Source organism: Salvia hispanica, chromosome 3 (genome assembly GCF_029641045.1).
Source record: "Salvia hispanica isolate PSC_SH4W2 chromosome 3, Shi_PSC_v1, whole genome shotgun sequence".
NCBI lineage: Eukaryota > Viridiplantae > Streptophyta > Magnoliopsida > Lamiales > Lamiaceae > Salvia > Salvia hispanica.
The window spans coordinates 53,263,707-53,334,900 of NC_142694.1; the positions used below are offsets into that span (position 1 = coordinate 53,263,707).

At 34.7% G+C, this 71,194-nt stretch overlaps 8 protein-coding genes and 1 pseudogene across 9 annotated transcripts; 4 read left to right on the forward strand and 5 right to left on the reverse strand.

Moving 5' to 3' along the window:
- The first annotated feature begins 3,248 nt into the window (after positions 1 to 3,248).
- On the forward strand, positions 3,249 to 3,852 carry LOC125210370 (putative E3 ubiquitin-protein ligase RHA1A). The gene has a single exon (XM_048109926.2). The coding sequence runs from the start codon at positions 3,293 to 3,295 to the stop codon at positions 3,776 to 3,778; it is 486 nt and encodes a 161-aa protein (XP_047965883.1). The 5' UTR covers positions 3,249 to 3,292; the 3' UTR covers positions 3,779 to 3,852.
- Positions 3,853 to 8,978: 5,126 nt separating this feature from the next.
- On the reverse strand, positions 8,979 to 10,565 carry LOC148931076 (uncharacterized). The gene is made up of 2 exons (XM_089066703.1): positions 9,754 to 10,565; positions 8,979 to 9,527 (listed from the first exon to the last, which is right to left on the reverse strand). Exons 1-2 carry the CDS (start codon positions 10,561 to 10,563, stop codon positions 8,979 to 8,981), a joined length of 1,359 nt encoding a protein of 452 aa, XP_088922829.1. The 5' UTR covers positions 10,564 to 10,565.
- Positions 10,566 to 17,359: 6,794 nt separating this feature from the next.
- Positions 17,360 to 20,475, forward strand: LOC125212927 (uncharacterized). Its single transcript, XM_048113229.2, has 6 exons — positions 17,360 to 18,128; positions 18,276 to 18,438; positions 18,548 to 18,724; positions 18,811 to 18,894; positions 19,388 to 19,469; positions 19,842 to 20,475. The coding sequence occupies exons 1-6, from the start codon at positions 17,803 to 17,805 to the stop codon at positions 20,279 to 20,281; spliced, it is 1,272 nt and encodes a 423-aa protein (XP_047969186.1). The 5' UTR covers positions 17,360 to 17,802; the 3' UTR covers positions 20,282 to 20,475.
- Positions 20,476 to 25,184: 4,709 nt separating this feature from the next.
- Positions 25,185 to 26,082, forward strand: LOC125214006 (uncharacterized). The gene is made up of 2 exons (XM_089068381.1): positions 25,185 to 25,467; positions 25,831 to 26,082. Exons 1-2 carry the CDS (start codon positions 25,348 to 25,350, stop codon positions 25,912 to 25,914), a joined length of 204 nt encoding a protein of 67 aa, XP_088924507.1. The 5' UTR covers positions 25,185 to 25,347; the 3' UTR covers positions 25,915 to 26,082.
- A 5,722-nt stretch (positions 26,083 to 31,804) lies between these two features.
- Positions 31,805 to 34,806, forward strand: LOC125214005 (glucan endo-1,3-beta-glucosidase 11-like). Its single transcript, XM_048114839.2, has 3 exons — positions 31,805 to 31,939; positions 32,019 to 33,130; positions 34,276 to 34,806. Exons 1-3 carry the CDS (start codon positions 31,882 to 31,884, stop codon positions 34,348 to 34,350), a joined length of 1,245 nt encoding a protein of 414 aa, XP_047970796.1. The 5' UTR covers positions 31,805 to 31,881; the 3' UTR covers positions 34,351 to 34,806.
- Positions 34,807 to 35,292: 486 nt separating this feature from the next.
- LOC125216242 (ubiquitin carboxyl-terminal hydrolase 10-like) lies at positions 35,293 to 44,306 on the reverse strand (annotated as a pseudogene). The gene is made up of 13 exons (XR_016136726.1): positions 44,146 to 44,306; positions 43,387 to 43,635; positions 42,922 to 43,065; positions 42,521 to 42,580; positions 42,336 to 42,431; positions 41,745 to 42,119; positions 41,520 to 41,660; positions 40,707 to 40,877; positions 39,655 to 39,912; positions 39,407 to 39,555; positions 37,297 to 37,679; positions 36,942 to 37,211; positions 35,293 to 36,707 (listed from the first exon to the last, which is right to left on the reverse strand). The product of XR_016136726.1 is annotated as a ubiquitin carboxyl-terminal hydrolase 10-like (transcript).
- Positions 44,307 to 47,104: 2,798 nt separating this feature from the next.
- On the reverse strand, positions 47,105 to 48,965 carry LOC125215950 (premnaspirodiene oxygenase-like). Its single transcript, XM_048117538.2, has 2 exons — positions 48,031 to 48,965; positions 47,105 to 47,953 (listed from the first exon to the last, which is right to left on the reverse strand). Exons 1-2 carry the CDS (start codon positions 48,910 to 48,912, stop codon positions 47,330 to 47,332), a joined length of 1,506 nt encoding a protein of 501 aa, XP_047973495.2. The 5' UTR covers positions 48,913 to 48,965; the 3' UTR covers positions 47,105 to 47,329.
- Positions 48,966 to 49,674: 709 nt separating this feature from the next.
- On the reverse strand, positions 49,675 to 52,332 carry LOC125216350 (alcohol dehydrogenase-like 3). The gene is made up of 10 exons (XM_048118041.2): positions 52,173 to 52,332; positions 51,963 to 52,099; positions 51,827 to 51,876; positions 51,422 to 51,753; positions 51,122 to 51,204; positions 50,811 to 50,886; positions 50,396 to 50,457; positions 50,204 to 50,299; positions 49,965 to 50,126; positions 49,675 to 49,889 (listed from the first exon to the last, which is right to left on the reverse strand). The coding sequence occupies exons 1-10, from the start codon at positions 52,219 to 52,221 to the stop codon at positions 49,779 to 49,781; spliced, it is 1,158 nt and encodes a 385-aa protein (XP_047973998.1). The 5' UTR covers positions 52,222 to 52,332; the 3' UTR covers positions 49,675 to 49,778.
- Positions 52,333 to 53,879: 1,547 nt separating this feature from the next.
- LOC125216349 (alcohol dehydrogenase-like 4) lies at positions 53,880 to 56,957 on the reverse strand. Its single transcript, XM_048118039.2, has 9 exons — positions 56,811 to 56,957; positions 56,589 to 56,725; positions 56,440 to 56,489; positions 55,403 to 55,734; positions 55,227 to 55,309; positions 54,730 to 54,867; positions 54,487 to 54,582; positions 54,219 to 54,380; positions 53,880 to 54,127 (listed from the first exon to the last, which is right to left on the reverse strand). Exons 1-9 carry the CDS (start codon positions 56,890 to 56,892, stop codon positions 54,017 to 54,019), a joined length of 1,191 nt encoding a protein of 396 aa, XP_047973996.2. The 5' UTR covers positions 56,893 to 56,957; the 3' UTR covers positions 53,880 to 54,016.
- Between the last annotated feature and the right edge of the window lie 14,237 nt (positions 56,958 to 71,194).

Sequence of the window (71,194 nt, forward strand, 5' to 3'; positions counted from 1 at the left end):
AATAAAATTCAACTCAATTGGTATACTAGTTTCATTTGAATTAAAAGGTAAATTAAGTATTCAAGTCAATGCCAATGAAAATAAAGAATCATACTTACACGAAGAGAGTAAAAAATTACTATAAATTTTAAATTTAGTGCACATATAATATTTTTACAGGCAATTAAGTCTAGTTTTAATATATAGTAGTACTATAATTTATAAGTATGCTATATATTGAAAGTTTTTTTCTAGTTAGCTATTAATTACTCCATAAAGTAGGTATTTAAACCATTTATTTCCTATTACCTTTATTTAACAATAACCAATAAGGATAAAGAATAATTTTTTAATAGTATCAGGTTGATATTTAACAATCAATAATATGGAGTAGTACAAATGGGTTCTGAAAAAATAAAACAAATAAAATTGTGCAGGTAATAATTAAAGAAAAACAGTCGTTGGGTTCGAGTTAAAAAGAAGGCAATAAACAAACATAACGTGTTAATATTCCAATTTGAAGTGTGGTTTGGCGTTTGATTCACGAGAGGGCCATTCAATGTTTTTAAACATAATAACGTCTCAGTTATATGCAACGGACCACCACTTCAATCGACACTAGTTGTTTGACATGTTATATTTGCTTATTGAAATATTCTCCAACTCTGATTGTTTAATGAATTGACGCTATCTTATTGATGTTTAATAGTAGTACTTATTTCGTAAGTATACTTTTCAATATATTGACTAGTTGAGTTAATTGTATTGTATGCAAGTTTGACTTCAATTTTTTACGTACTACTAGTTGAGTAGAGTATGTTGGAATCAAATTAATGATTCACATAAATCACATATATCAATACTATTGATAAACATAAAGCGGAAGCGTACATGAATTCGGATTCATGATGTTGTTGATGATTCTGAAGTTTGGAAATTAGTCTTTCAAGTGACAATGTTCTCTCACATATTCTCTGTGATCTGTGAAGTCTTGATATTATATGTCTGATCAATAGGAATGAGAATCTATTGACCTATTTATAGGTTGCACTTGGGGACCATAACCATGTATTTAGAGAGAATAAGTCCCTAACTTTATTATAACTTTAATTTCACTCATAACAAAATTAAAGTTATCCAGAGTAGTATCTGCACAACAGTCCTCATACATTCATAGATAATCTTTTGACCCTATAATTTATATAACCTTAGTAGATCACATAATCGGGTCAATCAATAAATAGCCATAAATATTATAATCTTTAGACTATTATGTTAGATCATATTAAAATGTTCCAACAGTATATTCATATATTGAGTGTATGTAAAGAAATAAAAAGGCAAGAAACTAAGAATTGAGAGAATTTGTGTTGATGTGGATAGGGAAGCGAAAGCAAATGAACAAAATGAAGGAGAAAATGAGGATCTGATGTAAAGAAATCATTAAATTATTAGTAACAAGATAACTTATTTATATTGCTTTGTCCCATAAAAATATAGATTTTGGAATGGTACTGAGTTTTATGTAAAATTTATAAAGTATGAGAAAAGAAATAATTAAAATAATATTAGTGTATAACTTTATAATAGGCACACATTATTATTTAGTACTCCATATAATAAGTGGCTCATAATGCATAGCACTCATGGTCTGTGTGGCAATGTTGAGTGAAAGTCGTCAAACCATGGACCATGGTTGTCCGAGTGGAGTGTCGTCCCTGAAAGTGAACACAATTAATTTTGAAAGAGTATATAAAACTTAATTAATTTTGAGACTTTGAAATGCGTCTAGTTTATCTTAAATCGTATACTGTTCTTTATATTCAACGGAGAAGGAAATTAAAACTTAACACGGTCCTGTCCTTAATTGCACACAATTAATTTAAAATTTTGTCTAGTTAAATATGTTCGAAAACCATGCGAAATATGTTGGTTGTAGTTTATGTCACATAAAGTTTTTTAAATTTTTGTAAGTTAATATGTTAATCAAATTTTCTCCATTATAATTAATTAGCCAAGGAGTCTTCTTACAGGTGCGACCCCAAAATAGTGTTTTGATTATTATTCTACTGCTGTTTTAAGCATAGTAATAGTTGTAGTAAAAGTTTGTCCCACTTTTTTATTTTCATTTGTCTCGTAAATAATTAGCCAAGGAGTCTTCTTACGGGTGCGACCCCAAAATAGTGTTTTGATTATTATTCTACTGCTGTTTTAAGCATAGTAATAGTGGTAGTAAAAGTTTGTCCCACTTTTTTATTTTCATTTGTCTCATAAAATTTGTGTCTTCTCACTTTTTATTATCGAGGGAACATCTTTTTAGGTCTATGAACTTTGTCAAAGTATCATTTTAGGTCCGTGAACTTTGAAAATATCATTTTAGGTCCATCAATTACAAATTAATATCATTTGAGATATTTTGAACTTTTTTCGGACGAAAACGCCCTTAAGGCCTTCAAAGGGCAATTTGGACAATTCTTTCGCCACTCATCTTGCGTCAAAGACCTAGAGTCCAACAATTTTTTTTTACTACTATTTAATTCAATCACCATCCAGATTGAATTTAAATATAATTAAAATTTTCCGTAAAAGATAATACTCCGTATTTGTTATTTTTCAATTATTAGATGACCAATTATTTAGGGATAGTGAATTGGGACTTGATACTTTATTTTATTTTTCAATCTAAACTGCATTTTAAGAACTTACTATAGGTGATTTGTGAATTATATTTAGTTTATTTGTTTTGAAATGATAGCTATTAATTTGGATTGTCATTCGGAGTATTATTTATATGAATTTCAGAATGGAGAATAATTACTATCCAAATTGAATCTAAATATAAAAATTTGCCGTTAAAAATTGTTGGACTATAGGTCTCTGACGCAAAATAAGTGGCCAAAGAATTGTCCAAATTGTCCTTTGAAGGCCTTAAGGGCATTTTTGTCCGGAAAAAGTTCAAAATACCTCAAAAGATATTAACTTATAGTTGACGGACCTAAAATGATATTTCTAAAGTTCACAAACCTAAAATGATACTTTGTCAAAGTTCGTGGACCTAAAAAGATGTTTCCTCTTTATTATTGAATCTCATATTTCACTAATTCATTCATACTCACATTTTATTATAAATTTAATATATTAAAATAATATTCACGTTCCATTAAATTTTTCAACCTCATTTTTTATTACATTTCTTAAAACTCGTTTAGAAAAGGGTGATCCGAACCAAGACTACTTAAATGTCGCCCAAATCATCTATATAAATCACCACCATAGATCTTACCCTTGGCGGCCGTCCTCAAAAATAAAGCAAATGGGTCTCCTCTTCTACGCAATAAAAGTTCCCAAAGTCATCACCGTAGCCTTCTTCCTCAACCTAATTTCCTACGCCCGCCATCTCCTCATCGCCGCCCTCACACATCTCGGCCTCTACAAGCGCCCGCCGGCGGAGGAATCGCCCGAATCCGGCTCCTCCACCAACAATTACATCCTGCTTCTGGACAGCTCGTCCCCCTCGCTGGTCCCGATCCCGGTCCACGTGGTGACCGCCGCAATCAAGAAGCTGGTCCCCGTAATCGAGTACGAGGACAAATTGGGAGAGAAGGGGTGTAGTATATGCTTGGAGTGTATAGAAGGGCGGGATGAGGTGAGGGAGCTTTGCAATTGTACGCATTTGTTCCATAGGGATTGTTTGGACACGTGGATTGATGAGGGTCAGGTGACTTGTCCTCTGTGTAGATCCATGTTGCTGCCTCCTAGAGTTAATCTTCTCAGATCTAATCAAATTCCTAATTCCTAGTTTTTTTTACTTGGGAATTGTTGTTATTAGAGTATTTCTCTTGCAATTGTTTGGTATATACAGAGCTTGAGTTAGCTTTGATCTCTGTTGCTTTGATTTAAACTGAATTAGAAAAGGAATTGGGATAAAAGAAGGGAGAATTGGTTTTGACATTTTGAAAAGGATGTAGTAATAGGTTAGGGGTTGATTAACTAATTCCATTTTCATTTTGTGAGTTTGAATTAGCAAGGGAAGGAATTGCAGGCTTTAAATGAATACTCAATTTTAGGGAGATTTTGCTTGTCATGTGGTGGGGGATGAAGATGAGTGCATGTGGTGTGCTGGTGTTGCTGCTTTTGAATTTTATTGACTTGTTGGAGTGAGTGTGTTGAATTGTTGATGATGGATCATCATGTCTTTGTTGGACCGGCCGACACTCCAATTCTTTCCTCTCTTTTGTTTCTTTCTAGAAACCACTTTCATCTTATTCATTTTCATAAGAAATGAAAAATGTCGTCACCCTTTCACACACTAGTTTTTACTCCCTCCGTCCCGGCTAAGATACACATTTCTTGGTCATCATGAGATTTTTAAAAATTATTGATTAATGTGTTTAATTAGAGAAATAATAGGAGAATGTTAAGTATTTGAATAAAGAGAAAAAAGAAAGATGAATATTTTAATAAAAGTGAGAAAAAATGGTTGTGTGTATTAATGAGGAAGAAAAAGTTTTCAAAAAAAGAAATGTGTCATTTTAATTGGGACAAATTTCAAAGGAAAACGTGTCATAAGTGGCACGGATATGCTAACTTGCCATATCTATCTCTGTTTTAAGATACTAACGTTACATAAATTGTGACTGAAAATAAATAGCTAGATTTCTTCAATGCCAAAACATTCCAGTCTGGGTACCATAATTTGGGACCCCCTTCTCTCCTAGTGATATTGCTGAGGGGGTTGTATGTAGCAAATTGCCTTAATTTTCGGCCATACACTCAAACAAATTGCCTTAATTTTCGGCAATACTATCAATCAAGTACTAGAGAGTGTATTCGCCTAATTTGAAACGTGGAAACCCATCATCATGGGTATCATGTATGCCGGTTGGGAACACTTGGATTGTTGTAAGAGCATCTTTACTTTTGAGGATTATGTATCAAAAAAATAGCACTACTCCATGCCTAATTTCTTCTGTCATTTGGGTTAATTTTGCTTGATTCATGAGAATTTGAAAGGATGGGATCGTAGACATTCTAGTAACCAAGTTAAAAACACTCAATCATGTATTTTATCAATCACGAATTAAAACTCCTTAATCATAAGAAAATACAAATATAGTGGTGTCATTTTAAATTTATAAGTCAGGTTATAATTTGGCAACACACGGAGTATTATTGATAAAAAAAATGTCCTGGCCCGGGATCATATAAGAATGGCCCAATAAGTGCGGCTTATAGTAGTAATAGGGAGTAATTTATAAAGATCACTCCATTTAGAGTAGGCTGGCCTCATAAACTACAGTTTGATCAGGCCAAAAAATGGATGGGATTATACAGATCCAGCCCAACAACTGAACTCTTTTGTTCAACATGAGCTAATACTGATATGGACTGGTAACAATTTTTGCTGGAGAATGGAAATTTTTAACTTAATTTGTAGGAGTAGTTTAGATTTATTATATCAATTTTCAGCTTGAATTTTGAGATTAAAATGTCAAATAAATGAACCAATATGTTCCAAAAATGGTTAAAGTACATATACTAAGTTTATATAACTAAGTAAATAAAATGATTGATTTACATCGCGCAAAATTTGAGATAAAGTTAGGATTTTATAATTTCTGATATTTTCTCATGTTGCAAATGAAATTGAAATAGGAACAAGAATGAAAAAGAAATTGGAAATGGCTTTTTATATAAGTGCCTTAATAGTAATGGAGTATATGTTTTTAGTTGCAACTTATAACTTATATTCAATGGTTTACGTATTCATTGTTACGGTTAATAGGTTAGTAGATCACTAAAATAGAAATAACGTTTACAAACGGTCCAAGTTTTCCATATAAATAAATTGCAGATGATTCACGTCTAAACATAATATTTGATAAACAAAAACAACTATTAGTATTAGACAAGATTGACATTGCACGTTTGAAGATATGTGTGGGTATAAATGAATCATGAACTAAAATGGTCGGTAATAGAGACGTCGGGGTTTATTGAAGTGAAAATGAAAATGTCAGCTGATGAAAATGATATTAAATCGAAAATTTTATCATTACTATTTGGCAATGTTTATTTATTAAAAATAAAAATAAAATAGTGTGATTGAAATTTGATATAGGATAGTTGTAAATTGTGGTCTAAATGATGCAGCAAATGATTAGCAGCTTTCACATTGGACGGCAGGCCATCTAGCTAGCTACCCTACAAAAATCGTTTTAATTACTCGTCTTAGGTTCGTGAAGTCAAGAGAGTGAGTGACTCAAATTCTATGAGTTTGAATTTCTGGATTTCTTCTGTACAATTTTCATTTTTTATACTATATATAACGATTTCATTTAATATATCTGCCTAGTTTAATTTACCGAGCTTTTAGAAAGATTTTTTCATTGTTAAATACAATGATATAATAAAAGTTTAGTACAATGCACACATGTTCCCCCAAAATACTTGTAAAGCTAGCTAATCGACGGCTATTCATAAACCGAGGTGCTTTGCTCAGGCTTATTTATCGTACAATTTCATGAGCTTATTCAAAACAAATTTTCTAAATTTAGATATGTATATATACAAAACTAATTATTTAACACAATTTTCATTGGGTGACTATGATAAAGAAAAGTATTTTTATATTTAATAGTACAGTAATTACTAATAATAGAGAGAATTAGAATTGTGTATGTGATTAATGCTTTATATTTCAAGTAAAATCATTTATTAAGTTGTTCACGAGCTAACCATTCAAGTAAACCTAGAATAAAATGCAGAAAATAATACTCCCTCTGTCCTATTTTAAGTGTCCCATTTTAGGAGTCCTGATTGAAATATTTCATAAATGATAATATGCCTCACATTCTACTAATTTTTTTCCACTTGCATTTTATTATAAAACTAATATATAAAAGTGTGACCCACGTTCCATTATCTTTTTTCACCAATTGTCCCTTACATTTCTTAAAACCTGTGCCGAACTCAAATGAGACTCCTAAAGTGGGACGGAGGGAGTAGTAAATAGTAGGCAATGACGTTGCGGCAGAATGCCATCCAGATTGAAGTGACTTTAGATTAAGCATCTTTTAAATCTCTTGAGCGAAAATTCAAGTGATGAGGAAAAAGGTGCACCCTATACAATTTCGTAGGAAGGCGGAGCCACTTGAGAAGTATAAGGGTAAAATGTCCACTCTCAACTTATTTTATATACCATTTTGTTTTTTTTAATATTTCAAAATTTTCAATTTCCTTTAAAATTGTTCCAACTCGAAAAATTTTCTTCATATGGAATAGTACATATTTTTGTCCAGAATTGAATTCCTAGCTTCGTCTATGTTTTCGTAGATGTACCACCAACAACTTTGTTACCTCCGGCGTAGGTAGGCGTAGATATGGTAGACACTAGACAGTGAAGTGAATCGTGGCATACCACAAATGAGTATAAGCCACAAGTTAGTTATTCATCATTTTCAGCACTACAACTTTATTTTTGACTTGCAACAGTACTTATATACCGTCCATTTATTTAGATCCATGTTTCTTGAATTCAACGTATCAATCTGATTCATCGATATGAAATAGGTCACATCACAAAAATTTAGATGATAAAACAATGGAATTTTCTAGAATTATTCAAACTATACTTGAGTATTTCAAAGACAGCGAGCGACTGCATAAAATCGAATTGAACCATTTAAAATCGTTGGTCTTCGTCTTCAAAATTAATTATACGATACACATAAAGTCTTTGAAGCTGCCTCAGGAAATTCAAATATGAGATGCCTTAGGAAATTCAAACATTTTCACTAACATTATTATTACTCCCTCCGTCCCAGAGTATTAGACTCGTATACTATTTTGGGGTGTCCCAGCATACTTGACCACTTTCTATTTACAGTAAAAATTAAAGAATTTAAGTAACACCCTTATTACAATTAGGATTAAAATAATGTTAATTAATTCAATGTTAATTGAATGGAAATCGGCCCAACCCACCAACATCATTTCATTTTTGTGTCTTCTCTCTCTTCCAGACTCAATCCCTCATTCTCTCTCCACGCCTCTTCCAAAAAAAAAAACCCTAGATCTAACATTTTCTCTCAAATTCACGCATCCATGGCTTCCAACGACGAAATATGTGAGCCTAATCCAAGCGATGATGGGTGGGTTAACCCCCGACGCCCCCTTACTCGCTCGCCGTCGTGGTCTGCTGGCAGTGGCAGTGGCGGAGGAAAATCACTCGTCGTGGTGCAAGGAAAGAGGAAAGCTCCGGTTGCCGACGCCACCACCCCTGCCATAAAGAAGTTCAAGAGCGGTCAGCTGAAATTAAAAGATCTGAAAGCTGTGTTCCAACAAATATCTGACCATGATGCTGCTGCCGCCGGCGAAGATCCTTGCGAACGTGATATATATGCACCCGTGCATTTTTATGGCTTCAAATAAGGTTAAAATTGATGAGATCTTTCCTCTGTTTTAGTTTCTCTCTATCTGAACTTGCTGAATTTTTTTTGTTAAATTTGCTGAAATTTTTGATTAAATTTGCTGAATTTGTTTGCTGATTTTGCTGAAATTTTTTGTTAAATTTGCTGAATTTGTTGAATTGTTTGTGTTTGTTATATCTATGTGTATTGTTTATATGCCTTGAAATGTGTTATTGGTTGAAGATGAGAAGTACTCACAATTGAAGAATGAACACATACTTAAAGTCTGACTAAGATGCTTTTTATTGTTGGTGTGAATTATGATGGTTGTGTAAATTGTTGGTGTGTGAATTTTTTATAGATGTACTACAACCAGCATTTTTCATCAAAAGCTTTGTGCACAAAAGATTTGTTACACCTACAATAACAAAATATTGACATGCTCCTACAACATGTTTACAAAGTACATGTTGCTACAACATCTCTCCAAAATAAGATTCACAAAAGTTTCTTACCTTCCCAAAAGATGCATAGTTGCAGTACTTCTTACCTTCCCAAAAGATGCATAGTTGCTACTGCAGTTACTGCTCATTGCTGAGTATTTTCCAATTCCAAATCTTGCACAATCCTTCTTATTCCTTCATTATGCCCATGCCCTTGTTCTTCCAAATAAGCAATGCAATCTGCAACTAGCTGTGTAGGAACTTCTAAGTTCTGAGGCAGTTGGTCAGATCTCCTTAGAGCATTTTTCCCCATATGGGGAATCTTGTACCTGTTCTGCCCCTTACACTTCATGATCTCAATCATGCATCCTTGAAGAGACATGAAAACATTGTCTAGGCTTATAGGAGATAGTTCATGAAATGATTTTTCCACAGCATTCAATAAATCATCCAATGTGTTGCATGCAGTTTGTTGCTGAAGTGATTGTATTGCTCGAAACCACCCTAAGTCATTCACATTAGTATCTGGTGAGTTAGGGGGTTGTTGCACCAGCTTCATGTTGAACCCGTTCTGATTTGCAGCAGCAATAAAATCCACATCTTCATTCTTAATATGTGGCTTTGCATTATCTTGTTGGATATTGATTTGCTTACTTGCTCCCTCCGGCCATTTTGCCATGATGGCTGGAATAATCTGTTTTTGCATTCAATTCTTGATTAATTGCATTGCATCCCCTCAATTTTCATCATAAGTTGAATGTGTAACTAGAATGCATACATTAAATGCATGCATACAAAAATTGAATTGTAAATTCTTCATTCAATGCATGCAATAAAGTTAGTTTAGAAGCATTAAAAACACTTGTTATCACTGTAACATGTAACTGCAGCAACATCAAAGTTAGTTTAGAAGGCCATACCTTATTTATTACACAGTCCTTTGTCACTTGCTTTGTGATGCTATCGATTGGTTTGGTTTCTATTGTTCCTGCCCTTCTGTTTTTGCTATTCCTCTTTGCTGGAACCCTTTCTATGAATGGAAAAATACCTATCTTACCATCAAACAGAACCTCTCCGTTTCCTCCAAATAATGGTCTTGCAACAGCGCACATAAACATGATTTTAGAAATGAACTGCTTATTTTTGCATGATCTGTGTGGTTCTTCCTCTTCCGGTGCCATATAGAACCTATGTGTACCTTTCGTGATATAGAACCATTTTTCATCAATGTGGATTGTGTTGTGCATATCTTTGAACTTGAGTTTCCTTAAAATCCTATCCAATTCTAAAGCCTCTAGTGTGAATCTCATCCTCAACAATTTGTTGGGGGCTGTTAGATCAGGCTTAATGGCTGATGTATGAGCTCTAATCAGCCCTGCTTGCACCCATCTTCCTACTGTACTCTTAGAGCATCCTAATCCAACAGCCAATATTCTGATACTTCCTCTTTTAGTGTAGTGCAAACTTTTAAGTAAAACAAGATCAACTTGAATACGTCTGCTACATGGTTTGTTCTTCCTATGATTGATTACCTGCATTGTTTCTCCTCTTGCTCTTTGTTTTGTAGCTTCTGACCAATATCTTGTGCATGTAGAAGCTGATACGTTAAACTTCTCCCGAGCTTCCTTCATCGTGCCTCGCGGTGGCTTGCCGTTTATGCATCTCTCATTGATGAACTGCACAATTTGTTGCTGAAGCTTTGTACATATACTTGTGGCAGATCGCTGCATTCTGGATCTTTTGTGTTGTGTGAATGTAAAGTAGGTGTAAGAATATTTATGACACACTGGAGTATTTATGTTAGTCTATGGCGCCACTAATAGTGATTTCACTGAAAATTTGAAAATTTTGAACAGATAGCATATGTGGCAGAAGTGGCGCCACATTTTTTAACTTGAAAATTTCATCAGGCGCTAAATGTAGCGCTAAATGTGAATCAAAGTGAATCAAAATTTCAATTTAGTTTTGATCTTTTCCTAGTCATTGATTATTTTAATGTTTGCAATACATATTGTTTGAATTATGCTCAATTTGAACTTGACGTCGCATTTAGCATTCATTAAATATGGATACTTTTAATATGAGTAAAGTTAATTAGAAATATGCTTCGAAATATCAGTAAGCTAAATACATGCATACAAAAAATTAATTCCATTTATTTTAAATTTAAAAATAAAAATACATCATATCACCTAATCTACTTTATTATCAACTTCACTTACACCACTAAACATCCCCTCCTAAAATCCTGTGTCCAAAAGAAGTGAGTCAAGTACTCTGGGACGGAGGGAGTACAATTTATGAAATTTAATAAACATGATCTTTTTTAGTAGTATATCAGACGGTATTTTATTTGCAAATGAAGTCAATTACTATAAATCAGATTCCTTTCCTTTGAGCAATTAATAATTGAAGGTTTTGAACATCTTCACATGGTTTGGTCAACGTCATTTGTTTCATACTATTATGTGGAGCTGTGAAAACATGAAATTGTGATAATGATAGAAGTACTATATATCTCGTGATATTGTATCATAAATAATACTTAATTCATTAATTCATGACCACAAAAGATAAACACATGATTTTCACTTATAATAGTTAGTACTACAGAAACCCCAATATCGTGAAATTTTAATGACACGCTAAACATAATGAGTTTAATTTCTGTTTCTTTGGTCTTTCTACCTGTACAAATATGTATTTTTGTGGAGTGAGGGAGTAAATATATACGTACAAGTTTTAAAAATGCATGTATATCTATACACATGTTGCGCAAAACACGCACACAAGCTTCACGCAAATTACAAACAAATAGTATTAAAAATTAGGTGTGGTCACAGCCCACAGGCTATAGATAATTATAACATGATTTTCAAAAACTCATATTCATTTATGATGAGTCGATAACATATGAAATTGAATGAAAAATTTACTTGTTTTCAGTTGATTACATGACAAATATAAATAACGCAAGATGTATATTTAATTTACTAAATAAAACTAAATCAGACAGTGAAAGCAAACAACTTGAATTCAGACAATTTTTTGATGTACATGCTCAATTTTTTAGTGTAACTAACTTGTAGCTAGTTAAAGAAATTTAGGCCAACAATTCTATTTACATGTATGTATTGTATCTCTATTCTTAGGCATTACTTAGTTGATGTATAGCCACATTTCACTTTCTAACGTCTTGGTGGCGTAATACTCTAATGGGCACGATAAGAAGAGACTACACTTTTAAATAACTTTACTACTACTATATTTTCAAATTCTCCATGATTAAAGTTTTTGTTTTATGCTATCTATAATTTCATTCTCTGAACCATTTTTTCACTATACTATTTATGACCCCACGTCACTTTAATTTTACCTCATTCCAATATGTATTTGTATAGATCACTTATCTTCGCTTAATAAATATTTATATGGAAATTTCTTGTTAATTCACCTTCTTATGCGAGTTTCTTTTTCCTAAGATATGATTCGGAATCATTATGCTTTTAGCCTAGTTAGTTTCAAAATACTACTATCTGTAAATGTAAAAGGTTTTGGATCTTGGGTCTGTCTATTTTTTTCTTCTTGAAGTGTGACCCCTCTTTACATGTAGGGCGTCGTAGTTCTCTAGAATTTCATACAGAGTAATGATAAATAATCAAATTTTATACAACCAAAACGAGATTATATTAGCTATTTTGATGTGTTCATTAAATATTAAAATAATAAATATAGTTAGTTAACAAATTAAAAACAATTTATTAGTTTTTTGTCTCATTTTCAATTTTTTATTTTTATATTTGAATTATTTCTCTATTATTTTTCAAATTTGAATTAAAGCATACATTAGTTACATTTATGGTTCAAAAAATTTTAAAAAATTATACACAAATACCATAATATTATGCATGTTCCCTATACTATATGTATGTCTATACTTTTTAATTAAATGCATAAATAAATTACTTTTTTCTCAAATAAACCAATTTTTGGTTGTACAAAATTTGGTTGCATAGACTTATTGTTTCATATATTCTATCGCATTTTTTTTTCTTCCTTTATTTTTTATCCTTCTGTGATTTGTTTTTTTAAAGCAGGTACTCCCCCGGTCCCAAGAAAGTTGAGTCACTTCTTTTTGCACTCGTTTTAAAAAAATCCGTAATAAATAATTTAAGTGAATTAATAGTATAGTTAAAACAAGAATAATATAGGTAAGAATCTTTTCTATAATATACTACTCCCTCCGTCCCGCTTTAGGAGTCCCGGTTGATCAATTTTGGGCGTCCCGCTTTAGGAGTCCCGGTTGAGATAAATTAATAAAAAATACCTACAAAGTATTAAAAGTGTTAAAAGTGAGTCCCGACATCCACTACAACTAATAAAAAAAATGTTAAAAGTGGGTCCCAACATCCACTATAACATTTATTTATTGGACACTCAATTAAAAGTGGGTCTCAACATCCATTACAATATTTATTTATTACACACTTAAACACTTTTTTCTTAAAACATGTGTCCGACTCAATCAAGACTCCTAAAGCGGGACAGAAGGAGTATTATTATCGCTTTTACTTTACTATTTATTCACTTTAACTATTTATTTCGATTTTTTCAAAACGAGTACCAAAAGAAAGTGACACAATTTTCTTTTATAGGGACAGAGGGATAAATTTAAATATTTATCTTTCATAAATGCTATCGTGTATAATAATACTATGCATTTCATGTTGGAAATTTTGATTCTAGAATCTATAACAATTGGTTTTTCAATATTTGTTGATAGCTAGTGTCCAACAGTACGACTAATAAAATGATTTAGGTTGATCGTGGCTTTTCTAGTAAGAGGCCAGACAATTTGGTTGAGTAAATATCTTCGAGCTCGAATTGAAAACTCCTAAATGTTCATTCAAAATGTAGTCTTGATCAACCCATTTTTGGACCTCGATTAAAGGCTCATGTACTAGCTTGATTGAAAGTTTGCGAACAAGATCGGTTAACAAGCTCACATATGCATATGTATCCCCAACCCCAAGACCCCACATTTACACATCCCATTCATTTTTCTTTTATGCAAACTATCAAAGTGAAAAACCATCATAAATTTTATGAGAATGAAAATAAAGTTAGGTAGTACTCCCTCCGTCCCACAGATTTATAGTCACATTTAGTTATGACACGAGTTTTAAGGAATTAGTGGAGTGTGTAATTAATGAAGTGAGATGGTGGAGTGTGTAATAAATGAAGTGAGATAATGGAGTGTGTAATAAATGAAGTCAGTTCGTTGAAGGTGGGTCCCTTTTTGATTTTTTTGGTTTTTTTATTTTTGTTTTGGTTTATTTTTATGTTGATAATGACATTTGGGTGTAATTTTAGTGAATAATGGGGTAAAATTTTATGTCCAAATATGGAAAATTCTAAATGTGACTATAAATATGAGACAGACTTTTATGGCAAAATGTGACTATAAAACTGGACGGAGGGTGTACTATATTTTTTTTATAAAACTTGGATCCGTAAGGTTTTTTTTATCACTCATAACTAAGGGAGGGGATTAGATTATCCGGTTTTATAATTATTAAACCAACCAAATGGAGTACTATATATATAATTGATTAAGCCCTAATATTTTAATCCATCACGCTAATTTCTTCATAGTCGAACTCATGTGCTCTTTCTACGAAATATCGAGAGGCTTGAACGATGCAACCGAGTAGGTTTGAAGTTTGAACTGTCTCCCTAACAATATTAAATCAGAGCACATTGCACTTTCAAATGGTATTATACTATATACTCGTGTTGACAATTTTTATTGTAGTTTGCAAGTAGGATGTAAAAGTAATTATTTTCTTATAAGAGAATTAGACCCACCACCGAAATACTATATTAATCTGTAATAAACTGAATTTTAGTATATCCAACTACTCTGTCTCAATGTAACTTTATTGATTAAGAATTTAAGCATTAAATAAAATAAATTTAATTACCAAAGAAAATACAAAATGTTATTATGATCCATGGACTTTAGTAATGGTTAGGCTCCAACTTTGACTTCGAACGTAAAAACTTGTGGTCATTAACAATTTAACATTATGTATTATTGATCATTAGATATGAAGAAATATTAAAGGACATTGTTATGTACTCCTAGTACATGTTTCCGTCCACACACAACCTACAAAAAAAAACATTTAATTCGTTGCAAACGTCAAGTCCTATAATATTTCAAATTTGTAGTGCAAATTAATTTTCGTTAATAGATCCACAAAAAAAATGTTTGATCTCTGCGTACTCCTTTCATCCAACAAACAAACGATAAATAACTACTTATTATGCAACATACTCTATTGAGTAAAGACCAAAATTGGTCCTGAACATATGATCATTTTACGATTTTGGTCATAAACTTTATCTTTTTGATTTTTTGGTCATACACATTTCAAATCGGATCACAATTGGTCATCCGTTAATAGTTCCGTTTAAAACTAATGGTCAACGAGTTTAATCCCGATTTTGATCAAATTAGACTTTAAATTCTGATTTTAGACTCCCTAATTAATTCGCTAATTATTTTAAAATATAAAACAAATAATATTAAAACCAACCCCTCTTCCTGAAACTGAAAGGGTTTAAGGCGGTGGCGGAATGTCGGCGAGCTCGAGCGAGTGAATTCTCTGATTGCATCTGGAGCTGATGTTACCTACTTCGACATTGAAGGCCTCACGCCGCTGCCGCCAAGTGGTCAGAGCCCTCCTCGACGCCGGTGCACCGTGGAACGCTCTCACCCCCTCAAATCTCTCCGCCGGAGACTTCGCCATGGATAATAGCCATCAATCTGCCTTCGACCCCCTTCTATTTTTTTAACTCATGAACCTTTTCCCCCATTTTACATCCAGAACCTGAGGAAGAGAGTAGAGAAACTGTATACATTGTTGTAAATTGCCGTAAAAAAAATTCTAGGGGATTTTTCATAAATTCAACTCAGCCATGTTTTTTAATAACCCATTCTATTTTAATTTTTTTTAATATTATTTATTTTATATTTTAAATGATAATTTATTAAAATAATTAAGGATATAATTAGGGATTAAAAAATTAAAATTAAAAGTCTAATTTAGTCAAAATTGAGATTAAACCCATTGACCGTTAGTTTTGAACGGAATCGTTAACGGAGGACCAATGGTGATCCGATTTGAAATGTGCAGGACCAAAAAATCAAAAAGATAAAGTTTAAGACCAAAATCGTAAAATGATCATATGTTTAAGACCAGTTTTGACCTTTACTCTACTTTATTTGGGTATAATACATAATAGTATTTTATTTGAGTACAATCAGTAAGCATCATTTTCGCTTAATCTAATTTTTGTGTTACTTATTTTATTTTTTATATTTAATTTATTATAATATTTTAAAAAATGTTCCCACAAGATTTATAGACTATAGAGTTAGAGTTGGAATTTATAGCCCAATAACATATCTAATCCGATTAGCCCTGACCCAAATCCTGATGGAGTGATCTACGATGCAATTATTGTCTATTCTTTACTTTGTTCGGCAATTAATTCAAACTTTAATAGTGATTTAGATAAAAAAAAGAATAACTACAAAAAATTAACCATCCAAATTTTAGTATATATACAATAGTTTTTATTAATATATAATGATAGATAAATAAACAAGTTTCACAATAATAAATATTTTCAATTTTATAGCAAGCTTTAAAAGTTATTAAAAATGTACTTTCATTTTATTCATCCAAATATTAAATTAAATATTTTAATATGCAAATATTCATCATAATTTTTTCTTATATGTTACAATTCAAGATTAATAAACCGTTATTTTTATGTAATGTCATGTTTGCTAAAAAGTTTTATACTTGTACTTAATCGAATTTGCATTTATACTTACCATAGTAAATAATATCTTTAAACTTTAGAAATAGATAATAGAGTAAACAAATTAATTTTCATATTTGGTATTTATCCTTTCAGTCCATTGGATAAGCTTCAAACCCGAATATTTAGGGTTATAATGCAAATTTTTAATACGATCAATTTTCAATCCGGTTAGCTATTAATTTCAAAATTACTCAAATCTTAAATTATAATGCAACCCTAGATTGCTGAACTTCCGTATAAATCATGACTTGACATAAGAAATCGAATTTTTGGATCCTTTTTTCGACGTTGCAGCAATAATTATATGATTAATTAATCGATTAACAGTGTAGATTAATCAATCCAAATAAAATCAGTACATAGATTAATGAATAGATCTAACACGTGAAAATGGACGGTGAATAAAAACTAGTGCACTACTCGCTCACAATTTAGTCAAACATAAATCAAAATTCCTCAAACGTGTAAAATGAGAACACATCAATACGCTTTTACCACCAATTTCACTATATATATTCAATTCAACCAGCACCACAATCAATATTCTTATCAGTCTCTTTCTCTATCTAAGCTTCAAAAACAAAATATTAAAAGCAACTACCATTTCACCAAAACAGTCCTCTTCCATCATCATCTCTCTCACCCGCCTCAAATTATTACATTTCTTTTTCCATAAATGCTAAATTTCTGAGAATTTTGTGCGGCTATTTGGTGACTTGGAGAAGATTACAAAAGCTGCGATTGGGATTCTTGTGAAGTACAATACCAGCGGGCCTACAGCAATCTCAGAAACGCCTCTCTGCACTCGCATCCTTATCCTTTTCCGAAGGATTTTGGCATCTTAACTACCATTAATTTAATAAAAATTGTTTCTTGTTATAAATTACTACTCGTTATCCACTTACCTTTCTTCTCTTTCGATCTTTTTGGGTCTAAATTTGCCCCCTCTTTGCATTTGGGTGAATTGGGGGCCAACTCAATCTTCTCCTCCAACCCTCGACTCATCGCTGAGCTGAAAGGCTAAATCTATAGCCGATTGAATCGAGGGTTTCTGCTGCTTTCCTACTTCTATGGCGATGGTTTCTGCTTTTCTTGAGATTTTGCAAAAGCCTACAATTGGGGATGTGGTGCTTGAGCTAATGGCGTTGGCGACGCCCATCTGGGCGGCGATCGTCGTCGGCGTTTTGCTGGGCTGGGCGTGGAAGCCCAAGTGGGCTAATAGTCTCAGTGTGGGATTTCTTGATTCCGCCGTTGCAAACGACGGAGAATTGAAGAAATCGGCGGCGGCGCTATCGCAATTCGTTGGTTCAATCCCGAGCTTGAGCTCGTTGAAGCGGCATTTCTCGCTTGAGGGTGGTAACTCATCTGAGTCTTCGGTTCCGTGCTTTGAATACAGGTGAATTTTGACTTTTCTTTAGCGGAATTTGATTGATAATTCAGCATTTGATTGATTGACTGGCTTATTTGAGTCAATTGGGATGCTCTAGGGTTTGCCCTGTTGTTTTTATCTATCCCTTAATAAGTTGAATTTTTGTGTGGTTAGTTCGTCAAAGTTGGAGACTGAGAAAACGAGTGCTGTGAATGAGGATGATCTCAAGCATTTTCACAGGCTAGTTGAGGAAAAAGATGGTGGTCCTGTTTGGATCCAAATGATGGATAGGTCCACCCCCAATATGAGCTATCAAGCTTGGAGAAGAGATCTTGAGGTATGCATATATACTATTTCATTTTCTAGATGATACTGTACATTTTGATCATGAATTGATGTTGCATAGGGTGTTTTTGGATTATAATTATTGCATTTTCTGCTTATAGACTGGACCTCCACAATATCGTAGTAGAACTATTTACGAAGATGCCACCCCTGAAATGCTGAAAGATTTCTTCTGGGACGATGAATTCAGAGCGAAATGGGATGATATGCTTATACAATCTGAAACTCTCGAGGAATGCCCCACTACCGGAACAATGGTGGTTCAGTGGGTACGCAAGGTAGGGGGCTGTTTCTCTTCGTGCGAATTTTTGTGCTCTGATTGTGTTGTGAAAATGCTGATCGTGTTATTTTTGTTGGCGTCCAGTTTCCCTTCTTTTGTAGTGACAGAGAGTACATCATTGGCCGTCGAATTTGGCAGTCTGGAGGAAACTATTACTGTATAACAAAGGTAAGAGGAGAAATTGACATCTTGGTGCTTGTAGTTGATGGATATACTTCCATTCTGTTAATTCTAGTCTTGAATTTGTAGAGTTGGCATAACATAACTTTCTAAATATTTTTTCTGATTCCTAGTTTGTAAATTTGTATTGCTTAGTTTCTTGCAGCTCTATGAATTCAGAAATTTTCAAGCATATAGGTTAATTTACACCAGCCTCATTTGTCAATTTGATTAGGGTTATTCTAGTATATTGCTTGTTAGGCTAGTCCGTTATAATGAACCCCTTGGCATAGTTGTATTTATGACATTGTACATCCCGGTTGATGAATTGAAGGCTAGAAAAGAAAATTTATTACTCTTATCATTCAATTGATATAGTTGTATCTATGACATTGTACATCCCGGTTGATGAATTGAAGGCTAGAAAACAAATTTTATTGCTCTTTATCATTCAATTCATTTTCATTGGCAGTCTTGCTAATATTCTTGTTTCATGATATAGGGTGTGCCACGGTCCTCCATTCCTCGTCGCAACAAACCAAGAAGAGTTGATCTGTACTATTCTAGTTGGTGCATTCGTGCAGGTACTGATTTTTCTTTGTTTTAGTAATGTTACTCACCTTGTTGTAATGTTGCTATCTAAATAAGCTAACTGCAGACTGATCTTTATTCTGTAAACAAAAGTGTGTTAGTTTCTTTTCTTTATTTTGGTATTTCTGTATTAAATGATTAAAGTGCTATGATATTACTGAATAGGAATATCTGAGGATGACATCTCTCAATTCGCATTCATAAGTTTTCCATAATTTATTTTTTATCTACTTGGTTGGACTAAATAATAATGAAACAGCTTCCGTTACATGAGAGATCTTCTGGCAAGAAAACTTTGAATTAGATATTTATTTGTTTGGCTGAGTTTGAAAAATCTGATGACAATTCCCTTTCGGTGAATTCAGCTGAATCAAAGAGAGATGGTCGGTCGACTGCGTGTGAGGTTCTACTGTTCCATTACGAAGACATGGGGATACCATGGGAGATTGCAAAACTTGGTATCCGGCAAGGGATGTGGGGGGCTGTCAAGAAAATCGACCCTGGCCTGCGTGCATACCAGAAGCACAGGGCATCTGGAGCACCACTCTCGCGCTCTGCAACAATGGCTCAAATAAACGCTAAAGTTGATGTGGACGCATTGGAAGGCCAGGAGAGCGTAAGCACTAGTGCATCAGAGGCCAAAGATGTAGTTGCCACAGAGAAGCCATCGCGCAGAGGCATCTCAAAGGGTCTTGTCATTGGTGGAGCCATCGCCCTCGCTTGCTCCCTTGACAGAGGCCTTTTGACGAAAGCTGTTATTTTCGGGGTTGCAAGAAAGTTTGCAAGAACGGGTCAGAGGTTATGACGGATACACATTCCTCTCTGTTGGGTTGAGGTTTAGTAAGCAAAATCCACACAAGGAATTGGCATTGGCTGAAAATTTGTAGCTGCGAAATAAAGAGGCAGATTCCATTCTTTTTTATTTCCTATATCTTCATGTAGTGATGATATTATCCCTATAATTCATTAATATCCCAATATATGATCATTTTGTTGACAGATGATATGAATAGAATCTACTACTTATGTTCATCATGCATGTGTTGTGGACGCTTCAATCATACATATATTTTCATGTTTCTGCTCGAGGAAAGAAGCTTGGCTGTTTCGGGCCTGCATTACTCCTTAACGTTGGGGTCCCGGTTATGATTTTGAACCGTTGTTCAATTTCCAAGTTTTTGATCTAATAAGTTTAATAAAAATATATGTAATGTTTCCAATGAAAGAAATAGAGAATAGTGGAGTACATAGTTTTCAGTTATTTAATTTTGAAGTCTCTCGCTGTCTCTTGCATTCACGTATTTGTATGGATTTTGCAGAAATTGATCTTGTCGATGGTCATTCAAATCAGCCGCTGGATCATTTATTTAAAGTTATTATTTATTCGAGTAGAGAAGTCTTATCCTTATGTCCAAGAGCCGCTAATTGCCGTTCCGAGAGAGGGAGAATAGAGCTATAGAGGTTGCCTCTTCTGTTGCTATATGGCTTGGTTTGGTACTTGTGCCTCCCCTTCTTTATCACTTTGCAATCCCAAACTCGTTAGCAAATCAAGGATATTATAAAAATTTTCTAATATTCTATTTTTTTTTCTATCTTCCCATATTTTTAATAGTTTTGTATTAAAATGTGTCATCCACCTTCAAGGCATCAACAGTCATCCAATAATTAATTAGTAATTACAGTATGAGGATCTTATACGTAACTTGAACTTAATTAGTGTTCTGTATGCGTTTGAGGCACTTTGAGCGTGTAGTAGAATTGTTGCCCATGTCTCATCTCATGTATATAAATGTAAGTAAAACCAGGAAACATTACACAACACAAAATTAAGATAATAATAGTATATTTTTAACGAATACTCAACTGCAACATAGTTATATGATATTCACAATCACAACAGAGATGAGAATCATGAGATTGATACTCCTATTTTACAAGTGTATGAATGAAATATAGAGTATTTTAGGTGACCTACTCAGTTGATGGTGTGGATGATATGAGAGTTTCGAAGCAGTTGAGTCCGTCAAACTCCGGTGCAAAACGACCTACTGCAGCTCCGCCCAGCTTTGGTTGACCGCCAGTCTTTGGAATTGGAGTTGGAGGAGAAGATGAAGATGAAGATGAAGATTGTTTGGTTGAACTTGACCATCCCAACATCTCTGCGCATGCCGCTTCGAACGAACTCATTATTGAATAGTTCATTTTCACACCTCTTTTCTTTTTCGATCAACTATTTACTAATACTACTACCAAATTCTCGCACAATTTTTTTTGCTTTTTTGCAGAGTTGTAGCAAATTAGAGGTTTGAGTTTGTGTACTTGTATTTATAGCGCATACAATCAAACCTTAATGGATACGCCAGTAATTTCGTGGGCCCTCATGCACCTTTAACTGAATACATGCTTTAGCCAATGTACCAAATTAAACCAAAACCAATGTATCAGGGATTTTGATTTTTGAGCCATTACCATTTACCCATGTCCCAATACATCTACAATTAAACGCTAATTCGACCAGGCGGGAAATTTTGGTTCCAAACCATAACCAATGTCCCACTGTCCCACAACTAAACCGAAACCAATATATCGATTCCACCGGCTTGGTTTCGGTAAAAAAAAGAGACAAGCATTTTCTACGTAGAATTTGACGTTTTATGAGTTGAAAAGTTTTTTTAAAGTATTATATCTTTTTTCATTTTTAAGAGGTCTTTACCTCCCCATCAATGAAGAGGTAAAATCTTATAACTATCATATTTGCCTTCTTTTCATAAAAAAATCATTCTCTAAGGAAGAAGGTATTTGAAAAGATATCACAATTTATATTTTTTAATGCATTTTGTACTATTATTTTATGTTTAAAAAATCATTTACCTTTCTATATACCATTTTCCTTTGGAGTATGTTTCTTTTTGAAAGGGTATATTTTACTTTTTGATAAGGTATATAGATAATATACCTTTTCTATATACCTTCTCCCCTTGAAGATGCTATAGCGCAACTCTTGCGTTCTCTCAAATTGTGGACTCGTTTGATACAAAAGATGAGATATGAGAAGATATGTAAAACAAGATAAGAAATACGGGTTTCATGTCAAGATATTCAAAGATATGATTTTTTTCCGTTGTTGTTTGATAGAAAAGAAATTATCTAAATTTGTATTGTATATTAAATAACATGGCTTAACTTGACAAATTGGTGAGATACATAAACAAGGTTAATGTTATAATTTTGGTAAGATTAGATAGGGTCCTGGTCTTATATTGGGCTTTGAGTTAAGCTTAATTATGATATCAAACAATTAGAAATGTCCATATATAATTCTCTATTTTGGTATTACTAACTTATCAAACATGTAATCATTTGTTTTCTCTGAAGTCTCAAATCGTAACTCTTGTATTTACACTCTTCACTCTTCGACTCCATTTTTCAATTTTACACGAGTCTCAAGCGTATCCCAAATATGGTTGTTGAGTTGTTTCATATTTTCTCAATATAGTACTTATCATAGTTGGTGACCTAGGAGATGCTGGAATCCAAACCGTCATTGCGCCAAGAAATGAGAGGGTTCTATTGTAATTTAATTTAATTTCCAATTACACGTTTGCTTCAATTCTAGCTAGTTTCAAGTGGATTCTAGACTGATCAACACATCTAGTGTGACCGTGCCCTTATGCATATGCATTTGATTGTCAGGTTTCATTAAGTATTACCGAGATCATGTGCTCTAAGTCTAACTGACCACTTCCTTCCTCGGAATAAACAGAACTTGGAACTTTCAAATATATAAGGAAAGAAAAGATTGTGAAAAATAAAAGGATAAGTTCAACTGCAAGGCCCCATTTTTTGCAGATAACTTTGGAAAAATATAAAATCCCTCAACGAAAGACTCCTATATAAACAGCAAGTCAGCAATAGCACATGGAATGTACGCTAAAGGTGGTGCCACGACGAATATAAATTTAAATATACTACTTATTATTACTACTACTATAAAATACTACTACAAGGAAACATTTATTTGCTTTGGAATTTGAAGCTGTTAGTAACATAGTGCACTTATCTCACTATGATAAAATTTATGTAACTGGCTTTGGCCAGTATCAGTGGAAATGATTTATTTATACGAGATTTTGTGCAACAAACACAACGTGCATGATGTATTACCTTTTCTTTAGGTAGGAAAAAATGATTTTACTAAGTTTTGCACACAAAATCATGTAGTCACATGTAACTATGTAAGCGATGTGTACCCATCATCGTCCACCAATAAATAAATAGGTAGGAGTATTTATTATTATAAATAAGTCGTTGTTCAACAAAAAATCAAAGAGGAGATCTAGTAGAATTACATGAAGTGTATATACTATAATATAGTAATACTCCCTCCGTCCGCGATTAGGAGTCCCGATCAATTTTGCACATCCGTTTTATAAAAATGATAAAAAATAGTTAAAGTGGAGAAATGGTAAAGCAAGAGAAGAATCTTCTCAACATTATTCTCTCTCTTACTTTACCATATCTCCACTTTAACTATTTTTTATCATTTTTATAAAATAGGTGCGCAAAAGTGACCGGAAATCTTAATCACGGACGGAGAGAGTACTATTATTACTAGAAGAGTTTCATTTTAAACTCATATACAAAGTTACTGACTTCACTTTTATTGACAGTTCTATTCGGCACAGTCCGGAACACGTTCTATTAAAAGAAAAATTAGACCATAAACCAAATAAAAACAAAAAGAGAGCATCCTTCAATGCATCTAATTCGAAGTTCAAATGTCAATCAATCAAGTTTAAATTCTCCTATAAGAATGCATCGACTCGTATTGCGTTAAATTTTGACAACTTGCAGTAGGATGGTTAATAAGGTGACACATATTGATGAAAGAATAAAATTCAAATGGCCTGGGATTGGGATTGGGCTTGATCTTGGGTTGCATTTGGGGTTAATAAGGTGACACATATTTGGACCACATTGCACAACTTCTTGTATATTAATAGATGTTACATATACAATTCAGATTATAGCAGTGATAAAATGCAAACTTATATATTGTACAAACTCAAAACTTCTCAATATAGCTTTAACAAGTTTCAATACAATATCAACACAGAGTAAAATTTCAAAATTTTAATGTAAGCGTAAAATTTCAAGATTTTAATGTCAACACAGTATCAACACAATATCAACACAGCATCAATCATCGACTACCGTTGAAATTCTGTTGACATTTTCCTGTTGATATTATTTTTTGATCTGGTGATATTTTTCAATAGTCCAAATCATAGTTTTGAGTTTGTACAATATTTAGAGTTTTCATTTAATCACGCTCCATTCAAATTATATTAAAAATTTTAAAAATTATCTTTAATTTAATACGGTACTTTATAGAACTTAAATTTAAGAAACAATATATAACCACTGAAACTTCAAAATTTAATCAATTGCCGACAATTTAGACAAATCTTTATTTTACATTTGACTTCCCCTTTTTGTATGTGAACGCCGACGTTTTTGACAAATCTGCCAAAAATGATTCCTTCGAAAAATAATTAAGCACCAAAAAAGTTTTTCCATATAATCTTGTACAGTAGTAGTAGTATTTTTTTATAACTATAAACGTGAAAATAATCTCTGTTTTTAAAAACATATATGTAAAATGGAAAATTTGAAAGGTGGGAAACAAATTTGGAAAATAGATCCGGGGTCCAAATATTTAATTGAAAATAGCAAAACCTAGATTTATTAATCAAGGAAAGGTGCGAAACTCGGAGTCGGAGAGGAAGGCCCAATATTTAACACGAGATCCGGCGAGCGCCTGTTCGTCGGATTTCCACCATTGCTCAGCAGATCTACGGCGACGAAGAGATGATGAAGGCCTCTTCTACTCTCGCCGCGTCGCTCATCGCAGCTTCGTCCCTCGCTCTCTCCTCCTCCGTTTCCGCCGCCTCCCCTGCCCCTGCCCCTGCCATTACCACCGCCGACCGGGTATTTATTCTTCATCTCACAATAAACCTTTTATTTTGGTTGATTGAACCTTTTTTTTTTTCGCTTACAAAGAAAATCGCCATGTTTTTCGTATATTAGGCTGCAGATCTTTTTTTTTTTTTGTTCCCCCTTTGTGTCTTGACAAATTGTGATTTTTGGAGAATGTGGATAGCAGATGAAATTGTGGCTTAATTGTTACGCAGAATTACTTTGTGTTTGTTTTATTGATTATTTTGTTGCTTAATTGGTATGCACGACAATAGCATTGGTAATTTAATCCCCAAAATCTTCATAGACTAACATGATGAGATGGCGATGAATCTAATTTATTTAGTTATTTATATTTGTGTTTGGCTTATGAAGGTAAAATCCATGGAGAAGGCAAGCTATGCTCCAAAATTCGACGGATTGAGGTTCATAGAGACCTTGGTGACGGCCCACAGATGAATCTGTTGTTGAAATTGTGTTGTTTGAGTATGTCATTCTATACGGATTGTAGGTTCTTCCAATTTGATTGATTTACTCATGGATGATAGTTTTCCAATGTATCCCTTTGAGTTTTTGCTACTATAACTTTACTGTTTCATTTTAATCATACTTTCCATTTGATGCCTATTGCTTTTTCATTCACTTGATTGTTCACAATTTGGTGGATAGGCTGTCACCAGATCTGATTAGAAATTGATGTACCTTGGGTGTCATTACTCACATTTGTATATATTTTTTTTTGTTGCAATCCATCAAAACTAGTAGTAATTGAGAGGAATGTATTGTGCATCTGAATGAAACGTAGGATTGTGTGTCGTTTCTTTTGGTGCTCAAGTGAAGGTGAATAATAGGAATGGTTTGAAAACGTAGAGCACCAACATTGCTAGAATTATAATTGGAGGTAGCACCGACCTTGATGCATAAGCACAACCAAACTAGTTTGGAAATGGGCCATGTTTTTTAGTGAGTTGTAATAGCTGTCGCATATATATTCTTTATTGAAAGCACATGTCGATGATTACACGCGGCATAGGCTTTTAGAGCACTCCCAATGGAGGTGGCGAATTCTCGGCGATAAATCGCCGATTATCGCCGAATTATCGCCGGCCATTGTGGCGAAGTCGGCGATAATTCGGCGATAATGTTACCGTTGCTTCGCCGAGTGGCGATTTATCGCCGGATTATCGCCGAGCGATCGCCGGCCACTGTGGGCGACGCTCGGCGATAATCGGCGATTTTTAAAATTTTTTTTTTTTTTTTTGGCCGAACGGCTATTTTATCCCACCCCTATAAATATTTCATCCTCTTCCTCCATTCATCACCCACAAACTTCATTCACACAAATTTTCAATCTTTTTTCTCTCCATCTTTATTAAATGAGTTCTGATTCATCGTCTCGTGCTCAGTCCGACGAGGAAATATCACATTCTTCTTCCGAAGAAGAGGTACCTCCCGCTCCCACCGGATGGGATGTAGCGGGTTTCGCCAACAACCCAATCAACAACTATATCTCCCGCTGCATACAAAGCGAGATCGCTCGAATGCAGCAGCCACCCCCCCAACGGCCAATCCGCCGGCGGCGCCGATACATCCCTCGCAACCACACTGGTGCGCACGATCGGCTGTTCGCCGATTATTTCGCGGAGGAACCACGTTATCCGGCAGATGTATTTCGTCGCCGGTTCAGAATGCGCCGCTCCCTCTTCCTGCGCATTGTTAATGCGTTGTCCGCGCGTTACCCCGAGTTCCGGCTCCAGCGAGACGCAGCAGGGAAGCCCGGACTATCGCCCCTACAGAAATGCACTGTTGCCATCCGGCAGTTGGCATATGGAGGGTCCGCCGACATGTTCGATGAGTATCTGCAATGCGGCGAGACGACTGGCAACGAGTGCCTGAAGAATTTCTGTCAGGGCGTGCGAGAGATATTTGGGGAGCACTACCTTCGCTCGCCGGACGCAGCTGACTGCCAGTTCCTACTGGATTGGCACTGGAGGACCCACGGCTTTCCGGGGATGCTCGGCAGCATCGACTGTATGCACTGGCAGTGGAAGAACTGCCCAACCGCGTGGCGAGGCCAGTTTACTACCGGCTACAAAGGTACGCATCCCACCATCATTCTTGAAGCCGTTGCCGACCAACGGCTTTGGATTTGGCATGCTTATTTTGGTATAGCCGGGTCGAACAACGACCTAAATGTTCTCAATTCCTCGCCCCTTTTCAACGAGCGGATCAACGGATTAGGCCCCTCCATCGAATTCACGGCCAATGGCAATGTGCATAACATGGGGTACTACCTGGCTGACGGCATCTATCCGCAATGGCCCGTGTTTCTGAAGACGATCAGATGCCCACTCGGAGATAGAAGAAGGTATTTTGCCCGAGCGCAAGAGTCTGCGCGCAAGGATGTGGAGAGGGCATTTGGGGTGCTCCAATCGCGATTTGCACTGGTAAAGGGTCCGACGCGCTTTTTCTACCAGGGGGATATTGCCGATATCATGTATGCGTGCATCATCATGCATAACATGATCATCGAAGATGAACACGAAGGCGTCCTCGACGTCACCAACGACCCAAGTGTTGCATCATCGAGTCACGGTGTCTCAACCGAGTCCGCCCGCCAGGGTGTACCGCACAACGAACATGAACGGTTCCAGGCGTTCATGGACATACACCAGAAGGAGGCCCATCAAGCACTACAACACGATATCATCGAAGAATTGTGGGCAAATAGAAACCGCGCCCACCGCCCTTGAATTTTTTTTTCTTTGAATTTTTTTTTTGATTTTTTATTTCCATTCGTGTACTTTTTTTTTTTTTAATTTTCTTCGTTGTAATGTGTACCCGTGTTTAATACAACGAACTTTATTACTATTTATTTGATTTATCTTTATAAATTAAATAAGCTAGCTTTATTATATATAAAAATAAAACAATTAAATTAGTGATGATGTAAAAATGAAATGTTGAGTTAGGGAGAAATAAGGGAGAAATAAGGGAGAAACCATTGTAGGGGTTGGCTAAAAACTGGGGATAAAATGTGATGCTGATGTGGCGCTGATGTGGCAGGAGTTAGGGAGAAATAAGGGAGAAATAAGGGAACTCCATTGGGAGTGCTCTTAGTGACAAGTTGCGAATTGGCAAAAGAGCATGAACCCAATTCTTGAAAACCGTGACCGTTAGATTCTAGTGTGTGGGGTATGTCCTAGAAAAATTTAAATTTTAATAGTGTCATATGTAAATTGGAGGTGCTGACAGATTTGTTTATATACGGTTTCGATTAGTACCGTCTGGAAGTGGGAACAACTGGAGTTGGAATCAAAATCAGTTTCAGACTCTTGATTCTGTGCATCTATTTGATTTTACATAATTTCATATTAGTGGTGAAATGTCAGGTCAATTTTGAAATGAAGTAATCCTACATAAACTATGCAATAAAAATGAAGTTGAATTCAATCACAATTAATAGTATAATTAAATTCTCGAACTATCATAAAACTAATAGGTAGTATATTCCAATAATCAACTTTGAGTCAAATATAGATCAACCTTGGGAGGGATAGGAAGGAGGCTGCGGTGCATGGTGACAGTGGGAGAAGGCGGGTGGGAAGAGTGCAACAAAACTTTTGTCGTTTATTTTTATTTAATTTTTGTAATTAATCTTTGGCTCATTTCTGGAAAAATTTGGGATCCACTCTTTCTACAGTCGCAGTAATCACCAACCATAGTGATTCTATTTCTCAAGAATCAATTTAATTTCAATTATGGCTTGTATATGTAATATGTTCCCTCCAATTGATGATTATCCAGTAAAGATGACATGAGGATTTTTGGAGCGTATGAGAGGAAAAGAATGCAGCAAAGAGGATATTTGTAGGCCAAGCAACCAAAATTCAAGGAAAGTATCACCAAAATGTCAAGGAATGACACCTCTTTTCCTATTATTTTATCATCAAATATCATGACATCCCAAAATTTACTACTCCTTTATAAAAAGAAACCAAAAAACAATGGAAAACAGATTCTTTGGAGTATTAGGATGACACTACTACATGCAGTACATAATATCCTACTCATCAATATTTGCCAAAATTTCTTGTTGAAGAAAAACAAACTTATTCTGTGACCAAACGGTGGAATGATTGTAATTTTGATGGTTGTTAAATTTTATGGCGAAAATAAAATATGGAGTGTATGATGAACAACAAATGAGGTAAATAATAGTGAAGCAGGCAAAGAATCTAAACAAGCTCAAATATTTGGCAACCATGTGAAAGTGGATCCGTTTCGTCGTCACAAAACAAAATCATCTGATAATACAACATAAAACCCACCAATTAAATACCCTCATAATTTTTTAATTTCTATTATACGAGTCAAGTTGAGGTGTACAAACTTTACTTTTACTAAATACGGCTTAGGCAAGTCTTGATACTTGATAGTATGAAATACTAGTACAATTCATACTATTTGCTACTCCATTTGTAAACTGAATAATGTACTCCTACTAAATGAGTTCATGTTGAAAATTTATGAGCCTGAATTGGTATAATTTACAAATAGAATTAATTGAATTTACATATTTGGATATAGTCATCTTAAATAGGTAACAAATAAAGCTCGAAATAATGTTATACTTCTTCCATCCATCACACAAAAATAGTGCATATCTTGGTAGTTGGTAGTACTACATAAATTTTTTAAAAAGTCTAGTACCATGTTTTGTGAGTGAAAATAGAATCGTAGTAGTGTACGTAAATATTGGTGAACTATATATGTTTAACTTTGTTATAAATATATGTGACAAAATAAGGTAAAGTGTAAAGAATAAAATGTTAAAAATGAGAGTTAAGAAATACTACCACTATATACGTATTTTTTATTACATCCTCCAATTGTAATCTAGCTTACTACTTAGCTAGCAGATCGAATAAAATTCTTCTGTGACAATAAAGAATGATAATCATATATAGAATTAAGAAAGAGTTAGATAATGGACTTCTATAACAAGAGCACATGCTATAACACATATCAATAAGCCCGACCAATTTAAAACTTACGTATCGATATTTCTAGCGTCTATTAACTGCGGTCTCTGCCAAACTTTCGTTTTCCTTAATTTCTTCCTAGCTACTGCAAGCGTATTTTAAAATGGGTTAATTCCGAAAAATACTTTAATCATAGAATAATTCAAGTCTTTACATAGGTAGGCGATCTATTATAATATTATATTTCACTCAAATTAATCCAAAGTAGCGTGAAAAAATAACCAAAATGATATCGTGTTAATATAAGGTGGTCAAAATGACTGTAAAACAATACTTATTATTTTATCAAAAAATACATAAAAATTAGAAATCACATTATATACAAATAATTCCATCTAGTTAATCTTCAAAACGACATGTTTAATGTGTTAACTTGTTATTCTAATGGAATAATAATTTTTTTCATGTCATATCCACGTCATTTAAAATTATCACTGGACATGTCATATATGATTGGATTTTTCATTTTTCATAATACTTGTACACAAAAAGTACAACACAAAAAGTACAAAACACTAAATTCATGTATTTTTTTCATTCACAACATTCAAAGTTGATGTTAAAGTCCGGCTATTAACCCTTTTTTATTATATTTTTTTTCGTCAAGGGTATGTACTAATAGATTCGGTAACTATTCTTGTATTAATTTGTAGAGACCTCAGATAATGAGATAATTGGTCTAAACATTTAAAATTGATCAGATGAGACAAGGAATTAAGATTACTCCATATTCAAAATCAAAGATCAAACCCTAATCATTTAATTATGGACAAGATCGATTTCATACCACTTGACAATATTCATTAGATTTTTTTTTTCTAAATTACAATTATACTCTCTTCGTTCTCCATTACGTGTCTCAATTTTCATTTTTGTTCCGTCCTTTATTAATTGTCTCATTTTATTTTTATTACTTTTGATAATAAATCCTGTATTTTACTAATTTATTTTTTATATTATTATAGTTATAATATATAAAAATAAAATTCACGTACTATTAACTTTTTCACCCTATTTTTCTACGGGAGAAATATTTTAAAATTTATGCTGGGTTAATAATATTTTTAGGATGGGGTAATTTGAACTGCGATAGTTATTACATTGTCGTGTGGTTGAAATAATTAGGCATAAAAATTAAAAGAGGTTAATTTGTGATTGATTGATGTCAATCATACACATTGGTAACCCAAAAGAAATGATGCAATAAAAGTAAAGTAAAAATTGCAGCCTGACTCGAAAAAGTAAGAAAATAGAGAATCTTTTATCTTTTATTTGAAATTAAAAAAAAGAGGTTTTATTAAGAGACACTCACTCAAAGAGACAAGGTTCAACAGTCAAAATAACGTCACTCTCTCCACCGCCATTGCCACCACCACTAACAATGGAGCTACTAAATCCCCTCCGCCGCTCCTTCTCGCTCCCGATTTTCCTCTTCTCAGGTAAAATTAGCTTCTTCATTTCTCTGAAGCTCACATTATTAAGTAGTATAATTAACACTGCACATACTTATTTATGAAGCGGCATTGCTGTTGAATGCGGCATCTCCGCTGGGAATCAACTACGGCCAGATCGCAAACAACCTCCCCCACCCCGAATCCGTGGTCCCACTCGTCAAATCCATCGGCGCCCGCAGCGTCAAGCTCTACGACGCCGATCCCCGCGTCCTAAAAGCCTTCGCCAACACCGGCGTCGAATTCATCGTCGGCCTCGGCAACGAGTACCTCGCCCGCATGCGCGACCCCAAGCAGGCCCTCGCCTGGGTCAAATCCAACGTCCAGTGCTACCTCCCCGCCACCAAAATCACCTGCATTGCCATCGGCAACGAAGTCCTCACCCTCAACGACTCCGCCCTCTCCTCCAACCTCCTCCCCGCCATGGAGTCCATCCACACCGCCCTCGTCTCGCTAAACCTCGACAAGCAGGTCTCCGTCTCCACCGCGCACAACCTCGCCGTCTTAGACGTCTCCTACCCGCCCTCCGCCGGCGCCTTCCGCCGCGATCTGGCGCCGAAGCTCTCCTGCATCCTCGATTTCCACAGCAAGGTCGGATCTCCCTTCCTCGTCAACGCCTACCCCTTCTTCGCCTACAAATCGAACCCGAAGCAGGTGCCGCTCGACTTCGTGCTGTTCGGGCCGGGCTCGGGGATGGTGGACCAGGGATCGGGCCTCCGCTACGACAACATGTTCCACGCGCAGGTCGACGCGGCCTACGCGGCCATCGAGAAGCTAGGGTATAAGAAGGTGTGCCTCCAGATCTCGGAGACGGGGTGGCCGTCGAAGGGGGACGCCGACGAGGCCGGGGCCACGCCGGATAATGCGCGCAAGTACAACGGGAATTTGCTGAAGCTGGTGGCTGCGAAGAAGGGGACGCCGATGAGGCCGAATGCGGACTTGAATGTGCACGTTTTCGCCTTGTTTAATGAGAATCAGAAGCCCGGCCCGGCCTCCGAGAGGAATTTCGGGCTGTTTAAGCCCGATGGCACGCCGGTTTATAATTTGGGGTTCAATACGACGGGATTGGTGAGTACCAACTCTTCGGTGTCTGATGGCGTCCCGGCGCTGTCAGGGTTCTCGCCGGTGGGCGCCGACAACTCTTCCAACGGCTACTTGGCAATTACTGCCGACGACGCGGTCAGTCTCTCTCTTTCTCTCTCCACTTTTACTGCGATTTAGATTGCTACAGCTGTTGCATTAACTGCTAAGGATAGGAACATTTTGATTATTTGTGGTGATTGTAGATTAAATCTCTAGCTTATTGAAGTAGGAATTAAATGGTGGAGGGAGGTTTTGTAATTCTTGATATGAGAAACCGAATACAACGTTGAACTCAGTTGTGATTGGAGTGAGTTGAATTGAACCAAGCACAGTATATGATTATATCATCGAAACCGAGTTGTATTGCTAGGAGTTTCTTTATTAAGGAAAAAGAAGGGAAGAAGGATCTCATTTGACAGTTGAAGCTTGTTTAGGATCCGAAGAAAGAATTTAGAATGCTATGCATAGTCTATATTCCAGCTATCAAGTCCGGGATATTAGAAATCTGTGTTCGGTTTTTTTGGCTAGTGTGGCAATGAAGAAAACTATTAGCCGGTTGTCGTTCTAGTGCTACTGGATTTACGAGTAAAATCTACTGAAATGATGTAATTTCATTTGAGTTAGGAGATGACTAGAAGGGTATAGAACAGATCACCAAGAAATGCATCTATATATATTTGACTGCTTATTCGAAATCAGACTATTTCATGCCTTATTCTTCTTGGATGTCACAGCCTTATGATTTTTCCTCACACTAAATCCCTCCCACCATGTTGTATTGCTTTTGAAGCTGAATCTTTCTTATTGAGAATATGAATCTTCTCGCGCATAGTATGTGAGAGGGTAGTTTTGTTCCCTTTACCAAAATGCTTTAAAATTAACGTAGGTAAATTTGTATGGAGACATAAAGGTAGATACCAAAAAATACTCACTTTATGGTTAATGTTTAGGCTAACAGATAATGTTTCAGCATTATATTATATGGTCATATGGATATACTCTTATTTGCAAAGTCTCCACATGGTTTACTTTTTACCCAATTGGTATATATATGTGGTTGAAAGTTAAAGTTATAGCGAATTGCAGCTTGGTTCATCGAAATAGGAAAGTAGCATCTAGATGAAGGGATATCCAACATATTGCTTTTACAATGCCATGGCTATTAATAATCATTTATGATAGAAAATCTGAGGATTAGAGTTGCTGTTGATTGCTGATGATGTACTCTGCTTAATCTGCAGGAGAGACTTCCTTTCCAAGGGGCATTATCAATTTTGTGCCTGATGGTTTCAGCCTTAGTATCATTTCATCTCTGATCATAATTCCAAGGGAATCAATCTACAGAGACAACTTGAAACGGAAGAACAGGGAGCTTCGGATTAGGAAAAGGCAGATTCCATTGTCATATTCTTCTTCTCCTTCACTCGAACACAAAAAAGCTTACGTGTAAAGCTTCCTGTTGCAGTGTGGAGTAAGCCCATAAGGGGGGTTGAGGCGACATCCTCATTAGTGATATGAAGAATTTAGGAAGGTCGTCTAAATTTATTTGAGTGATGGGAATGAGAAAGATGCATTGATCCTTTGTTACTTTAGGATAGCATTGAATCTGCTTTTTCCTCTGTATTTTTTTTGTCTAGGGTATGAGCTCTAAAAGCACTAAAGTCTAAAGCACATGTTCAATCATCTTCTTCTTGTTATTACCCTAGATTTAGTTTTATGTTGTGGATCATGGACCCCCACTATTATTTATTTCACCTCTTTAATTATTATTATTATGATTCGTTTTTAATAAATTGGGATCCTATGTTAAATATTATTCGTTCATCCTGAAATTTATACTCCGCTTTCTAATCATCTCATGATGTTGTCTGAAAATTCGGTTAGTGACTTTCTGCATTTCAATTTTATTATTTATTATAAAGATATTGCAAAATGTGAGATTGTTTTGCCCTTGATTTAATTTTGTGGGTTGCAAATAGATCGAAAAACCATAATAGATGAAAAAGCGGTGCAAAAGAAAAAATATGTGGGGAGTCGGTAGTTTGGACTGTAGAACAACCTCGAATCAAATTATTCATGGAAAGAGAGAAAACAGTTCCCTTTGCATTTATTTTATGCTGAATCATCTTTCTGAATGAGGGGAGGATTCATTTAACTGAATATTGAAAGCAAATAAGATTTGTATCATGCAAAATATTGAAAAGTAGAATTGTACATTGGATAAGAATATATGTACATTAATCGGCAACCAATTCTTTATAAAAAGTGAAATGGTATGAAGTTTAAAATTTAAGACGCGGGGCACACTAAGCAAGTACGAGAAATGAGGCCATGCCCGTTTTCTTAAAGGCAAGGACCACCATCGGAGCTCAAACCCCAAAGCCCTATGGAAGTTGGAGCTCGTCCGTCAATATTGGATCAAACAATACATTAGGGGACTGTGGCAAGTACCCTTTTTTGATTCAATACAACCTTGTATGAATATTGATTATTACTAGTATTTGCCGAAGCAGAATTTGAAAAAAAAAAACACAAATTGAAAATACTGAATAGAGTAATTGGGAGGAAAATAAGAAGAAAATTGAAGAATATGAAATATTATGATTTTGAGGTGTAGTACTAGTATGGTAGTTATAGGAGGGGGGATAAGGAAATAAATGAAAAAAAATGTGAAAAAGGTAATATTACCATTTTAAAATGGTACCATAAAAAAAAATTGAATATTTTGATTTTTGAAAAAAAAAATGGCTGAAATTTGGCGCGTGGCCGAGAAACAACTCGCCTGGGGCTCGCTGACCCTTTGCCATCCCATCCCGGCATGACTGGCCCGCTCCTCCCCCTGGGTGATGCTCTAAAGCTGGATACATTAAAGTTGCATTCTCAACTTTTTGTTTTAATTAAATAGTAACTAGAAAACTGCAGCTGGTTCAGAATCACAATGCATGAACAGTTTTTCAGTCGATATACTACTGAGAGTTCCATGTGCACAGCACAAACACAACTAGTAACTTTTCATGAAAGAGAGTAGTAGGAGTATCTAGTAAATTTAACAATTTTCTGACTTTCTCAGATTTGATAGGCGTTTTTTTCAAAAGAATAGAAAGTCATGGAGCACATCTTTTCTAGCACACCAAAAAGCAAGCCAGAACTTAATCACAATTAATTTGGTAAAACTAAAGTAAGTACTAAATCATCACTGCAACCCCAATGCATCCAAGGAATGACTACAGATTAGATCAACTACCTTGCCTCATCCACATCTTGCCTACAAAATTTGAATCCCTTGCAAATAATAGTATCATATGCCTTTCTTGTTTCACGGTCCCCATCTCTTGTGCTTTTCAGCATAACATGTTATGTGGATTGCACAGCTGTTCTATTTTCACACACATTTGCCGTTAGCACGACTAAAAATACCTGTGCCCACTGTCAACTCCAGCGTGGGTTTGCTTTATCAAACAGGTAGCATGATATCCTTCTAGAGCAAAAGAGCATCAGCCACACATCAAGAAGGAGCAAGATGCTCTGATGGCTCATCAGACGTTCCGTTGGAATTATGTTTAACTCGTTCATAGAACAATAAGTAAGCTGCAGATGTCTTGATCTCAGACTCACTTACTGGTGACACATGAGAATCATCAAAATGATACCACTTGTTTTCCCCATCAATTAACTGCAACAAGGTATATTAAATCTGAGTTTAGTAACGAAGTAAGAGGTTCATAATGTGAAGCAAATGCAATCATTGCAATGTTAAAGATAAAGCGAAAACCCAGACAAACAGAACAGTTCCAATTCTTGGATTTCAATGGAAGAACATATGTTATAGTACTAAAACTAGACTGACGAATGATGATTACAATCATGTACATTAGTTGAGCATATTGAATCCAGATTAAGTAGTAACCTTGCAGTAAGCAGAATAATGTCCACCACCAAGGCCACCATAGTGGTTGCTAATAGCATATAGTTTATAGATATGTCTCCCATCGTTACTCTTCACATATTTGCTTAAATCAAGATTGTGGATGGAAAAATCAACAGTCGTGTCAAGTTTGTTTTTCAGCCATTTACTGTACGAGAACCGTTTCAAGTGAATGACAAGTATATCCGGCAACCTCCACAAATCTAATTTTTTGCTAGCTTGTCTATGTTCCTTGCACATTGAGGGCAATACCTACATCCAAGTTTAAGTAGGTAAGAAAAGCCAACAGGCCCAAAAATACAATAAAAAATACAGTGACTTCACATTAATTACATACCACATATCATCAGGACCTAGAGGTTCCTCTTTCAGAAATGCATCTAAGCAAGAAAATAGAGAGACAGCCTCTTGCTTGCTTTTGTTCGCGAAAATTTGAGATTTGTGTAACAATTATCTTCAGTGATGCAAAGCTGAAATGTGAAGTCCTTACTGGGCATTCCCTCTCCCTCTACCTCCCATGTTGATTGAATTTCTGGTCCTAATTGGTCGGTGCATGTGTTACCGGAGAAGGAGCCATTCTCTCTGCTATAGTCCATACTTGTTGAAGTATGAAATTCTTTTCTTCTCAAAGGAGAAAGCATTCTTTCAACTGCAAGATAAATATCAGCTCCGGATTGTGGATCTTCCAAGTCTGTCACTAACGGCGTCAAGAACAGCTTACTGTCACAGAAGAAAATATCCATTAAGAGATAATTGAAGGTGAAACCAACGAATCAAATGTATCAAGTAGCAACCAGATGTAATCACCAAAGGAAAATGTTTGACTGAATAGGGTTTTTAATGGAAAGGATAGAATGCTTTTCACAATGACATTGCAGTTATTCTATTACTTTCTATATTACGACTGAATTTAAAGCTATAACCACCATCATAGTGTTTCCACGTGGCTCTCTTCACCCCAAACAAGTAGGGGTGAGCAAAAAAATCGAAAACCGAATATCCGAACCGAACCAAACCGAAATTTTGAAATTCGGTTCGCTTTTTTCGGTTTTTCGGTTCGGTTCGGTTTTAAAATTGCAAAAATTTCGATTTTTCGATTCGGTTCGGTTCGGTTCGGACGAAAAAAAACCCAAAAAACCGAAAAACCGAATTATATTTAATATAAATATATTTCAATATTATTTATATATAACTCTAACCCTAATAGAATTCTGCCTCTCCGCCCCCTTTCACAACGTCTCCGCCTCCTTTGTCAATCTCTCTGCCTCCGTTCTCAATTCCGTTTTCCACTCTAAATCTGTAACCCTAAAGGCTAAATTTCACTAACTCTAAGCCTCCAACTTGTCTCCTATCTCTGTTCTAGCCCATCGCCTCAAGCCATCCACGCCGTCTCCGCCCTCCAGCAGTGCAGCCGTGCTCCAGCCATCTACACCGCCTTCCGCCGTGCTCCAGCCATTCACGCCGTCTTCAGAAGAAGGTAAAAACTCAGACTTGTCTATTTTCTTCATAGCTCTCAAATTAGTGGTCAAAATTAAAATACCTAAGTTTTTGTGTTTAGGCATTAATGTGTTATTCAGAGGATAAGTATTTGGATCTGTAAACTTTGATATTTAAAGATGATTATTGCAAGTATTGAAGCTGAATTCATATGCTTAAATTAAGTGTTGTGATATTTAAAAATTGGATGCCCCTAATCATCCAGATCTGCTGTCCAAGATTCAAACTTTTTTTTTCTCTAATTTTCGACTGTTCAGTACCATTTCTTATACATTTATATATTCTCTCCTTCATTGTTAATAACTTAATGGGATTATTTTGTATTACAGATTTTACAAAGTTGATTCAAAGCTTATGATAAAAACTATGGCCAAAGCTCATCCGTGGAACAGAGAGGATTGAAGACTTGGGAATGGACTACATTGTTAATTTGTTATAATTTGTTGTATATTGATTAGATATCATGAAACTCTTTATTTTATGTTTCTGCCTAAATATTTATTTTTGTTGGTTGATGGATGTTTATGATTTTTTGTGTTATTTTTCGGTTTTAAAGTTTTAGGCTTTTTTAAATCGTATAAAATTTCGGTTTTTCGGTTTAGTTCGGTTTTTAAAGTTCGGTTTTCGGTTTTTCGGATTTCGGTTTCGGTTCGGTTTTGATTTTAGCCTAAATTCGGTTTTTCAGATTCGGTTCGGTTTGGGCAAAAAACCGAACCGAAACCCGAATGCTCACCCCTACAAACAAGTATAATTACTAAACCACTTTAATAACTAGTTTATCAAAAAAAAGCAAGTAAATTGAATTTAAGATGAATGGTTTTATATACTTATTGTAAGACTAGTCTGCACTAGTATAGCACTGAGTGTTAGTGTAGCACAGAGTAAAAGAGACAGTTCCTCATAAATTTCACCACACAAGCCTGTGAGATGCCAGCATTAAAGGAACTCACTTGTCCTGGTATCGGTGATGTATCTCTAATCTTGTCAAATCAGCATCCCTCTTTGGAAGTCTGTAGGCAACTATGTGCTCATCATCTTTAGTTCCAGCCAATGGTTCTGATGGACTTTCCAAGTATCGATATATCCGATTTTCATAGACCTACAGGACAAAAGTCAAATTCTGCCTTCAAATAAGCTGGTTTGACACGACTATGCAAAAGCCCTAACATGAGAGACGAGAACTGCATATATTATCTACCTCGGCAAGGAGCAAGTATTCATCACTATGTAAGCCGCATGCAACACCTAACGCCTGGATAGGATCTTTGCAGTTTCCTTCCTTCAGAACATTAACAGTGAATGGCATAGGAAGGCTACTACCATCACCATATATCACCGTTACGGTCATAGATCGAGTATCTATTGAAGGAAGAGGCAATGATAGGTACATGAAAGGATCAAATGTTATAGATATCTTGTCACAAACTGGGCAAACCAGCATTGATTTGTATTGTCCCTATCAAATATAAATCATTTGGAAAGTTATACAGAAGAAAATATGTAAAAGAAATGAATTCCAGAAAGTAGGATACACAACTTTAAACATCTATCGAATATCAATACTTGAAATGCATTCGATAATTAAAATATTTCTGGATATTTACATATTGATAACAAATGATGCTTTGGTGATATGGTGGTAGTGACTAGTAAAAGAGCAAATTATTAAAATATGGCTTCAATGAACAAGAAAATATTGTAGTTCACTTAGAATTTCAAAGTATTTCACTTAGTCTTATCAATGATAGTAACATACTGAAAACATAAACCAAAGTTCATATAAATCATCCTTCATGGAACTTCGCATGAATCTGAGCTTAACTTTGATACTACACTATTATTTTCTATATCCTTTCTATGGTTTTCCTCTTTGAGTTTCCTTACAATACCACCATTCAATACCAGCAACACTGATCTAGCAATGACAGTAAATGAATATTTCATGACAAACTTTTTGAACACCCTCCCTCCACATACAAGATAACACAACTGAAAAATGGCATTGTGTAGTTTGTGCTATTCCCCCCGGTATGAATTCGTGGCTCCGCCCCTGGTGCATTTTCAGGTAATTGTTCTCAGAACATGACTATATTCCATACCTATTCAGTGAGGTTCTAAGTCATAAAAAATGTTACAGTATATGGTAAATTCAGCTCTCATAGCTCAAAACTCATCCAGCGAATGAAGAGCAAAATCTCTGGATGTGTCAAACTCATATTGAGTAAAATAGATGAAGACCAAATTATTTACCTGGCAAATATCTACAATTACTGAATCATTCCGGGCCTTGTGATATTTCTAAAACTCATCAGCAACTTCCTCATCTGGCTGACCATCACAATCCTTAGCCTCAATATAAGGTTTCTGCTTAACACGATTTAGGTCTTCATGCAGCCCATCCAGCAAAAAAGCAAGGAGCTCCTAAGGAAAACCATTTCATATCATCTTTCTAGACTGATGTCAACAGAGAATGGAGATTGATTATATCCACATGGTTACTATTCCGTGCCAAAAATCATTGATAAAACCAGACATCACATGAAAAGGGAACATACTCTACAAGTAATATGAGTAGTTTTTAAGACATAAAAGAATGTTAATAATGTCTTCACATACTTTAAGGGACTGTTCTTACCTTAATACTATCAGATTCTAGTACTCCCTCCATCTCCCCGAGTATAGCACATTTTACTTGCACGGGTTTTAAGGGGTTTGTAGATGTCGTATGGCTTGAGTGGATAAAGGGTATTACTAAGGGTGTCACTAAGCAGAAAAGGTGTTATTTTTGGGTAATAAGAGGTGTTTAAAATGTTGAAATATAAAGTAGAGTGTGACGCCATGTTCTAAAATAGAAAGTGCTATCACATATAGTAACTGTACAATACTATTTGTGGGGACAGAGGGAGTATTAGATAACAGATTGATGAATGTTCCTGACAAACTAACACAACATAATTTTGTACAAATATGTCTTATGATATTTAACTATTAAAAAAAAAGAGACAAAACAATACACAACTGCGGGTGCCATAATCTTAATATCAAATTTAGATGAAAACTGACCTGTGAATCATGCTGATTATAACCACTGAACTGGGGAGCAAAACGGCCAAGTTTCCCCTTAAATACACGAGGTGCAACTGGAGTTCGACCAGAAGACCAGAGTTTCCTCAACAATTCACCAAATGCAAGTGCGAGCTCTCCCTGAACGATTAAAATTGTCAGAACACTTGCTGAACAAAATAAAGTATAGAAATCTTACTCAGATGAAAGGAACAGAACAATTACACGCATTCCCAAAGGATTTTGTTTGTTGATCTCACTGCTGTAATCTTGAAAGAAGTAATCGACAAGATATGGTGTATGAACCAAACACTGAAGCGCACTATTCATAAAGCAAGTGTTGCCCAAATTTTGCAATCCTGCTAGACCTCTATCTCCTCCAGCTTCAGGCTTTAAACCATCATGTCCATCCTCCATATCCCCATATGTTGAAGTAGTTTGCTCATGTGTGTAGGAGTTATAACTAGTTGAATGCCCATTAGACATAGATGGCCCACCAGCAATGGAAGAAGTTGATCCTGTAGATTCTACTGGAACCATTGCTAAGCTTTTCCCAGTTGAGTCCCTGGTAAAACCATCAACTGGTACCTTGAGAAGAATCTGTAGGAAGAGATAGAGGGCCTTCAGAAACTAGAAACCTCACAATCATGTTATCAATGCAATAGGCATAAGAGAATAGTAATTGCTACAGAGGAATCTAGTCAAGCAGCAATGGCAATGCTTAGTAGTTATCAGCACTCGATAATTCAAATTTTCACCCCAAGGAGCAGAATTAATAACCAGATCTCCAAATATATAAAAGCATCATGAGCTTACTTCTTGATCCATCATTACATTAGATTCCTCCAGAGTTTGGCTACAAGAAACTAATATAGTTCCCTTCTTCTTGTTGAAGTAGTCCCAGATGCAAATCTGTATAAATTTTAAAAAGAGAACAAATCATGATATCACCAACCATATATCCACACATAATGAAACACTTGATAATAGTATAAACTAACCTTTTCTGGATCCAAACCTTTGAGTTGACAGACTTTTTCATAAAAGCTACGTAGAGAAGCCTGAATATAGAATCAACTAGTAAGAATCAGAATATCCCTAATATAATAGAACCTTCAAGATATCAGCTTCAAATTCAATACTAAAAGATTCCTATATGGGTGTATCTATATTACGCATGGTATCCAAGATCAAGAACCACCTAGTTTTGACTAAATGACAATTGCAACATAATTTTAAATTAAATTATTGAACACAAAGTAGACAAGGTTTTGAAGGACTGCGATATTCTTATGCTGAGGATATCTCAGCGGTTAGATGTAATGGTGTCAAAAGAAAGTACTATGACTTCAGAGACTACAATACAATTAAAGTATCTGCATGAATACAAAATAATATATACCTTTTTACTTAACCGTATAACTGCCTCACTCTGGTCTCTAGAGTCGATTAACCTGAGGTGTACAGGGAAGACCTCTACACTGAATTGCTTATGTTGTCCCCAATAGAGATCATCTTTCGCTTCAATACTGGCCCTCCTTTATACCTGGGGAGGGAAACATTAGAGCTTCAGCAAAAAAAAATTGTAGAAGGTAAGAAGTTCTAGGCAACCCAGTGATGGAAATTGAGGAAGAGAGTTTCCGTTCAAAGCATCATCATGAGGAACATATTTATAAATTCTAGCTGAACAGCACACAGTTGCCTGCCAAATGCTTGTTTGAATTCTTTTTCCTCAGAGTCGAGGAAAAAAAATAAATATGCTAGACATTAAAGGAAATTGCTTCAACCATTTAAAGTTATTCTCAGTGTTATTATTGGTTCAGACGAAATATGGTATCTCAAGAAAGAGGGCAGTAAGTAGAAGTACCATTTCAGAAGCCTCTCCCAAACTTCTTCCAGAACTAATTCATAATCACGCCCTTCTTGCAGAGTTCTATGAAGTTGCAGGTCTTCATCTTAATCTTTTACTTCATTTATAACAAGATCGGTGTTATCAATTGGTCCGGGCCTATGTTTTGTACTTGATGATGCCACAGATGATGGCCCAACAGAACTGCTATCAAATGGATAATCATCCTCTATTTTCCCGATGTACCTTTGCCATGCCAGAAACCACCTGCTCAAGAAAGTAATTGTACGAACCTTGCAACACTACTTAAAACAAAAAGGGCTCTTCTACTGGAGAGTTGACAAGTTATGCTATAGTTTATGTCTGAAAACCAGAGCTATATGCTTTTTTATGGAAAATCAGATGTCAAAGTCCCATTTCTATCTATATTCCATAAACGGTTCGATAAAGTCACTGCCTAACAGTATAAGAAAGTGAAATAGTACTATGTTTTTGATGTCCACAAAATGCCAGACAATGACTTTCGCACAAGACATAAAGAAATGTACAGATGTTGGAATTCAATTAGCCGAGACGAATGATTAGTAAAATCATGGTTACATGGCTTCAAAGCTAAAGCATATCAGCGGAACTATATTATTGGAATACAAAAAGTCCACCTAACTACAGAAGGTTAAAGTGATCGATTATCCTTCACCTAAACAAAGGAATATTAATCATTCTAGATCAGATTATTACTCAATCAAACGAGCAGAAGCGATCTGAACAACCAATCACCTGCTGGATACGACGTAATACGAATTTCCCTCTCGCAAATTAGCCTCAGCTTTGTCGGTCCATTCCTCAATGATCCTCCTCTCTTCCTCCGGCGTGCATGGCATTTCCATTGATCCATTCTCCATCGGCGAATCATGAACGCAAGAATCCGGAATCATCATGAAGCGTCGTGCAATTGAACTCTGGAGAGTAAAGGAGAAGAAGTAGATAGATTCAACAACTACATCCACACAGAAACATAAACCTTGAAATTTAAAAAAAAAAGAGAATGAATCTAAGAGCATTGAAGTCACCGCAGATCAGTCAATGTGATGGATTAAACAACGAAACGAGAAATAGTTATATATTCTTGGGCGAGTGTAGAAAAAGAAATGGGGAAGCCAACCCTAGAGGTTTATACATTGAATTTGATGGAAAGAAGAAATCGTAGGAGAAAATCTAGAGAAAGAATTTAAGAGAGTGGGGAAGAGGCATCCAACCAGTTTTCAACCATTTTCCGTTTATTGCAGTTGGGTCTCTTTTGTACGGTTCAACCCACCAACTTCTCATACAAATTCTAATTCGTTCTTTAATTTGTTTGTCACCACTCTAAAATCTAAATTAGATTAATTTGGTTTAATCCTACCTAAATTACGTATCCGTTTAAGATTTAAGTATTCACTATAAATATAGTCCGACCTAAATATTACAATTAATGTGACATCACTAACACTTATTCCGGTGGAGAATATTATTTTGTTTTATATTTCTAACAAAATAGAGTATTGAAAAAAAGAATATATTGATTGCGTGAGTAGGATCATTTCGAATAAAAAATGGTGTTTGGAATCTATCTATAGGACAATGAAAAAGGTTAGATGATCACGTTATGTTTTTCACTATGTACTTTATTTTATGAGGAAATTATAGTCGATTATTCCCTCATTATAATCTGAAATCGTGCGTACATAGTATTAACTATTAGGGCGTGTTCACCCTGTGTGGTCACCCTAAAAACTCTGAGAATTGAATTCTTTCAAGAAATGTATAATTCTTGGCCACTTTATTCAATTAACATGTTTTGAACATAAATATGAGCTAAATAGTAGTCCTAATTTCTAACTTTGACCATATCAAAAAAGTTGAATGACAAAATTAACACCAATTCTATGTAAGTGAGAAGATGATGAGGGTGGAAAACAAGGGCAAATGAGGAAAATCAACACCAATTCTTAGTGGACAATGCAAAAATAAATCTCAGCAACTTTTATACTTCCAAGATTTGAATTTTTGTCCAATTCGCATGAAGAGTGCAGGCCGACCATTTTTAGCTTAGACTTCAAAAATTAAAAAGTAGAAGGTGAACACCTAGGTTTCTCATAAATGGACCAAGAATTGGCCAAACCTTATTGGGTGAACATGCCCCTTAGGATAGGTTGAAAAACAAAAATTTAGGACTCGTTTAATAAAAAAAGATGGGATATGAGAACATATGTAAAATAAGATAAGAGATACGGGCTTCATGTCAAGATATGCAATGATTTGATTTTTTTTCATTGTTGTTTGATAGAACAGAAATTATCTAAATTTGTATAGTATATTAAATAATATGGCTTAACTTGACAAATTGGTGGGTTACATAAACATGGTTAAAGTTATAATTTTAGTAAGATTAGAGAGGGCCCTTGTCTTATATTGGGCTTTAAGTTAAGCTTAACTATGATATATTGATATCAAATAATTAGAAATATCCATATAATTCTCTATCTTGATATTATTAACTTATCAAACACGCCTGTACTTTGCCGATTTTGACACAAAGGACAACTACTATACTAATACTGTAGTAATTACTGGAGTACTAATAAATTTCTAAGCAAATATACGAAGTAAATTGAGCGAAAAAGATGTGCCTCTCTTTCGTATCTCTAATATTTTAATTAAATAGTGTGCGTGTGCTACGCTAGAGAAATCGATTGTTTGATAAACTCAATAATAAATAAATTAAACTGAATGTTGATAAAGGTGCCCAGACCAAGACATGCTTACCATAGTAAACCAAGTGTAGTGTTCCATTTATACAAATCTAATATTAGGTTCATGGTGACATGGATCATAATTCACTAAAGAAATCAACAATTCAGAAGACCCGTATATCAAATTTATATTGCATAAAGTTAAAAGTTAAACACTTTGAACTTAAGCAGAACAAGATATTCTACATACAAGAATCTAATTACAGCCTATCCTAGGAGTTAAACCTAAACTTTATAATCAAATATGTACGATATTGTTACACCTTACACAATCAGACAAGTCTCCTTGTTTCTGAATCACTGAGTTACTGCAACATACGGCACAAAAAGCATCACCAACGATTTCTTATTTTCTTTGACGTGATAGTTGCACTTGATGATAGGTAAATTTGCAGTAGCCTAAGCCGTGTAGAGCAGCTCAGTAAGCACAACCATAAGGAAGAGTGTCAATTATGCTGAAGTCTTACCGGGCCTCATCTGAACTAGCTGATACCTCACCGCCAACTCCAGATGTCCCACCACCCTATTTCTTCTTCACTGGAAATACTATCTTCACTAGAATAACAAATTGATTCACTTTCGTCATCAGTCATCACTAACAGAGCCAGCTCTTCACAATACGTCTTCCCTGTAAAGCAAGTCGTCTACGTTTTCTTGCTTTCCGCTTTCCTTGATAGAATTCAAAACTCTTACTCCCACCATCCTTTGAATCTTTTACTCTCCGATCTTCATTATCCTCCGATTCAATGCTCAGGGAATTTACGAATACAATATTGGATTGACTTGATCTTAATTTTGAGTCTTTTGACTAATCAAATGAAAATAAATTGAGTTATTAATATTATAATTATAATATCATAATATCATTAGTTAATGTTAATATGTTAAAATGACATATTTTTATATTTTTTTGTGGACGTTTAGTAACATCCAAAATTATTGCCTAAAGATAAATTATTTGGTTTCACTATTAATATTGCATTGTACATATATGAATACACACAGGCACACTCTTGCTGATAGTAAAACTGAAAAGGTCGAGCAGTCACGATCGGTGAGACAGGGGTAGCTTCAGCAACCTCCATCCAGTTCCTTTGCAAACTTTCAAAATCCTTTATTTATTCAATAAAACCCGAATAGTTTCTTCCAAACTGTATATGCATTCGTAGTCACGGCAGCGGTTGATAAGGAGTAGCAATAACACAAAGTTTATCTTTCCTGCAAGTTGTAATGCCGAAGTGTTCGGTCATGTTTAAAGCTTGGGCATCGACACCACGAGGGAGTTTCCAGTTGAAGTCGTGAAGTAGTTGAGCTAAGGGGAGAGCCACACTTGCTGAACCAAACGCTATTCCAGGGCACACTCTTTTCCCGCTCCCAAAGGGCATGTAGCGATTATCGTTACCGACAAAGTCCAGGGTGGGCTGATTCAGAAACCTTTCGGGCTTGAAGCTTTCTGGATCAGTCCAATACTTAGGATCCCTTTGGATAGCCCACGCGTTCACCAGTACCTTCACTTTGGCAGGGATAGTGTACCCGTTGATTTGGCAGGATTCCCTCGACAATCTAGGGATGATTGAACCCTGAGGATGCAGCCTGTGACTTTCCATGATCACTAGTTTTAGGTACTTCATTTTTTGAATATCTTCTTCCTCGATGCTTGTGTGGCTTCTTCCTCTCATCACTTTTCGTATTTCGTCTTGCACCTTGTCCATGGCTTGCGGATTCCTCATTAGCTCTGTCATGACCCAATCTAGAGATGACGACGATGTTTCAGTTCCACCAGTAAACATATCCTGTATTAGTGACCAAACCATATTAGAAGAAAGATATCGACGAAGAGGGAGAGAGAGTAAAAGCGTGTAAACATTACAAGTATAACAGCTTTGATGTTGTCGTAGCCGAAGGGAAAATCCATGTCTCCGCTTTCTTTCACCCTCAGCAGGACATCAACCAGATCTTCATTACCAAACTCTCCATTACCTCCCCCGTTGGCCTCATGCTCGTGGATGATTTCATCGAAAATGACATCCATCTTACGCCGCATCACCATCAACCTCTTCTTCGTGCTCCAACTCACAGCATTAGCTATCACAGAAGACGGGAAGATATCCGCAAGCAGAAAACCCGTCCCCATCTCCAGAGCAATGCTAACTAGCCTCATCAATGCTTCTTTATCCCTCAACACCTTCCCAAACGCAGCTCTGCAGATGATGGAGCTCAGCGCCACGAACACCATGTCTGTTAGATTCACCGGCTCTTCACCAGAGAGGCGGAGCGACTCCACAAGTCGACATACCTCGTCCCTCCTGATGAATCCGAAGGAACGCACGTTTTTGGCGCTGAGGAGTTCGAGGATGCATATTTTGCGCATCTCTCTCCAGTAGTGACCGTAGGGGCTAAATGTGATGTCCACGTAGTTGTACCAAAATATATTCAGGGCTACGCTCTCCGGCCTGTCTGCGTAAACAGGATCCTTGTCTTTGAGCATTTCTTTTGCGATTTCAGGCGAGGAGACGACGATGGTGTCGACTTGGCCAAGCTTCAGATGCATTATCGGGCCGTACTGCTGAGCTAGATCACGGAAGCTACGGAAAGGGGGATTGGAAATAAGGTGCAAATGTCCGATTATTGGGAGTTTTTTAGGCCCTGGAGGAAAATTAGCACTGGATTTGTTCTTCCATTTCTTAATCAATAAGATTATTAAAAGAGGAAAAATCACAGCCAAAGTCCATGGAAGAAGATCGGACTCCATATCAGGGTGGAAAACAGATTGTGTATTAAACAAGGAAAGGTTTTTGGTTACTTATGCCAACATCCTACAGCTATAAATGGTTCCAAATTTTCTTTTGTGCGCCACCCTACTTTCTAAATTTAATTACTATGTAATTACTTGTCTTAGCTGCTACTGATAGTTTTCCATAACCCCATTAATTTCTATCTTTATTTATGTGATAACAAATGCAGCCACATTCACTGTTTTCTGTACTCTAGCTAGTATTTTGATATTTTCCCTTAATGAGGTTGGTGAAATTTTGAGGTTCAGACACATGCACGTTTAGTTCATTGCAGTATAAATTATCCTTTACATAATACTCCTTACTCCCTCCGTCCCTGAAAGTTTGTCCCATTTTTCTATTTCCGTCATTCCCACAAAATTTGTCCCATTTCACTTTTTACTATTTTTGTTGGTGGACCTCATATTCCACTAACTCATTCCTACTCACATTTTATTATAAAACTAGTAATAATATATAAAAGTTGGACTCACATTCCATTAACTTTTTCAACTCACTTTTCATTACATTTCTTAAAACTCGTGTCGGGTTAAAGTGGGACAATATTTGGGGGACGGGGGGAGTATTATTTAATTCATTATGAGAGGTCAATATAGTTTTAAGAATATACTAGTACAATTAATTAAACTTGTTTGTAAAATATATATTGATACATTTAGTTATCAAAGCATTATAAAGTCATCTTCCGTCTCGATCTCAATGATCACTAGGTTCAAAAATAGGCAAGTGAGATTGTATTTTAGAAATTCTGAACACGGAGAATTCTTATTTATTTTTGGTTGCATTTCATTAGATGCCACATTTATAATGGAAAAAAGTAGATTCAAAAATAAAGAAGGCATCTTAAGGATTTGCCATCAACAAGGAGCTGCAAAGCTTGGTTGATGTTTTCGAATGGCAATTCATGTGTGATGAACTCATCCAACTTGAGCCCCTGAAAAAAAAATGAAATGAAATTAATAAAAATAGACAGAAATAGAAGATGAGTGGAGATGAAAATAAGACTCACTGCAGAGCAGCATTGCTGTGCAAAAGAAGGAAGTTGGGACTTCCCTTTGAAATCTCCGAAGGTCGAGCCGACGATTTTCCGGCCGTAAAAGAGGTCCATGGGATGAAGAGGGAGCATCTTGGGAGTGGAATGAACACCTACAGCCACAGTCAATCCCCAGCCCTGCACTTCTAACAATTAATTACTCCTTCAATGCATCACTAATTATAGATTTAGTAGTAATTAATTAATTAAGCAACCAGATGGGTCGACAAGAAGGCTTCGCGAAGAACATCTGCGCTTCCAACACACTCAAAGCTGTAGTCTACACCTCCTCCGCACATTTCTTTTATTTTCTACATCCAACAATTTTTTTCTCTTATTTTCTTTATGGTAATTAAAATTTCTCAATATAAGCTATAATGGAAATGGATGAGTGTTGATTGTGTGACCTCATGCACCGGAGTATCAAGAATCGACGGGTTAATGAAATTTGTGATTCCCATTTGTGAACCTGCAGTGCCAAATCCACAATTAGTATACACAATTTTTGTTCCGATTATAATGCACTAAACAAGACTGTCTAAAATTAAAAGAAAAATTACTGTTTTAAATAGGACGGAGGAATTAGTTATTGACCTGAAAAGACAAAAGGAGCATGTGGTCCGCCCGAATGGACCATAAGTTTTTATGTACTGACTACTGAGTACTAGTATATAATTAAGTTCGTAAAAGTCGAGTGATTTTATATAAAACTAGCGTAACATAGTAAAAAAAATTATGTAATTTATGCAAGTTAATTATGAGTAGGCTGAAAATAGATTATTTTAGCAAAATTATATTTAGCGTAACCTACCAGATACATACCTTTAGTTTGTTTGTCTGGGTTGACATCGACTCCAATTATTTGTGTTGCTCCTCTTGCTTTTGCTCCTTCCACTACCTGAGAGTAATAAAATGTGTTTTTCAGAGGTAATAAATTCTCAACATTCAGAAACAAGAAATCACTAGATTTTGGTGCCAAACAAAAATTCTGCATATACAGTCGTAATTAATGGAGTAGTAATAAAAAAAATTATTTTTTCAAATTTTCGGTGCCATAGATGTAGAAATTCAAGGTGGGATTGAGCTGAAAATATAATATATGAGTGAAAAATAAAAATGTGGTGAAAACAAACCGCAAGGCCGACGGAGCCGAGGCCAAAAACAGCGACAGCTGATCCAGGTTTTACATTGGCAGTGTTCCATGCCGCTCCAACCCCTGTACCAATTATAATCTAGTAATTCATAATTATTTACGTATTTAAGTACTAATACGTAGAAAATAAATGCCATTCCTAAAATATCTATTGTTAAAAGAATGACATAAAAACAAATCCTTGGACAGTTGGGTCACTATCAAGACTGACAATGCAAAGAAGAAAACTATTGTAATTATGAATAAAAAATGCATATACAAACAAATGAAATAATAGTACCTGTAGAGATGCAACAGCTGAGCAAAGCCATATGCTTAAGAGACATGAGGTTTGGATCAATCTTGACAACGCAGGCAGAATCCATGACTGTATACTCACTGAATGTGGAAGTGTTGAGGAAATGGAAAATAGGGTTTCCATTCATATCCCAAAACCTGCTTCTCCCATCAATCCCCATCACCTTCTTCATCGGATTTATTCCATTTTTCTCACACACATTCGTCCTCTCCGATTTGCAGAACACGCATTCCCCACACTCCCCGTGAAATATAGTGATCACGTAGTCTCCACGCTCCACATCCTTCACTCCTTCTCCGACACTCTCAACTATTCTGCATCCATCAAATGTTATATTTTCTGAGTATAAATATTTGTATCGAATCAAATTAAAACTCTTCTGATTACCCGGAAGCCTCGTGGCCAAGAATTCTAGGGTACGCTCTTTCAGCTTCGTTCTTCAATCCAAATTCAACCAAATATCAACATATAACTTTTAATTAATTTTGAAGAACATGTAGGATGAGATTATGTGTGTACTTACAGTGCCAAGCCAAGCCCCAAGATCTGAATGGCAGATAGAAGTGAAGAGGATCTTGATTCGGACCTCCATTTTCTTTGGGGGCTCAACCATAATTTCTTCTACTACCAATGCTTCACCAGGACCATGAACTACAGCAGCTGTTTTGTACGTAATTCATTATTTCAAGAAAAATGAAAATAAAATAAAAATCAAACACTACTACTATTGTACCTTTGCATGTGATTACTTTGTTGCTTGTAACGGAGAGTAATTCTTCCATATTGTAGTTTGACGTGCAAAAGTGTTTGTTCTAGTACTAATAGATTTAGATCATTTAGCCACAAATGGTTAAATTAAATAGGGGGGATAGGTTATGAACCATGCTAATGAACTATACTCCAATATTCGTTCCTTTTATTTTAATGTAGACATTCCTTGTATTTTTTTACCGGTTTCCATGAACAATAAAAATATACTAATAAATTAATTCTATTGTATTTTGAAAGAGATAAAAGTTAGTAGTACATAGTACTCCTAATAATCATGTGACTAAACAGTTTGGGTGACCACACTGACGTGTGAGGAGTTTGGAAATTAAGTTGAAAGTTTGAAATAGACATTTTGTACAACTATCAATGCATTAAAATTGAGAAAGTTGGCACATGAATGATTTTTTTTATTTGCTATACAAACATCATTCACAATATTAGTATATATTGCTTTGTACAAATAATTCAATTCGGTTTTCATCCCACCGACAGATGACGGACGAACTGGGACACATGCCTCTATGTCGTCTTTGATATGGCTAATAAGTTATGAAATTAGGTTTGTAGTTAGTAATGTCTTTTTCATTACTAACCAGTGTCCGGATGGTTCCATTAATAATCATATACTCTGAGGGCCTGAGACACATAATATTATACTACTGGCTGTTGGTGCGAACTTGAACTGATGAGGGCCTTAGGCACATATTGAAATGCATCGTGTTAATTAAATTTTAATACTAGTACTAGTTTGTTTTACATAGGTAATTAGTTACTACTCCCTCCGTCCACGAATAAAAGTCTCGTTTTTCTATTTTGGTCCGTCCACGAATAAGAGTCCCGGTTCATAATTACCATAAATGGTAAAGAGACCTCACATTCCACTAACTCATTCCACTCACATATCATTTAAAACTAATATATACAAGTGGGACTCTTATTCCACTAACTTTCTTCCATCCACTTTTCTTAACATTTCTTAAAACCCGTGCCATTTAGAAATGAGACTATTAATCGTGGACGGAGGGAGTAATATTCAATCTTTTGGAGAAAAGGGAAGAATACTTATATAATAAGTGCATCCACTCCACTGCTGTGCTTTAAAATTTCAAATTCTTCTAAAATCCTTTCACTATAACACTATCTCATTATTCACTAGCCTTGTTATCATAATTCTTAAATTTTAACATATCTATTTTTATATATACGTAAAATTTATGTAGCAGATATATAGTTTTTGTATTCAATAATATTAAGAGTGAACATTTTTTCAGTCCGCGAACTTTGTCAATTATCTTTTTAGGTCCGTAACATTTTAAAATATCTTTTTAGGTCCGTTAACTTCGACTTAATATCATTCGAGCTATTTTTTTTTTGAACAGAAATACTCTTATGGCCATGAAGGGTAATTTAGTCTATTATACCATCTTCTCATTAAAATTATTTAATTTCCCTCTCTTTCTTCTTTCCCTTCATCCTCTCTCTTTTTCCTCATCAGTCTCAGTCTCAGTCTAAGTCAATTCCACACCAATTTAATAGGATTCATCACAAATGAGATGCCATCTTCAAAGACTCCCTAGTACCTCAATGATTGCACTCCTTTAATTTCCCTTAATTTTTAGGTGTATGCACTTCGGAGATGTCATATACTCATATATATCAAATCAATATATAATCGTCATTCCAACCAAATAGGTATTATATCATGAGAAGTTCCAGTAAATACACAAAATATGTTTAGAATATGGAGTATTATTTATGACAACAATGATTACTTACATAACAACACACCCATAATATTTAAAACATTCAAAGGTGTAAAAGGCATCTCAATGACTTGCCATCAAGGAGCAACTGCATGGCATCATTGATCTTGGAAAATGGCATTTCATGAGTGATGAATTCGTCCAATTTCACCACCTGAAAAATACAAGAATGGAATGTTTATTTAGTAGAGAAATACTACAAACAAATTTAAGTGTAAATATAGTACTTTTGTGTGTGTGTTTACCCCTTTGGTACACTGGTTGGCAAAATGAGGCAGTTGTGATTTTCCTTTGAAGTCACCAAACACTGATCCCACTAATCTTCTCCCATCAAACATCTCCATTGGATGGAGAGGCAGCAATCTTGGTGATGGATGTACCCCTAAAAGTACTGTCAAACCCCACCCCTGCACCCAAATTAACCATTTGTTACTAGTAATTTTATTACTATCAGAGAAGAAAATAAGTCAATATTTATTAGAGTATGATAAAGAGATGAGAGGAGATTATTACATCATGAGTGGACAAGAAAGCTTCTCGAAGAACTTCCAGGTTTCCTGCACACTCGAAGCTATAATCCACACCTCCATCCGTCATTTCCCTTATTTTCTGCATCAATGTTTATTTTAAAATTAATACACTATATAATATACATCCTTCATCAAAGAAAATTAAAATACTACTACTACTATTCAATTTTGAAACTTGATAAATTAATTAATAGCAGTAGTATGTGATCTAATTTGGTTCAAGTACCTCATGAACTGGCTTGTCCAATTCCTTGGGATTTATGAAATCTGTAAGGCCAATTGCTTTGCCCTTGATCTGTTTCTCTGAATTGATGTCCACTCCAATAATTCTAGATGCGCCACGTGTCCTTGCTCCCTCCACCACCTACACAATAATCCAATTCTCTACTATTATTGAGCTTACTCTTGTTGTCTTATGTCCTAATACAGCTTACTCTTGTTGTGATAACATTTATGTGTATGAAAATATGACCCCATAACCAGAATTGCCGGTTTGCCACGTTGAATCTAGAAAAAGGCAAGCTACATTTTGCAATGGATCTAGAGTGATCCAATTTGTCAAAACTCGTGTTCAATGAAATGGAAAGTTTTACATTAATTATTAAAAAAAAATTAAAGAACTTATATTAAAATAAAGAGTAAAATAAAAACAATTTAGACTTACTAATTTATTAAGTAAAGTATTTATGAATAGATAACAAAATTGGGGGTTGAAAAACTTACAGCCAATCCGACGGCTCCAAGACCGAAGACCACCACAGTGGACCCCTCCTCCACGTCAGCCGTATTCCACACTGCTCCAAGACCTGAAATGAATCACAATCACAAGTCATTTATTATTCTCATTATTTAATTAAATTTATTTCACCTTATTATTACTATAATTAAATAATGCTGACCCGTTGAAACTCCACAGCTAAGGAGAGTCATTTTTTCCAAGGGGGCCTTGCGATCAATCTTAACGACGCATGCTGAATCCAGCACAGTATACTCGCTGAAGGTGGAAGTGTTGAGGAAATGGAAGATCGGCTTCCCGTCTTTCGTCGAAAACCGGCACTTTCCGTCGCTTGCCATCGTGCTCTTCATCGGATTCACTCTGAATTTCTCGCATAAATTGGTAGTCTTCTTTGATTTGCAGTAGACGCATTTTTCGCATTCGCCGTTGAAAATGGGAACAACATGGTCACCTATTTCCAGATCGCTCACACCTTCTCCCACGCTTTCCACCACTCTACATCACAATAAATATGTTTATGTTAAAACTCTTAAATTTTATCCTAGATCGACTTGATGATGATCCTAGCTCATCTATATAAGTATGAATAACCCCGTTGTCATTACGTGAAATTCGAAAACAAAAATAAGTAAATACTAGTGCTATTGTTATTGAGATTACTAACTTTATCTTAAAACTAACTACATATTTATCCAATCATCTCTCTTGGGGCTTTTCCCTTTATTAATAAATGCATTTCTAGCCTCTGAAAAATCTTAATTTGTCATTCATATAGCTGACTTGTAATCTTAATACAATAATTATTTGTTATTTAGGTGTTATCGCTGCAGAAAATCTTATTCTTGATTTTGTTTATTAAATAGTCATGGTCTATGATATAATATTTTATACAAATATTAACAATCTGACAACCACACTAAAACATCGGCGTATCTCCCAAGGTACAAATCCTTTATTTATTCATTAATATGATAATCAAATCTCTATTTTTATAATCTACACCTAAAACATAACTAAACTCCGCCCTCTCGAAACCTACTCTAACCTATTCTACGTTCATGTGTTTTACTAATTTCTCTAACTAACACAAAAAAATTGAAAATCTTGTATTTTTTAGATAAAAAAAAAATATTTTGAGGGAGTGAAAACAGGAAATTTCTAGTGATATAAACTTGGCAATTAATTATGATCAGTTCTTACCCAGAAGCTTCGTGGCCCAAAATCCGAGGGAAGGCTCGTTGTGCTTCGCTCTTCAAAAAATTAAATTAAGATGATTAACAAAGCTTGTTAATAAGGAGAAAATCAAATACAGAATTCAAAATTGATGAATAAATGCTGTTTGATGATACCTCTCCTTTCCAAGCACTGACATCGGTGTGGCAGATCGAAGTGAAAAGCACTCGGATTCGGACCTCCATTTTGTGAGGCGGATCAACCCGAATCTCCTCCACCACCAGCGGCTGCCCCGGCCCATACGCCACCGCCGCTGCAACGCTGGATCATTAGAATCCTCTTGCAATAAATTAATATTCAGATAAAAATATTAGCTCTATCTATAAATGATAACGTACCTTTGCATGTTATAACTTTTCCGACGGTGTCATTCGAAATAATAGCATCTTCATAATTGTTGTTGCTTCCCAAACTGCCCATGCTTTGAGTGAATTTGTGTGTGTGTGTGTGTGTGTGTTTTGTGTGTGTAATATATGTGAAGACTCGATGAATTATGCCATGTTATTTATAGGGGAAAAAATATAGCAGGGTGGACGTGGCTTACGAGTTTGAATTATTATAGCCAATATTTTACCATTTAAATTTTATCTAAATCGTTAATATCGTTGTCATGTTGTGAGTCTTTATCTCATGCTTGTTTCGTTGTATCAATTGGTCAACTTGCTCATTTTCAAGTCAAGCAAATCCAAATAAATTAAACCTCTTTACATTTAAGAAAAGCATTTATTGACCGGGCTATTTTTATTTATCCGTAGATATGGGCCTGCCTATTTTTAATAGGAAGACAAAAAACTTGGCAACCTTTCCACATTATTGATCTCCCACTAGTAATAAAGTCAACATGTTATAATGTATTTAAATATATTTCTTTTTAAAATCATAATTAAAATAAAAATTCAAATCAAAGTTTTGGTATTGATATTACAATGAAAAAGGTAACAAAAATAGAGAAATGAATTACTAATACTATAATCGAACAACTTTATATTGGATTGGTTCACATTCAATCCAAGAATATTAAACAGCTAAAAGTATAAAGCCATGTTCAGATCAGGAATAAAGATTTTTCAATGATTTAAAATTCAACCAGTATTCAACTTTTCAAAACGAGGCAGAAATTGTTTGACCTCCATTGAAATGTATGAAAAACTACATAGATCGGAAGAATTTTAATTGCACACCATCTATGAACTGTGATCTTAATTAATTATCAAATGGAAGACAAAGATAAGTCATAATTTTACATGTCTTTGTCCCATCTTATTTTTAATTTCATATCCAACATATTATTGAACATCAATAATCAGAAAAAATTTGGATACGAATTTGGTCATTATCGGAATTATATAGTCGACGGGGACACATATATTTAAGTAAACCGTCCAAATTCATCAGATCATGTTTAATTAATAACTCGGTTTAGATAATGAAGAAGTCAAATCTGTGCTGTCACTAAAAATGAATAAAGAATACCGTCGTTAACATATTAATAAATCATAATTGGATCTAAGATTGACACTTCGAGGAAAGAAACTTATTCATTTGTTTGTATTGATTAATTTATATTCATGCATCTCAATAATATAGTACGCAAAATTTAATTAGTACTACTATTAACAGTTAAATATTAGTATATGATTTTAAATAAAAAATTTGAATTTCTGAGGCTCTTTCTATAGTGTACGTATTAAGATTATTTTTTTTTCAATTATTCCGTTACAATTCTTCGAAATAAAAGTAAATATATAGATAGAATAATGTATGTGCTTGAATTATATTTAAATCAATATGAACAATAAATGGTATGACACATGAAATAGACGAAACTTAATTAACAATTCAATATCGTAGGGTAATACATATTAAAAAAAAATTATGTGTTTATAGAGTATACTGGTCATTGGTCAATGATGATTTACACATTTAGTTTGTACACATATGTTGATAAAGAAAATAAAACACAAATAATTAATAAGCCCCTATTTAAAGGCCGAAATCACCCTCCCGTGCATATGAAGTTGGAAAATGGTTTAGATATTTTAATCTCGATTCAATCAATGTAAACCAATCACACATATGTAGGGCTGCTTAACCGACCGGTTCTGGTTCTATCCGGTCCGGTTTGACCGGGTACCCGGTTACAAATTTTCATGAATCTTAGAACCGGAATCGGAACCGGATCCGGCCGGTTCCGGTTCGGAACCGACCAGGTAAGAACCGATCGGTTCCGGTTACGAACCGGATCCGATTTATAGTTTTCGTTTTAACTTTTTTAAATAATTCAACATCTAGAAATATAGTAGTTAATACCTAAAATTTCAAATAAACACACAAAAATACAAATCAACATGATAATAGTAATATTTATCATCCAATATTCCAATTCCTAAAAGTAATAATTCAATAAATACCAAAAAATTATAACACCTAAAAAATAAAATCAACACAACAAAATACTATAACTAGTATACAACCAAAACCAACATTCCAACAATATTTAAACAAAATCCAAACGACTAAATCAAAACCAACGACAACATCCAAAATTCCAAATCAATGATACCAAGTCTAAAAAGTAAAAACAAAAAAACAAGTAATACTGTTAACAATATCCAAATCAAACCAACAATAATATCCAAATCAAACCAAAGGGATTAAACTTACCGTAAGATTAAGATCCTATAGTATTATTATTTATTAGGGATAGTTTTGTAGTATATTTATATTTGATATTCATAATATTATTAGAATCTAAAATTGAAAATCTAAAATTGATTTATTATTCGGTTCCGGGTAAGAACCGGTCGGTTCCGGGTAGAACCGGAACCGGAACTTTTTAGAAACATTAGAACCGGTACCGGAACCGGAACCGGTAAACCGGTTCCCGGTTCCTCAATTACCCGGTCGGTTCCGGTTCCGATTCCGGGTACCCGATAACCGGAGAACCGATTAAGCAGGCCTACACATACGTACACTTGAGGTTCACATTACTCAAATCGCGTACTCAATTATATAACTAATATTCAAAATTATTAATTTGATTATTCATTTCTTATTTAACGCGAAAGTTTCAAATCCAAAGAATAAATGTAGTAGCCAATCGCGGAAAAATCGTTCATATTTTCTACATTCGCACAATATTCATCTCCCTACGTTATCACGAGCCTTTGAAAAATGTTTAAATATGAAGAGAGAGAGAGAAAATAATTTAATACTTCCTTCGTCCCGTAAAATATCTCATTTTCATTTAAAGAAAGTTTTCTCAAACTCATTACTCATATATATCAATTTATTTACAACTTATACCACTAAACACTAATAGTAATATGGGTCCTACTATCCACTAACATTATTTTAGCTATAGTTCTTTTCATCTCTATTACTTTATCAATTGTACATTAATTCGTGTCATCCAAAATGTCCTTAATTGAGATTCTTCATTGTGAATTTACTTTAATAGATGTCCCATCAACAAATGCTAAACGAGGATCCCCATATGTCAGTATGTGAATTGACTTTGAGATCCCATCAACATGTAAATTGTGAACTCACATAGTCACACACGGTCTCTCGTATTTGGAGAGCATAAGATCATTCACAATACAGACCTCTTCCTAAATGTGTATTGTTGGATATACACGTACGAGCAGCCAATGAAGAAATAACGATCAACACATTTGGTCACTCAAACAAGGCTCCGCAACAAATAATCTTGGAATAGCTAGAAAACAACGTTTTCATTGTCACGGTGAATGTACACCCTCAATCACAGAATACAACCTTTGCCGAATAATTGTATCTTCTATCTATCTTTGGATTAGTTGCAAGATCTCCATCTACATTTGCAAAAGAGCATGTAAGATGGCATCATCATCTGTGTCCATGAGGTAATTTTTGTAGAAGATACAAAATAGCAAAATATAAACTATTTTCTTGAACAAATATAATACTATTAAAACTTGTGTCACGAGCTAGTGTGCATTATTTCGTGATTATATATTTGCATTTTTAATTAATTTGCAAATAATTATCCAAACAATATTATAGATCTAGAATAATTTCGTTGTAGTTAATGACGAATATATGAAATTTGAACATTATAGATCAAGAACAATTTCTTGTGTAAAGTAAACGATGAGATAGGAATTCCATTAAATCAATGGGAAAGGGACCGAAAGTGTGCAAGTCAACCTTATTTTGGACAACCAAATTTAATAGGCAAAATCAGTGCTTTATAATGTGAAATTGCTAAATTAAAGAAAGATCCACATTCATTTCCTCAATAAAGTGAATAAGCCAATTTGCAGATATATATACATCCATCGTAAGGTGTGGCCTTCCAACCAATCACAACTGCTTGCATTTATGAAAGATTATATAGCTTTAATGTGGTTCACGGGGAATGAAGATATTGCAATAAAATTCATCAATCCAACTAATTTGTTGGAATTATTTATGTGTAATCAGTTGTAGCTAGCTGCGGACGAAGGAACTCATTTTATATTGGAGGTCTAAACTATCGTTAATTAACTTTATTGTCAACGGCATAAGAAATAGTCCCAACATGAACAATATAGAGCTGAGATAAATGTTGACAATGAGACGTTCGAGCAAATAGAATGCAAGTAAAATTACGATATAAATAAAGAGCTAGAGTTATTCCATCCCACTTTATTTTTTTTAGTTCAATTATTTTGTTAATAAATTGAGCTCCATCATAAAATTGAAATAGGACCGTTGAGTACCTAATGATATGAGTATTATCATATGATTGAAAAGAACAATTTTTGTAATAGATAGTGTTTCTTATACTGACACTAATCATATATTTCAATAAAAAATTGTTGGTCAATTTCTCAATTACGACACTGAATTGGCTCACCCGTGCCACTTTAATTTCCCAATTTGTCAAATCCCATTAGACGTTGTAAAAAAATGAATTAAAGCTCAAAATGTTGCAATGAAAAGAAATTAATATAACAATTTTGCTAATATCACTTTACATTTTTCACGTGGAATGATTGGTTCATACTGCAAAGAAAAGTAATTAATATAACAATTTCGCTAATATCACTTAAATTTTTTCACGTGGAATGATTGGTTCAGACTACCCAATTTACATTTTCCACATGGATTGGGTACACCAAATAATGATTCCACCTATTACTTTACAGATTGTTTCTCTGTGAGTTCAGACTCCCAAGCGGCATGTTTATTAATAAGGATTCTTGGTTAAATCTCAAATTGAATACTAATATTGGAAGTATATTAAGGAAAATCATGTGAAACACTGAGCACAAAAGCTATATATATTATGAATAGGACTATTAACATGAAAATAAACTTGTGATCAATATAGATAAGGACTTGCAGCTAGCAAAAATCATGTGCGGATTCATATAAATATATTAGTACTAGTATTTATTAACTATTATTAATATTCTTATATAGCATTACATTCGAAACTACACAAGAAATAAATCACATACTATATTGATTTTCCTTGATCTTCATTTCACACTATGATATTAAAATGAGAAGGACGAAAATTTGCGTATTTCTAAAGGCTTTGTATATATGAACTAATTACATTTAATTCAAATTCATTAATCTCTATTCAAACAGTATAATACTCATTTCAAAAATTTATTAATTGTTAATAAAATTTGATATTCATAATCAGGACGAAATAAATCATAATGTACCTAAAATGATGTCAAGTTAATTTGTTGTTGTGAGTAGCGATCGAGAGCAATAGTGAAGAGAGGTAACGTAGAGTATTTGAAGTATTCGGGCTGGGCTTATGATTAAGTAGCCCTAACGATTATATAAAGTGTAATTCCTTTAGTGAAAATGAAGTGGGCCAAGATATTGGGTTGTTAATATAGAAAATTGCATATGTATGCATTCAAACAATGACATGGGCCAGTTTAGCCAGAAATATTATTCACTTTTAGTTTTATTTTAAATTTGGTTTTATAACATGTCAATATAAACCATAACCCATTATTATTAGACCTGCCCAAGGTTTATCGAACCAGCGGTTAAAACCGAAACGGTAACCGTCGGTTATGGTTTCGAATCAAAATCGTGAGAATTTACCCGAACCGAAATCATACCGGAACCGCCGGTTCCGCGCGGTTTCAAACCGGAACCACGAAAAACCGTCGGAAAACCATGAAATCAAGGCGGAACCGCAAAAAACCGACGGTTTGGAACCGTGAAAAATCGCCGGATCGGAACCGAAACCGAAACCGGCGGTTCTGGAACCGGAACCGTAACCGCGAAACACCCTCGCGGTTCGGTTCCGGTTTAATAATTTCTAAAACTGGAACTGGCGGTTCTGAACCGTAACCGGCGATTCCTGAACTGTGGACACCTCTAATTATTATACATTAAATAATTCAAAAAGCTCAAGATTTATAAATCATCATTCTTATCTGATGTCAATTTTTAAAATTATTATACTAGTAGCAAATTTTTGAAACTTATTTTTAATATTAAAATAAAAATAAAATGGTATTTTAGGTATTATGATCATGTGAGCATCATTCTCGTTTTGAAGCACATTTAATGTTGTTCGTTTTAAGTTATACTCCTATATATTTAGTTTGATTCTAATACATTAAAAAATGGTATTAAAGTTTTTAATTTTATAAATTTCATAAAAATCAAAGCTCGATTTATAATTTTATTAATTTATTTGAAATTATAGAGAAAACAAGCAAATCAAGCTTTGATTTTTATGAATTTCATGAAATTGAAAACCAAAATGGATTAGAATCAAACTAAATATATAAATCAAAACGAACTACGTTAAACGTGCGTCAAACGAGAGTGGTGGTCACATAAGGAGCTCACATAAAGTATAAAGTATAAGGTTGGAACCCATCATTCCTCATATGATTATTATATATTTATTTCGGTTATTAGAATTAACTTTTATTTAAGTAAAACACTTAATTCAAATTTTGCCTTAATTAGTATCGTGTCGCTCAATTCCAATATTAGATATGACGTGTCTATATTAACTAAGAGTGAAGAATTATGTACTATGATGGAACAGTGACAGAATCTTGAATTTTGGAGTTTGCTTCTCATGCAAACCACAACACGTAGTATTTTAAAAAAATTATGCACCAAATTGACACACACACACACAAAGAATCTACACTATTGTTCCATCCAATTCGTCACACCCACGTCAGTTTCTTTGTAATACAATAAAATGATATACACATTGAACACAGACAAAATAATACTACTCAAATAGATAATTAGAGAAGAAATTCAAATACAAACCAACAACAAGTAATTAAATGCAATAAAATATGAGGGAGACAAGATAGAAGGGGAGTGGTGCTGGTAAGTAAAAGAAGGGAGGGAAGTGGTTGCTTCGTCAATTGTTGGCTAAATTCATGATTAAAGTTGGGAATTTCGTTGAGGAAAAATCATCATTATATTAACACCATGGTAATGACCTCATAACGGTATTTTCAGCTTTTAATCTTTTGTTTTTGCATTAGTGATGTTATTTTCGTTATCAAAAAATAATCATCACCCCTCCAATATCAATTTCCGTGGCATTCACCATTCACCAATGCTACAAGAAGTAGGTTATCGAGATTCAAGTAATTAATAATTGCAAACCATATTTATTTGGTTGAGGTTATTTATTTGTTACATTAACATGCACTATCAAAACAAATAATCTTAAAGGTAGAAGAAATTGTTTACTGTACACCTATTAGTGGAAATATTCATGTTTGATAAAATTACTATTCGAAACTATTATAAATATATATAGGCAATGAGTGACGAGATATAGTCATGAACTTGCGTAATCAATACTTTATTTTAATAGTATTAAAGTATATCCTTTTGCTCTATGACTGTGTGTAAATATGTTAGGTTTCCAGTTTTACAATTTTTTTAACTCTTCGTATTGTTTTATAAGTAAAATCATTATACGATAAATTATAGTAGTAATTACTAATATTTACAGAAAAATTAAAACTGAAGAATTTTACAACTTAAATATGGAATATTAATCTGTCCTAATAATCAATTACTATTATATAAAAATTTTAAATCTGTCCTAATTCCAATTGAATCAGTTAACTGAAATTAATAATAGTAAAATTATGTATTAGCACTAGCAAATGAAATTGAATAAAAGAATACAACCAAATTGAAAGGGAACACAAGCAAGGCACAAGAAAGGGCATAGGCGACTATCGAATGTATTTTCGACATATTAATAATAATTGATCAGTGTGTGGAAATGCATATATAAAAATATGGGTTTCGACCATTTCAACAAAAAAAATTTAAATTGAAGAATAAAAAGAAATTGAAAACGGAACCTGGGCAATACACCAAAAGGGGATATTGATTGTCGAATGTATTTTCAAACACTACTCTATGAATAATAATTGTGCGGTTGGAAATGCTCAAATGCATAAAAAAAACTATGGTTTTCGGTCATTTCAACAAAAAAATGTTTATAATGAATGTTAGTACTGTTTTGTTGAATGACTGCAGCACTATGATTTAATCCAATAAATTAAAATTTTATTTTTAATATTAGTATTATTTTTGGAAAGTAATCCATTAATTGTGAATATAACGACATTAAGTGTTTTTATTTTAAACAATTTTAACAATAAATTAGCTCACCATATATGCACATGTATTTATTTCCTTTTAGCATTTTCACATAGTTTAAGTAACCCTAAGTTTTATTTAATTAATTTTAATGTAAAATTTCTGGCGGCAGGTGATGGGAAGAAAGAAAGATATAGTAGTACTTGATCTTGTTGGATAGTTTTTACTTTTTAGACTTTAAGCTTGTCAAATTTTTTATCGAGATTTAGAAATATGGAGTAACTAATTAGTATTCCCTCCGTTCCATGGAAGATGACTCACTTTCCTTTTTAATTTGTCTCAACTAAAATGATCCATTACTTAAAATGGAAACACTTTTATCTCTATTTTATTCTCTCTATCTTATTTTACTCTCTCCTCTCAACACACAAAATAAATTTGCATAAAATCCTGTGCCGCCTAAGAAAGGGGTCATCTTTCTTGGGACGGAGGGAGTAGAATTCTATTGGATTCAATGTTGACTCCAAGAAAGGTTCACTTTTCCAACAAATGCCACTTTTCCGATATACTAATCATAAAAATTGATTATAAGCACAAAATTAAAAATAAATTACTACTACTAATCATAACACCCATGTTTTTATTTCAATAATTACCAAAAAATCTATCTTAAAAAACTAAAACTAATAAAAGTCAAAACCCTACCCCACCAGCCACCCACCCACCCATTCAACTATTCCTCCGTTGCTCTTGTTCCGCCAACACCTTAGCACCGCCCCTTCTTCAAGTTGCGCCACCGTCCAGCCGACAGGCGATTCGATCGCTGGGCTATTTCTTGTTGATTTCGGTTCCCGTTATCGTTGGTGCTTCTCTTGATTTCTCCCTTTCTGAAAAAACTGATGTTCAAAATTTGAATATTTAACGTGTACATTTTATCTGAGCTTAATTCTTCTTGTATGAAATATGTTTTCTTAGAGAAATTGGGATAAAACTTTTTCTTTGTTTTGATTCCTTTCGCCTCTACAAATCTATCAATGTTCAAATATGGCTTCACCAATGAATGGGGGAAAAAGCTCATTTTGTTTTTACTGGATATAACAGCATACTAGCATAGTTTGCAAAGTTATAAGCGAGGATTATTTTTTTTTAGGCACTTCCAAGTGAGTCATTTCCTTTTATAATAAAAGCCTATATCCAAGAGAAATGTCTCACATGACTATATTTTTAATGAAATAGGGACAAAAAATGTAATTCTATTAATCCTTTGAAGGGGCAACCAATAAGCGTAGTGATCGATGAAATATTGTACAGGTAGCTTGTGAGGCCAAGAAACCCACATAATATCTTTTTGGTGGTTTGTTGCGTCACTGTTTTTGGCTTTTATGTTTTCGAGCACTTTGTTCCGCAAATTGAAGAGCACTAAGTGGTTGTCACCATTTTCCCCTCAGTTGCAAAAATATGGGGGGGAAATCTCATAAAAAAAAAGTGGTGAATGTTTTTCCAGGGTTTTTTATACTAGAATATATTGTGGACACTACGTGCTCGTAAATAAGGCACTGCATATTGGGGCCAAAAAAATTGCTAGTATTGTTGTGCTCACAAGTCACAAGCTATATCAAGCGTTTATATGCTCGATAAATCTTTCTTTGACATAATACTACAAGCGTATGTGTTCGCTAGTTTCCTCACAAAGTGCTCGACAATCTGCAAGCACTTGAGGTGCTCGGTAGACGGTAATCAGGCATTTTCAATATGAACCCAACAAAGAATGACAAGATTGACAATTAGTTCACCCCCAACTAATTAATCGTATCATCTTGTTAACCTATCTCAATCTCGTTGTTATTTCTATACGTCAATCCACCAATGCTAATTGCTCGATTTAGTCATTTCAGATTTTCCCATTCTTTATTAATATCATACTTCCACTTTAACTTTATTTTCCAACAAATTTCTACCCTGTTGTTATATGGAACCTATTTCATTTATATTCTTTTATGAATGGATGATTAGTTTTATTAGTTTAAACTGGTATGCACATTCTTTATTAAAAAACTTTTATTAAAAAACTTTTATTTTTATAATATCTAAAAAAATCTCATTTAAACTGTTTTATTAGTTTTTATTGTGATCTTGTTGTAAAAAATGTGCATATTCTAAATTGACTTTAAATATAGGACCTAGTTGATGTTGGGGAGATTCAGTATATTGAACAAAACGGAACGGATAATCTGAAAGTCGTGATGAAATCACTTTCAGATCAAATCAATTTCGGTGATTCTACCAAAATATTTGATCGGATAAAATTCAGAGAAATCTGAATTTTCATATGTATATTCAAGATTAGATCGAACCAAAAGAATTGATCAGTTCTTAAACAAGATGAAGGGTTGCATCTGTTAAGTTCTTAACCGAATTTAACTGATTTTCAAAAGTTTTCGAAATTACAAAATAGTCTTTTGACTTTCAGGAATTACATTTTCGGATGAATTTCTTACAAAGCAACTTCGTCTCGACCCCAGCCAGGGGCTCTGCCCCTTGGACCCCGCTACCCGGGGGTGTTGCCCCCGGACCCCGTTCATCTGTTATCATAATGAATTCAAATAAGTGTGCACTCCGCACTTCCAGATTTATATGATGTCTCATTATGATAATACTGATCAATCAAGTTAATCCAATTACACTAAAATATCCAACGGTTGATCCACATCTAATCAAATTAATAAAATTAAAAGGGAAAATGAGTGAACGTATGCATGGTATCTGTTTAATGGAAATGTGCATACCAGTTTTATATAAATATATGTAACAACCTCGTACTTTTCAATTCCTAATATAATTGATGGCGTTTTGAAAAAACAATTATGTACACTTCAAGCTCCGGAAAATAATGATTTGGGAGTATAGAATAACATACATAAAAGTCAGTGATGTATTGAGTTATATATTGTCCAAGCTTTGAAAATTGAGTATCAGTACAAGCGGCTTTCGGTATCATTCAATAACGATTAGATAAAGAGGTCTCTCAACTATTACAAAATAAAACATGTGGTGATCGTATATATATAAGCACCAAATAAAGATATTTAAAATGAAGTGTTACACTAGGTAATGGACAAAATTGTTAAAACAATGGGAGCGCACCATGAGTCAAAGCATGCAAGTTAGCATGATATCCTCTCAGGTTTTTTCTTTTATTTTCATTTTTCTTTTTTGAAAAGAAAGACTAGAGAATTATAATTTGCATTCAATTGTACAACTCATAGGTTAGATTTTCTTGAGAGTAACAAATAAGTACACAAGCCAAGTGCAACACCAAGACCACAATGCGACCACCATAAGAGCATTCACAGTGGAGGGCCTTTCTCATCGGCCCTCATCGCCCCATCATAGTGGAAAAGGGGCCGCCGTGCGCCCCCTCCCTCTCTCCCCCATATGGCCGATGTATCGGCCCTAGCCGTTGAGAAGGGCCTTCTGATCGGCCCTCCATTGTGGAGGAAGGGCTGCCGGTCGGCCCTCTCACCTAATTTTTTTTTATTCAATTTTTTTTTTTTTTTTTGTTTTTTATTCCATTTCTTCCACTATAAATACAACCTCTCATTCTTCACTTGTCCACACCAACATCTTATATTCTCTCTATTTCAATACATTTTCTCTCTCTATTACATTTAATATTTTTGGTTCTTATTTATTTAATTTGATAACATTTTAAATATAGAAGTGCTAAAAAATTACTCCCTTCGTCTCACTTTAGGAGTCCCGGTTGAGTTCGGCACGAGTATTAAGAAATGTAAAGGAAAATTGGTGAAAAAAGATAGTGGAAAGTTGTCATCAGTGTTTTAAAACCGGACCGGACCAGCCGGTTCGACCGGTTCGGCCGCGAACCGGTGAGTGGCCCGGTCCGGTTTTCTCTGTAAAGCCGCCAGCATGTTGGGCCGCCACGAACCGCCGAAACCGACCGGTCGACCCATCTAGCCGGGAAACAGAAACCGGTTTTCTTCATTGTTTAAAATTTTTGTAAAATAAGTGCTTTTGGTGGGGTCGAACTCAATGACCTCTTGGTCAAGAGACCAACACCATTACCACTCCAGCATAAGCATTTCTTGTTAATAACATGAACATTAGTTATTATTATATTAAAATAATTTTTTTTATTTACTCAAACTAATCATTCTAGTTTAAATTTATATTCTAGTGAGTAGGTATTAATATGATAATATATTTATCATCTAAAATTTACTCCTTTTTACTAAAATTAACTATTATTTGTACAATATAGGTACAGGGGTGTGTTAGGGTCCTTACAGCATCTTAGCGTAAAACACAGCACAAATCACAGCCCTTGGATCATTAGATTGGATGGCTGTGATTTGTTACATTATGATACTAAAAATCTACATTATTAGGCGAGGTACATTATTAGACTAGAAATGTACATTGTAAGACTAAAACTGTACATTTCTAAACTAAAATGCTACATTATTATCCGAGCTACATTATTAGTCTAATATTCTACATTATTAGATGACACGTGGCATTAATCTAACCATTAAATCATATGATCCAATGGACTGCAAGTGTTTTGAGTTTTACTTATACTTAGCGTTCTGACCTGAATACATCCCTATAGGTACATATGTAAATATAAGTAGTTATACCTAAGGTTTATAATAAATTATTTAGTATATAGTATATTTTCATCTAAACTAATTAATAATTCATATTTATTTATATATTTTTTCATATAATTTTTTTGAATTATTATGAATTTTTTATTTATATATCTAAAATATTAAAAATTCTGTCCACACTAACTTGTAATTTGTACATTTAATTGTATTTATTGCTAAAAAATTTAATAAATTTTATCATTAATTTAAATTGAATATATTTTATATATTATACTATATAATTTGTAACAGTAAAACGGTTCTACCAGTGATTGAACCAGTCGGACAGATTGAACCGTGAACCAGTCTCCTCGCCGGTTCACTGGCCGGTCCGGTTTTTAAAACATTGGTGGTCATACTATTTTATATTGGTTTTATAATAAAATGTGAGTGGAAAAAAGTTAGTGGAATGTGGGACCTAATACCATCTATGGAATATTCCAACAGGGACTCCTAAAGTGGGACACCCAGAAATGGTAAACTGAGACTCCTAAAGTGAGACAGATGGAGTAAAATAAAATGGTGATAATGTGGAAATGAAATGGAATTGGAGGGCCCTTCTATTGCAGGAAGATAGCCCCTTTGGACAAATGCTTATGTGGAATGGGAGTACCCTTCCATTGTGAATGCTCTAACACATGAACGCATCAAATTTAAAGATACAAAACCACCCCTACCAAAGACATCAGAAAAAATGGCCCTAAGGGCAACACAAGCCAAGTACAACAACCAATTCCACAAAAAGGTAGCACTGCAATGACAACGAAGCAAAGACGCCAAGAAGATCATCTGAAACCAAGAAGCCAAAAAAGCAAAAAGATGTACCGATATTTGAGACTTTATAGGATCATATCTTCGCATATTCATTGCGCCCGATCAATCTCTATTGTCACTTAATTCAACCATTTGTTGGCAGAGGGTGTGAGAATTTGAACCTCTAATCCAAATGCCCGGACAGCCGGACCCCAAAGTAGAAGTTTCTCTTTTATCTCTCAGTTTCAGTCACTCTTAAAATGTAACATTGTTTCGAATGTCCCAGATAAACAATACTGCGACATAGAAAAGTAAGATCCATAATTTATTTTCAATGTTTCAAAAAGTGCCACGTGGCCATAAAAATGTTTTGGATCAAATTTGTATTTGGCTTTATGTTTAGGACCAATTTTGACTTTTACTCGTAAATCAAACTTGAAGTTGGGTTTGCGGTGAGACGCGATTTCTCCAAGATAAGTCGACACTATTGAGTTCTCTCCCCAAAATAGATAAAATATTTAATATTTAATTTATCAAAAGGGCAGTTATCTTAGTCCTCTAGAAGCAATTAAGATTTTTGTTCGGACACATGTAATTGGTTCTCTCGTTGTCGCTAATAAAAGCAAAACAAATCACCATGTGCATGCTAGCTCAGCTGTACTTTCAGTTTGTAGCAAAAGTGGAATTAATTG

Bases quoted from the DNA above. Each gene is read 5' to 3' on its own strand.
- LOC125214006 (XM_089068381.1), top strand. From the start codon at position 25,348: ATGATGAAGGCCTCTTCTACTCTCGCCGCGTCGCTCATCGCAGCTTCG. The intron at 25,468-25,830 runs GTATTTATTCTT...TGGCTTATGAAG, and splicing joins CCATTACCACCGCCGACCGG to GTAAAATCCATGGAGAAGGC.
- LOC125215950 (XM_048117538.2), bottom strand. From the start codon at position 48,912: ATGGAGTCCGATCTTCTTCCATGGACTTTGGCTGTGATTTTTCCTCTT. The intron at 47,954-48,030 runs GTAATGTTTACA...TCACTAATACAG, and splicing joins ACATCAAAGCTGTTATACTT to GATATGTTTACTGGTGGAAC.
- LOC125216349 (XM_048118039.2), bottom strand. From the start codon at position 56,892: ATGGGCAGTTTGGGAAGCAACAACAATTATGAAGATGCTATTATTTCG. The intron at 56,726-56,810 runs GTACGTTATCAT...CCAGCGTTGCAG, and splicing joins AAAAGTTATAACATGCAAAG to CGGCGGTGGCGTATGGGCCG. The intron at 56,490-56,588 runs GTATCATCAAAC...AATTTTTTGAAG, and splicing joins TCAGTGCTTGGAAAGGAGAG to AGCGAAGCACAACGAGCCTT.
- LOC125212927 (XM_048113229.2), top strand. From the start codon at position 17,803: ATGGCGATGGTTTCTGCTTTTCTTGAGATTTTGCAAAAGCCTACAATT. The intron at 18,725-18,810 runs GTAGGGGGCTGT...GTTGGCGTCCAG, and splicing joins TGGTTCAGTGGGTACGCAAG to TTTCCCTTCTTTTGTAGTGA. The intron at 19,470-19,841 runs GTACTGATTTTT...CGGTGAATTCAG, and splicing joins TAGTTGGTGCATTCGTGCAG to CTGAATCAAAGAGAGATGGT.
- LOC125216350 (XM_048118041.2), bottom strand. From the start codon at position 52,221: ATGGAAGAATTACTCTCCGTTACAAGCAACAAAGTAATCACATGCAAA. The intron at 51,877-51,962 runs GTAAGTACACAC...TTTGGATTGAAG, and splicing joins TTGGGGCTTGGCTTGGCACT to AACGAAGCTGAAAGAGCGTA. The intron at 50,458-50,810 runs GTATGTATCTGG...TTGGCACTGCAG, and splicing joins CCCAGACAAACAAACTAAAG to GTTCACAAATGGGAATCACA.
- LOC125214005 (XM_048114839.2), top strand. From the start codon at position 31,882: ATGGAGCTACTAAATCCCCTCCGCCGCTCCTTCTCGCTCCCGATTTTC. The intron at 31,940-32,018 runs GTAAAATTAGCT...TTATTTATGAAG, and splicing joins CCCGATTTTCCTCTTCTCAG to CGGCATTGCTGTTGAATGCG. The intron at 33,131-34,275 runs GTCAGTCTCTCT...CTTAATCTGCAG, and splicing joins CAATTACTGCCGACGACGCG to GAGAGACTTCCTTTCCAAGG.
- LOC148931076 (XM_089066703.1), bottom strand. From the start codon at position 10,563: ATGCAGCGATCTGCCACAAGTATATGTACAAAGCTTCAGCAACAAATT. The intron at 9,528-9,753 runs GTATGGCCTTCT...ATGCAAAAACAG, and splicing joins AGGACTGTGTAATAAATAAG to ATTATTCCAGCCATCATGGC.
- LOC125210370 (XM_048109926.2), top strand. From the start codon at position 3,293: ATGGGTCTCCTCTTCTACGCAATAAAAGTTCCCAAAGTCATCACCGTA.